The sequence below is a fragment of the Abramis brama genome, assembly GCF_963993115.1.
Source record: "Abramis brama genome assembly, chromosome: 21".
Taxonomy (NCBI): domain Eukaryota; kingdom Metazoa; phylum Chordata; class Actinopteri; order Cypriniformes; family Leuciscidae; genus Abramis; species Abramis brama.
In genome coordinates, this window is record NC_139983.1 from 22,165,123 (window position 1) to 22,228,071 (window position 62,949).

The 62,949-nt window shown below is 37.6% G+C and overlaps 1 protein-coding gene across 1 annotated transcript; it reads left to right on the forward strand.

Moving 5' to 3' along the window:
- Positions 1 to 10,576: 10,576 nt before the first annotated feature.
- Positions 10,577 to 59,773, forward strand: luzp1 (leucine zipper protein 1). Its single transcript, XM_084096553.1, has 4 exons — positions 10,577 to 10,891; positions 45,101 to 48,284; positions 54,673 to 54,844; positions 55,003 to 59,773. The coding sequence occupies exons 2-3, from the start codon at positions 45,333 to 45,335 to the stop codon at positions 54,829 to 54,831; spliced, it is 3,111 nt and encodes a 1,036-aa protein (XP_083952679.1). The 5' UTR covers positions 10,577 to 10,891; positions 45,101 to 45,332; the 3' UTR covers positions 54,832 to 54,844; positions 55,003 to 59,773.
- The last annotated feature ends 3,176 nt before the right edge of the window (positions 59,774 to 62,949 follow it).

Consider the following 62,949-nt stretch of genomic DNA (forward strand, 5'->3'; position numbering starts at 1 on the left):
TGTGTTTACTGATATTCAGCATTCCAACACGGCCGTCAACCCATTGAAGGTACCGCAGCAATAAATGTTTGTCTGCCCCGCTTGCCAGACAGAGAATAAAAACCGCTTAAATAATCAACCTAAAAGAAGAAAAGATCACATAAAGATGGAATTGCGCCATCAAGGCCCAGTCATTCAATGCAAACAAAGCTAAAATCATACCTATATGAAAGGGTACAGAAGCTGCACGTCGAGCACAACAAACACACGCCAGAACGGCAGAAACCACCACCTGTTGCTGCAACAACCATTGTATGTTGTCTTAATCATATAACTAGCCACCTGCACCTGAAACTGATTGCTGGCCAGTCTCCTCACACATAGCCTATGTTAGTGTGAGAGTTTTAAAAGCAATATGCGACTGAACAGGAAGCCAATGCAAGCTATAAAGCACACCTATAATGTGCTGACGTGGTGAAGTGTATGTAAGCACACGTGCTGCTGAATTCTGGATGTACTGCAGCCATTTTATAGATTTAGTAGGTAAACCAACAAAGAGTGTGTGGTGGATTTTTAAAGGAGTGGTTGATTATGATTTCACTTTTCTAACTTTAGTTAGTGTGTAATGTTGTTGTTTGAGCATAAACAACATCTGCAAAGTTACAACGCTCAAAGTTCAAAGCAAAGGGAGATATTTAATTTTACAGAAATTGCTTTTTAAGGACTACAACAAACGGCTGGTAGAAACTACAATGAGCTTCTTCCCGGGTTAGTGACATCACTAACCCCAATATTTACATAAACCCCGCCCTCGGGAACACTATTTATAGATTATCAAGACAGAATATGCTAATCAATGACTAGAATATAATTACACATAAGCTACATAAATTCATCAACTAATATTCAGAAATGTTGTGTACATGTTGTCACTTCTTCTTGAGTCTCTCCATCTTTCTGACTCCGGTTTGAACATAAAAGGCTGAAAGTTTTAGAAATTTTCAGTGCATGTGTGTGTGAGGTAAAAGGACACAAGCTGTTGAAGCTCCGCCCCCTGTGCCGGGAGCAGCAGCTCATTTGCATTTAAAGGGACACACACAAAACGAGGCGTTTTTGCTCACCCTCAAAAAGTGACAACTTTAACATGCTATATAAAAATATCATTCTGTGGGGTATTTTGAGCTAAAACTTCACATACACACTCTGGGGACATCAGAGACTTATTTTATATCTTGTTGAAAAGGGCATTATACCACCCCTTTAATAGATAAAATAGTAAACTGTATATTAAACTAATATGTTTCTAACATCTAACCTTATTTCTCTTTTTAGGCCTAACATGATAACACCTTGAAACACAGTGTACTAAAACGTTCTGTCCTGTGTTTTTGAATGTTGTATGTTGTGTTGCCATACCCCTTTGACTTTGGTTGTGTGAGAGTAAAAATAACACATTTTCAATTTTCAATTACAACTAATGTTCTAACTAGTTCTGATTTTGTATTGACTTTGAGGTGCTACCTATTGCAATACAATATTGTCACTCTCTATAGCAACGCTCTCCAACATATTAAGCTATTGTAACTGCGCTTATTTCCGTCGTTGGTATAAGTGGCAGTGGGTGGAATAGACAAGAAATGTACAGTTTTCTTCCATCTTGCTAATAACATTTCTTTAGTCATTCAGCAGTCTTGCAGCTTGAACCTCTGCAGGAATTCCACCCTTACACACACATAAAACTGTGGACTTCACCAAGTCATTGTCAAGAGATTGTTTTAATGGTAAGGCAGAGCAAAGCTATTGTGCCTTAGCAGTAAAACTACACTGCAACAATAAAGCCCATATAAAATGTCTTTAGGCCATTTTAACTTACCTGCTACACGCTCGAAAGCTACAAAATAAAAAGCAGTTGACTTCTGCTTCTCTAAACGGTGCAAAGTTTGATTAATTAACTGGAATCGAACTTAGAGGATCTGTGATCAGAGTCGTCAGAGAAGGCGAGACTAAATACAGACAAAGGCAATGAAGTAGAGGGTTTTTTATTTATTTAGATTGAGACATTGGCACAGGCTTTTTGTCTAGCCGCTGATCCTCCAGGTCCAATCTGTGCAATGTAATGTCTCTGTCTGCCTCAGCTTCAACAACACGAAGCATTATCATCTGAGACTCTCATTCTTGCTTTTTTATCATGAGGTCTAATTATTTAAGTTAACATTAACAAAGGATCCTGTGGGCCTTCCGTCCCAGTGTTGAGAAGAACCGCTTTGGTTACAGTCTCAACTGTTGCCTCAGGTTGTTCCTCAGCACTGCCCTCTGAATGTCCTGGCAAAATACCAGCCTTCACAAGTTTTCCAAACAAGTCCTCTTCAAAGACTTGCTTTGTAGACTCTTTTGGAATATCGACATTAAAAGAAGTCTGCAATCAAAAGCAGATCTTCCTTTCTACAACGATTGAAAACCTCAGTGGAAGGAGAAAGGGTAAACGAATTTTAAATCGAATTCCATTTTGCCGCTCCACCATACTTCCCTCCACAGTTGAAAACAGTCAAACAGTTATGGAAATAATAAGGAAGAAAAGAACTTACCAAATTTCAAGATTTTTGATCACAACAATCTACACAATTTACAGTAGGACGAGCCCCCAATTGTTATGTCACTCCCCAGTCTAGGGGTATTAGGAACGACGAACCATGCAGGTTAAATAATTTGAGAGAAACAAGTAGGTTTTCCTGTCTCCAACCAAGACACTTAATCTGGTCAAATAAAATTTAGTCTTTTATTTTAGTAAGAAATAAAGAACAAACAGAAGTAGTCATATAGTCTCAGTCTTATGCTAAAACAAACAAAATCTGATTCTTTTATATGGTTAAAGAAAAACTAACTTACCTGCTCAACAAAGGAAAAATAAATAAATGAACGGGGAACTTCCCCATCTCCCCAACTAAACCAAACCAGGAGAAAACTGTTAAACAAAATTTGGCACCCACCACCCTACTCAAAAAGTAGTTTACTAGTTTAATACTTGTAACACATTTTTCAGTTTATGGAAGAACACTTTGAAGTGTAAACTATAGATTAGTAGTTTTATAATGCAAGTATATTTGTAAGTTCTTTAAGTGAACCTAACATCATACTTAGAGTTTATTATTTATAAATTATTTTTGCACTTTAAGTATATACTATGTTCCTATTTAGGTATTTTATACTTGAAATTACATAACTGGACTTTTTTGTAAGGGAAGTTGTAATTTATTTCAACATATCAATTTGAATATGATAAATTCTTGCAAAGTGGTAAACATACAGCACCCAAATGAGAAACCCACATTATGAACATTTTAACATGATGTATTAACTCAAAATGTGCTCTAAAAAATTGTTGAAGTGCCTGTTAAAGTGTATGAAAAATAGAAGCATGCAATCATGCATTGTCCACCTAATAAGATGTCTCTCTCGCTCTCTCTCTTCAAGCTACATATGTCATAGTGGCCACATGGGGGCACCAAGTTATCAAGATTATTGTCTCTTATTCATTTACTTCTGTATTGATTCCACAAATATAACAAAAAAAAAATAAAAATCACAACAACAACAAAAAGCTAATTCTGTACAATCTGTAATTCCCAGTTAGGACCCCATGGACCCCAAACTAGTTTGGAAATCACCAAACTAACTGTGAACATAAAAATAAAATATCACAACAAATGTAGTAGCGCTCAATATACAGCTTCCCTATAAATGTGAATTATATATTTATCCATATTTGCAATTCAAGTAAAACAAGCAACAGCACAGAAATATTAGCATAGAATGTTTAGTTATGGCAATGCAACAACAGAAAATCAGACAGAGCAGTCACTCCCCCTTCAGGCAGGCTACAATAATTCCTTTTATATGTTCTCTCACAGTGCTCACATAAGTCAGAGACGGTCAATAATGATCCCATTCTGCAGAGGATAGAGTAAGAAAATAAAATAATAAAACAGCAACAAATATTCTCAAAATTATGCCACTTTCCTTTCCTGTTAAAAGACAAAGGTCATAAATTTGAAAGAGAGAGAGAGGGAGAAAGTATTTTTACACAAGTAAAATACTTCTTTTTTTTTTAAGTTGATGTACGTTTCCTCATGCAATGCTACTTTATTTTTTAATAGATATTAACTTTAACAACATGCACACAACACAGACACACAGCCCTAGCCCTGATGGAGCCACAAGCTAAATCCTGGATTAAGGTTAATGATAGTCTCTAACCAAACTACTGTTTGTTATGATAATGCCTGCAACAGAGATGAGAAACATGCTGCTGGAGCAAACCAACCATCCATCCATCCATCCATCCATCCGTCCGTCTATCTGTCTGTCCTGATACAGTCCAACAGCAGGTTACATCACTAGAAGGTGGTGACTGTCGTTATGAATCACTGAATCATTCATTGAACCAACTCGCAAAAATACAGATTCATTCTTGAATTAAACCACAACTGCGTGCTGTTTGGAGACATATAAAATTAATTTTGCTGTGGCTTCGTTTGGAACTATTTTTGATCGCGGAAGTAATTGGCAATAGTGTGTCTAAAATGTCAAGTCAAGAAAACTGACAGGAACTGAGGGCTTAAAGGGATACTCCACTTTTTTGGAAATAGGCTCATTTTACAACTCCGCCAGAGTTAAACAGTTGAGTCTTACCGTTTTCGAATTCATTCAGCCGAACTCCGGGTCTGGCGGTACCACTTTTAGCATAGCTTAGCATAGATCATTGAATCGGACAGGACCATTAGCATCTCTCTCAAAAAAATGACCAAAGATTCCGTTGTGTACTAAGACCGACGGAAAATGAAAAGTTGCGATTTTCTAGGCTGATATGGCTAGGAACTATACTCTCATCCCTGTGTAATAATCAAGAAACTTTGCTGCCATACCATGAAGGTGTAATGATATGACGCAGCGCCTTAGTACACGATGTAACTACAGAAGAGTCAAGTTTTAAATAGGAAAAATATCGAAACTCTTTGGTCATTTTTTTGAGAGAGATGCTAATGGTCCTGTCCGATTCAATGATCTATGCTAAGCTATGCTAAAAGTGGTACCGCCAGACCCGGAGAAGACTCACATGACGTTAAGCATTTTCTGGCGCATAATGTGACGTTTGAGAACCTAAAACCCTGTTTCTCCCAGTTGACATGGCAACACATAACCGGCGTTATCAGAAATCTCCACTTTGGCCGGAGTTTTTAGAAATAATAGTTTTCTGTGATAAAAACGGGGTTTTCTTGTAAATGAGAGGCCAAACCGCAGGGAAATATCTGCGTCTTCCCTTCGTGTAAACGGGACCTAACTCTCATTTATTTATATAGTGCTTTATAATAGGCTACAGATTGTTTTAAAGCAACTTCACATTAATAAACAGGAAAAAACAAATTCAATATCAGTAAAGAGCTCTACAAAAAGACAATAGCATCATTATTCAGCTCAGATGAGTTCAATGTTGTTTTAAATTCAGTTCAATAACTTTGTCAGTGTTGAAAAGTTCATCAATTATGAAACAAGTTCAATTTAGCTTTGCAGCTCTACAAGCGGCAGTATTCAGCTCAAGTCAGTTCAATGTTGATTCAGTAAGTTTATGTACTCAGAATTAGCTTCTTGTTTATTTAACTGTATCACACTCACAATTATGTTATTAATGAAATTATTTCCACATAACTGAGAAACCACACTAATGAGTGAATACTTTTAAAATGCACTCTGTCTGGGCAACACACCATCAATTTCATTGCAATTCTCAAAACTTCAATCATTTCTTACAGAGGGCAGGTCCTGCAGATGGAATCTAGAAAAGCGATGGAGCAAATTCACCCAGGTGCTCTTTGGGGAATGTTGGCCTGCAGCCCAAAGGCATCATGCGATATTATGGAGATAGACGGAGCCACATTCCAGAAAAAGCTGAAGCACATTCTGGTGAACACCTTTTACAGCACACAAACACCCCTTGCGATGAGATGACATAACAACACATGGTTTGCTTACGTCTCAGGGCTGTGCCGTAAACAATAGTGAGAGAGAGATATGACGGTGAGGCGTCTTAGTTCTGATATTGTTTGGCTGAGAGTTTCAATACACCTAGAGGCTCCTCTGAGTGTCCAGGTATATTTAGGATGATTCACAGCTCAGCACTTAAGATAAAACAGCTTTTATTTCACTCAGTAAAAAAAAAATCTCTTCTCCTTATAACTGCAAGTTGACATTTGAATGTGGGAGAGAGTGAAAAATATGCCAGCACTCAAGACCTCTCTCTTGTGTTGTGACACACTGATGGATACCTGGGCATGTCCCATCATGCCATGCTGTTTTAAAGCATGCATTTCACACGTTTGAGGCTGTTCTTTCAATGATTTAACAACCACTGAACAGATTTTATGGGATTCAACTGTACAGTGACCGGGAGGGGACATCTTCGGTCCACGTTGTTGGCACGATATATAAACTTGTGGGAACGTGATAATATGTTGCTTCTACGAAATATTTAATTATTGGGAACGTCATATTAACTTGTTGTGATCTCGCAATGTGAAGTAAGGGCCTCAAGATCCTATGGTGAGAGAACGACAGAACAATTAAATATTGTGTCTGCGATCTCCATAGCCTATACTTTTTTTTTTTCCCCCAAAGTAATTCCACCTTGCAAGCAAAGCATATACTAATTGTGTATATTATTTTGTGAAAGGGGGGGTTGGGGGGGGGGGGGGGGGGGTTCAAGTCAATGTCTATTATGGTGGTCACCATGCTTTTGCCAAGTAGATATCTTCCTGGATCAACATATTTCTTTACGAAAATTTTGTGATAACCCTATCCCACCCATAACTTACCCCTAAAATCAGAGAGAAATTATATAAGAATGGTGCATAAGCCCCTAACCCTTGTTGTAAGCCTAAACTTGAGAAAACTGTACACTTGTCCCTCAAATCTGATTGGTTGATTGGAATGGGTTAGTGTTTGTACAATATGTTCCTGGATCAACATTTTGGTGATCCAGGAACATGTTGTACTTGGAGAAATCACCTTCACCCTAGTAGTATTATGTAAGAACAAATTTTCCCACATATTTAGCACACCGTTCACCAAACAGTGCGAACTTGGGATTTTCTCCCCACCTACAGTCTCTCCTGCTGTGACATGCAGTGGCCTTAGTCAAAAATAATTGAAGAGTGAAGGACTTTGTTTTGATTTAACCGATGACAGCTTGTGTAGGAGTGAGAGAGATCTGAAAGCCACTTGTGCTTTATCCCTTGACGTTCAAACTCATAACTACAGGTGTTCAGATATGCAGATAAATAATAGGTAATTATATTGTTATATTATTAGGATAGCTGGATATTTTGCTGTAGTTATTAATTTCAAACTTTCTAACTTTCTGTAGAAGTCATCACTGAATATTATATAATGGAACATCAGTTTAAAAAAATTTGCAACAGGATCTGCATTTTCACGGGTAAAAAATTATCTTGATTTTCAAAAGTCAACAAATTTGTGACAGTTGAATGTAACATTTTTGATAAGCCAAATAGCCTATGTCAGTCTCTGAGAAACAGGTCATTTATTTAAAGGGTTAGTTCACCTAAAAATGAAAATTCTGTCATTAATTACTCACCTTCATGTCGTTCCAAACCCATAAGACCTTTGTTCGTCTTCGGAACACAAATGAAGATATTTTTGATGAAATCTGAGAGCTTTCTGTCCGAAGATGAACAAAGGTCTTATGGGTTTGGAACGACATGAGGGCGAGTAATTAATGACAGAATTTTCATTTTTGGGTGAACTAACCCTTTAAGCCACGAAATAAACTTCAATCCGTAAAATAAGTATAATGAAATAAGTATAATGAAAATAAAATGTATAGTCTAATAATAGTCTAATAATGTATAGTCTAATAATAATAAAGTATAGTGAACTTTTCCAGCACGTTTTATAAAATTCAAACATAGTTCACCTCTTACGCACGTTATCACGTCCGTCATAAATTTGGCTGGCTGACGGTTGGAATATTAGAACTAAAAACATTGACATAACACAATCATGGGCATCAATCTCTTCACTTAAAACTTGCTGGCTAAGAAATAAATAATTATTACCTTTCGATTAATCTGTTTTCAAATCCACATCATTTGAATATCACAAAATCGATGTCTGTCAAAAAATAACGTGCACAATACACACGGTAGTATTTACGAGAAGCAGAGGTCCAGCGAGTACACATGTTTCCTGGAAAACTCACACAACCATATGTTTTGAATGCATTATTGCTTTCCGAGAAGAGGGAGAAAATGGCAGCCTGAGCGGTTTCAACATGCTGTCTGTCAGAGACGATAACGTGCAAAATACATAACGCACGTGACGCGAGAATAAATTTGTTCGGAATGATCAAGGAACTGAGTGAAATAATTCACAATGCATGCTAAAGACAATAAACGGCAATCTAAATGAAAAACTTTGCTGTGTTAGTGAACATCGTTCAACATGTTGGTTTTGCGGACATTTTTTATGCACAAACTACACATTCTGATTCCTGATTTGAATATTATCAATAATTTTCTTTTCATGGCTGATCTTTTATTTCATAATTTTGGCAATAAATGAACTGTTAAATGAGTGATCTTGAAATGAGTCCCTGTGGTCTTCCAATTTGATTCTTATATGCTGATGTCATGTATATTATAAACTTGACAGGTGATTTTTATAAAATGTTTAAATACTATCTTCTCTTGTTTGTTTGTTGTTGTTTCATTTTACAATAAAAGATTATTCATTTTTACATGATTTTGTTACATTTAATTTCCAGATTTTGACTCATGTCCTATATGGCAAAGTAACCCTCTTAAACTAATGTTTGATGTTTGCAACATGCAGTAAGAGACAGTTAACTAAGATATATAATCCAGTAAAGTGTAAATTTGAAATAGGCAAAGTTAAATGATAAAAAATACTGTTATATGGCAAAAACATAAATAGGATAATATAATACAGCATAAGATTCCAAAAACAGGCAAGTCAAACGCATATGGTGAAGATTATCCTTGACTATGGCAGGTGTAACTATTGGTTGGTTACACTTCAGCCACTCTGAAGCTAGCAGGCTGTTTATAGCATTTTATTTCTGCTATGTGCTTATTTAGGATCACTGCCACTGGAGAAAGAGTAATTTTAACTGCCATCCATCCCCAACAGAGCATATATGAAGCTTGGACTGTGATAAAGTGAGCCTGGTTCATTGATTGCTCTTATCTTATTTTAATACGTTGAAAGCAACTAAACCTATTCATTATAGATTTCAGTCCCTACACATGGACCTCAGTACATGACCGCAGTGTTTGTCTTACCATGGTGGGCAGATCTGACTTGGTCATACACTTTTCATGTTGTAATAATGGTTCACTGAGTTCACTGAGTGCTTAAATAGTAAATTGCAGCACAAGAATAAAACTTGGCCACCGCACTAATACTTGTTGCTTTCAGAAATAAATGCTTTCCTTTCTTTTTGGACCAAAAACAGGATTGTGTGCATTTGGAGCGGATATAAATGTTTCTGAATTCTCTTTTGAAAATAACAGTCACGCCTTCTCTCTTCTCAACATCAAAAAAGTGGAGCGAGAGAGTTGGTTTTCTAATGAGAAACCACTATGCGTTGCTTTGAAATGACTCTAATGAAGAGTAAAAAGAATGCAATCAAAGTTTGGTGAAACAGTGTAGTTGCTAAAAATATAAGGGTGTTTGTGATTTTGGTGGTTGCTTGCGGGTTGAGGCTCTACACCAGCAATCAAATGCTGGTTCAGATCCCACTTTGGAAACGTAAAGTCAGCTTTCTACTGGACTGGTGTTTTTTTTTTTTTTTTTTTGTGCACTATTTCTGACCACTATTAAGTGTTTAAAGGGTTAGGAAATATGTTTAATTTAGCCCGGCCCCTAGTTAATGCACTGTTGCCTTTGGGTAACAGATCAAGTTCTTTGCTTTGCAAGCACAATACACAAAAAACTACAATATTTTTTACACAAAAACAATAATAATCAAGATATGACTTTGAATAAAACAATACAGTTAAGGGTATAAGATAATATTATTATTATATTTGTTATATTATTCGTGGGTGGTAATGTTAATATATTTTTTCTGGTATGGTGCAATTATTACAATTAAAATGTATTACATATCATTCATATTGGAATTAAATACCATTTAAAACATTTAGAAGCATATGATATATTTGCATGCTACAAGGAATGGCTTAAAGCTTTTTCTTTTTTTACTGCAACATTGCCTGACAGCGGAATGGACACTGCAGTGCTCACCTTTGCAGTGACGACACTCATTATGTCAATACAGAGAATATTGCTGTTGTCATGTTGTTTTTTATTTACGTTTTTGAATTATCCATTGTATTTTTTTTTTAACTCACTTATATATATTGCATGAGGAATAACGGAAATGGCGTTAAATGTTTTAACACCTGTATTGATTAGTGCTAAAAAATAAAGTCCAGCTTGTGAACTCAGTTTCCGTTATTCCTCAAGCTTCCTCTAGAGCTCTCGACTGATCCACTCTTTCACTCTTTGCTCGGGGAAGGCGGGACTGTGTTACCCGGGTAGGGCGTTCTTTCTGCGGTCACAGGCGGTGTAGTCGTTCTAGGGGTGGGTCTTTCTTGGCAAAGGAAAACCCACCTTTTTCATTGTTTGGATGTCGAAGGAATGTGATGGTTTGATCTTGCGGCGCAAGGGAGGGGGTGAGTGAAGGAACTAGCGAGGACCCTGCGGAGAGCTGATCTAGCTATTCATCCTCAAAAAGTCAAACGCGACTGAGTAGTTTGCCCTTCCAGAGAGCTACCTCCGAAAAATTCTCACTACTCTTCTCCTGGTGCTCAAGGTAAGAGAAATCCGAAGCGGGGCTATTAAGATAGTTTAGTGGAAGGGGAGCTGAATGGTCGAAGATTGCCCCCAGACACAACTCCAAACTGCGGCAACTTTGCCACCCTCCTCCCCCTCCTGTTCGCTGCAACGGAGGAGCTCGATACGCCGGACTGCGGTGATTTTAGTCAAGCTATTTTGTGGCTGATGTAGGAAACAGCTTCGTAGCGATGCGGTTGTAAACTTTAACCGGGACTTTCCAAACGACGGATGTTTAGTAGTCGAGATGTAATGGAGTATGTTCTGATTTTAGGAGGCTGAAACAGAGATTCCCTCAGTATGATTGTGATTGTGAGCAGCATCGCACTATGTAGCGAAATAAAGTTTACATTTACGCTCTATTTGCACTTAAGTTAGTTTGTCGCGCGCGAGCATTGAAATGTCAAATCGATTTAAATTCCTCGCCACGTAACGTTACACCCGACGTATTCTAGAATTTTGTTTTCAAACAGGAAAAGTCGCTTTCTCTAAGAAAAATAGCGCAGAGTTTGAGAACTTGGGTCGGTTAGAGTTTAAAAAATTAGATTTTATTCCTACAGTTCCCCCCCTCCCCCGGCAAGTCCGGAGTGGGACTGTGATTATGAAGCTCATGGTCGCTTGTCAGATATACCGTGTTAAATTTATATTTCTGTATCGTAACGTGTAGCTTTTTTGACGCAGTGTGTGTCTCGACCTGCACTACTGTCGGCACGTACACGAATAGAAAATGTATTTCAAGCTGTTGCTATTAATGTTGACAGCCGTTATTAGAGATGCGAGGTGCGTTCACACACGATGACAGGCACAATTAAACGCTTTTGATGTCATTAAGCAGAAACTTAACCTTACATGGCTCATATTTAGGCCTATATTAGAAGTGGAAAGTCCTGTTTTTGCCTTGGCCTAAAAATCTGTGTTTATTTTTGACTCGAGTAGAGGCAAAGACTTTATATACCTAAAGGGACTTTGGTAGAGGTCAGGAAGATTGAGGCTAGCTCATGTGTTTTGGCAGTCTGTGCATATTGGTGTGTTGACTGTGTACATGTATGAGATTATAGACATACATTTTATTCATCTCAGTGATTCGAGCCTTTGAATACACCAAAAAGGTTTGTTCTGATATGTTGAGTGACTCTTTTTGCAGGTTACATCGGTTCGCCCGTAGGTGGCGAGAACTGAGTCACTGCATACTTACATAGTACGCAAAAAGTATGCCAGATAAGCAGAATGGCGGAATACGCAGTATTTATGAAACGGTAGCAAAATCATACTTTAATACTTAAATATGTGGCAATTACTTCTCTATCCCATCATGTAATGGGAGTCATCAGATTTGAAATGTAAAAAAAAAAAAACATTAAATTTGATTTGTTCACAAATGAAAAATGTCCTTGTTAATTTGATTGTTCACGAAACAAACATTTCCCAGGTTTGTCACTCTTTTCATACTTATGCACTTTTCTATGCCGTTTTGTAGTATAAATAGTGTGAGTAGCGTCGTGTGTATATACTGAAATTGCAACATTGCAAGAAAACGTGCACTTCAAAAACCCAGAAGATGCTCTTATTTAAAGGGGTTATCGGTAGAATCATAGACTGTAAAAAAATTAAAAAATAAGATGGACGACGCACCTTCACTTGCTTCCATTGTAGAACAGTGAAGCCGCCAATGCCCCAATATGGCGCTGATTCGGGACCGAGTCTGCGCAGTAGTGAGCGTGAAGTGGAGCCATGGTATCAAGGCCCCGCCCACACTCCCGCAGAAACGGTTAGTACAGTTTACTGCAGAACAACTCATTATGTCGGTGTGAAATAAACAGATATGGAAATGTAGAAATTACATTTAAAGCTCCAATTTTCTCCCAAAAATCCTGATAAAAGTCTGTTGGTGCTACTTTGCTCAGAGAAGCTGTCAATCTCAGCTGTCAATCATGACATCACACTCTCGGTTTTATAGCATCAAATAACTAACTTAAACCAAATTTATGAAAAAAACAAAAAACATTTGAACTTCAATGCCATAACTACCTAAAATGACAGAAACCATCTTTGGATGAAATTTATTTAAAGTGTAATTTGATTGTTTAGTTTGTTTCACGTCCCATTAGATGACATGGAGAGACATGGTTTATGACCTATACTGGGTCCAGCCACCCAGGGGTGATCGAAACGTTTTGGCTTCACTTTTCAGGACTTGTGTGGCACATTTGGGTAGAATTCAGAAACCCTTGTTATTATTAACACTGGTGGCCGTTATGTGAACTGCAGCTAGCAACTTATAGGCCCCGATATAATCACTGCAAAGTTCTTTTTCGTTCTTAGCTTAGAAATAAAAAAAACTGGTTGGAAATACCTTTGCAGTGATATGCTGTTAACAAACATCCAGACGCTGCCCACGCTGAGAGCGATGTTTAGATGAATGTAAATATGTGCTGTGCGCTTTCCTCTCAACACAACAAAAATGACAGCGGTGAAAAAAACGCTAACAGTAGTTAAGAAAGCATCTGAACATAGCGATGTGGATATGTTTGCACCAGCTCTGAAATTCACCCGCATAATGTCAACAGGTGAGATCATTGAAATTATATTGTTATGATAGTTTGATTATAAGGTCTATTTGAGACACTAGACTATATACTGTAGATCTGACTACGTGAGACTACATAGTTTGAATGAATACATTTTCTTTGCATGACTACATTTGCATGGACACTTCATATACTTAACTAAACACTAAAGTACATTGTAAATCATTTGGGACACAACTAATAACTTGCAGTGAAGGGGAATGTCTTCATTCAATAGATCCAACCAATGATGTTCGTTCTACTGTACTAATGCACTATAGTTCATCTTTAAAGGCAAGAAAGCAGTCGAGAGACAGACTAAAGTGAATGAAAAAAATGAGTCGGTTTGTGAAAAAGCATTTAATTAAAAATACTGATTTCTTTATGAACAAAACACTGCTAACACATATACACACGAGTATGCATTTGTCAGGTAAGCTGCATTGGGGGGTGGGGGATGACAGAAAAATGAAACACTAAGCACAGAGAGAACGGCAACCCCCATATAAGCTCCATTACATTAGGCAGGTGGGGCCCATAAAGCAGATAGAGGGAAGATGAGTACAGAGAGGACCTGCCATGACCTGTCCCAGACTCAAATGCAGAGCACTGACGGATTTCCAGTAAGGTCTGAGAAGCAGCGCCTGTCATAGTGACTCTAGAACACTTGTCTATTTGTGTTTAGTATGAACATAAACTAGCTCATTCAACCAAATACCGCTATAGTTACTGGCACTTAACTTTTACAAGACTTCTTTTAGCTTTAGACTTAGACTATCTTGAATACCCTGGAATTTTATGGAGTCAAGATCAAATATTTGCACTTTCCTGTGAGTTGCTTTGATCTTTAGTTTGAGATGTGTTCAGTGACTGACTAGAGAAGAAAGAGAGACAGTATAGGTGTTGGTTTCTGAATGGAAGTCAAAGGGATTGCCAAGGCGAGATTCTTTATTGTCTAGAGTTAAAGCTTTTAAAAATGCAGTTGAAAGTAGTTTAATGTTGTTTGAATTTAAGATTGTGCTGTTTCACTTGTGTACAGTTTCTTGAGCAGTGGTCCTCAGGGCTGGGGTTTTTATTATATATTAAATATATCCACTGCTTCTAATAGTTGTCTAGAAACGGATGCATTTTTTCTTGTAAAGAAAAGAAAGTAGAACTGCATTTATTTTAAATGGAATATTTTTTTAATTTAAGTACGTCTTAAAGGCACAATATGTAAGTTTTGCTGCTAGAGGTCACTTATTCAAAACAAAAACAAAGGCGTAGCTTGATGACGCCGTGAATGAGCGTGAAATCATTGGAGTTGTTGTCTTCACCTCCACAGCTGATGGAAAGCAATCCGATGGGATTGGGCAGAAATTATGTTCATGGATGAGCTAATGTATTAAAGTTTTATTAACGTTACTGTGGTTTGAAGCAGTTGTTTATTTTACGATTAAAGTTACGGTTAATGTCCGCCCCCTTCTTCCCTGAACTTTAACTTTGTTACAGTTACTTTTGATCACTTATATTCACATTATTTTATTTAATTCTAATGAAATGGCCACAAGTGCCGAATTACTTATACATGTCACTTTATTTGACGAATTAAAATTGTTGGTTAACACAGCGCTTTTTAACTTTGTCAAAGCAATCATACTACAATATATTCGAGTGTTGAAAGTTATGTTAAAGTTACTCTGTGCGTTAGTTCTGTGGCTGGTATGAGACACAGTATTGCACACTAAGCTAGATTGATATTAGAATATTATATTAAAGGTATAGCGGAGGATTTTTTACTTCCGGGTGGATCACCTATACTATTGGTCCTCCTAATTGTCAATCATTCTGGTGAATCAATCAAACTTATTCAAAAAGTGGAGAGGGCGGGTCTTATCTAAAATTCGGAAAGATCCTCCACTATACCTTTAAGAAAAGCTGGATGACTTGTGTTGCTAAATGGCATGCAATTATTATAAAATATATGGTAGGCTATGTTGAAGAAAATGCTTTATTACTGTTGTTGCTACAAATAAAGCTCTTTCTGATTATGCCATGTTAGCTGCTTGTCAAAATAGTGTTGTCTCTGAGGCATGGCACAAACTAGAGCTGCATGATAAATTGTTTTCGCATCGATATCATGTGTGCATCTGCGAAAAGTCACATGTGCGATGTAAAGTATAGGGATCGTAGTTGATCTGTGATTCATATTGACCAGGCATCATGGTTCGAAATGCACATGATTCTTGGATTAACTGCAAAGTTTAGCCATCATAGAGTGAAAGGTTATCATTTGCATGTGTTTTTAGATCCCGTCAGTTTAAACATTCAAGCAATTTAAAGCCATTAGAGCTCAAGAAGACGCAAAAGAGAACTCATGGGCTGTTTTCTGTGCGCACAGACACAGAGCAGCACACACAGCAAGCGTACACCGAATTCCGATCTCTTCTTCCTCTATTTTTGCTTAAATGCACACATACGCAAAATAATGTTAAAATACCCGTCTCAGCGAGTGTCCTTGTAAACAGTCACAAATAGCTTATGTGAACCTAAACAACTGAGAAAGAAAACAGATGTATCATTATATTGGATCCATGCATTAGCTCTTAAAGTGACAGCAGCCCGCAACCTGCTGCTGTCTGTTTTTAATGTTAATCAAAATACAAAGAGAAAATCACTTTTGTATTTTTAACAAAGATGAATTGCAGTGTTACACAATTAGGGATGGCCCGATACCAATACTGGCATCGGGGATCGGGCCGATACTGTCCTCATATACTCGTACTCATAAAAATTTGCCGATACCACGCACCGATACCGCGTACATATTGCGAGCACATCCCTTTAAACAGACATCAGTGGAAAGTTTGTTCAGTCGGATGTCAATGGCAAAGAAAATAAAACGAGGCATGTAGATTATTATTAACGTTAACTGACGAGAGAGAGAGAGAGAGCACACTTCTGTTGAATGCTCTTGATTGCTGATCGTTCACTCAGCACATGTTATTTGGATGAAAACTAAATCGTATATGCAAGTAAAGTAAAACATGAACTGTTACCTGATTTATGTATAATGAGTGGTTCCCTACAATATTTCAGGACGTGTGCAGGTCAAGAAGTTCCATGAACGCAAACATCCAAAGCGCTCGCCTCGCAAACCAGCGTCTCAGCGCGCGAATACTGAATTAAATTGTCTTTCACGTCTTGCGCTTGTACGGACGAATTCACACAAAATTATGTAATAACGCCCGTCGTGGCGAGTATCCTATAGTAAACAAAGTCGGTTATATCTCAGATGAACGTAGCCCTGTTCAAATGCGGTCCGTGCATTCGGTCTTAAAGGGGCAGCAGTTTGATAAACCTGCTACTGTGTTTTAATTTTAATCAAACAAAATACTCACTGCTCTTGACTAAATACGCTACCCTTTTCAACTTTACAAAAATATCTATCTATATATTATTTATACAGTAATGAATATGCTTTTTTCACATTTGATTACTTTATTCAAATTTCTGTACCTGTTAGATCTACCTGAAAAACTTTAAAACACTGTTTATTTCATTTGTAGCCTTTCTTTGTTCAATTTTATTTCTTTGTCCTATTTGTAATTCGATTGTTTGTTCTTATTTTGTTACTGACTGCTTACTTGTTTTAAATTCACATTAATTAGGCTGGTAGTTTTTGTTGTAGTATCAAAATTGGATTAAATAATTGGGATCGGTTACGGTATCGGTATCGGCGAGTATCAAAAATTAAAGTATCGGTATCGGACTCGTTCTGAAAAAAGTGGTATCGGGACATCCCTATACACTATGCAGTGTTATTTTACATTTGATTGTTCAATTTCTGTACCTGAATACTGTTAGACTTGACTGAAAAAACATAAAGCACTTAATTTAATTTGTATCTTTGTTCTATTGTATTTATCTATTGCTTGCAATTTGTTTATTATTTTCCATGCAGATTCACTCCCCTACAAAATCACGTCAATCATTCTAGAATGATTAATTCTTTCCAAATCGAGCTATTCAAGTCATCTAGTGAAACTGTTTTTATATTGCAAGATATATTGCAGAAAAACAAAATATCACAATGTCAGTTTTTTCTAATATTGTCCAGCCCTAGTACAAACATATTACTTGTGGTAAATCAAGAAAACCAAGACTAACCTTGTTGAGCTAGTATATAACAATGATTAGATTTCGGTCAATAAAGGTGTCCAAACAGTTGTTCACCAGCCTAATAAAACACATAATATATTAAAGCATCTTTGGTGTTTGGTTTCCACAGAAGTAAAACTGGCAATCGAAGGTAATGCGGATATATGACGTCATTGACAGGCAACGCAATGACACGGGCAGTTTTACTGGTTGAAATGGCTGATTTCTCTGGATTTAAACATTATTGGAAACATTTAGCATAATACTATATTACATCAGTATTTTAGTGCAATTTCATTTGTCACTTTGTAGATGCTAAGCAATTTATGCAGATTTGACAGGTTCAGTCCATCATCCTTAAAAAATATCAATAAAAAAAAACTACACAAGGTCAAAGAAAATATGACCCAGACAACATTAAGCATTAAGAATGGTACTGTGTTTGGTTACCACTTGTAACATCTGAAAAAAAAAACTCAGCTGAGAGCCACTGTATTAGTGTATGTTCAGCTGGAAATCTGGACTGCATTCTAGAGCCGGATGTATTCTCTTTCTGCCAAATGCCGGCCAACACTCTTGTGTTGTTCTTTGTCTGTTTCTATCTTAGCTTATCTCTGCCTATCTCTTGTGTGTTTCATGACCTGCTATGCCATTTCACTTGTCTCTCACCTTAGAAGGGCAAAGGTCGTTTTATGATGAGCTGTTATTCTTGGTTATACAACAGTACATGTGAACTTTGTCAGCTGAAACAGGATGGGTGTGTGTTCATGAGAGTGTGAAGGCAGGGGCAGTTCTCGCTCAAGAGAAAATTCGAAGACAGTTTGCCCAATGAACAAACAACGAATACCGGTGTGCTGTAATTCCTGCCCTCCCTCTCCACTTTTCTTTATGAGCAGGTCCTGCTTCTGGTTTTGCCAGTCTACTGATTGCTTTTCCACTTGAAGGAAGAATGCAGCGAAACGCTTGTGATGGTTATCGGTGTCCAATAAGAGTAATTACCAGACTTAGCACCAGACCCAGGGATTATGGAGAGGCTAAATGACTAGTTTGAGGTTTAAATTAAATACTGCGGTTCACTCCTCTTGTTCCCTCTCTTTTTCTCTCTTTCATTCTTGCTCAAGTGAACTTATAGATGCTGACACCGTTTTGTCAGTATGTCTTCATTCTGTTGCAAAATCTCAGTTCTCAATGCAGTTTTAGTTTTACAGGGACATTATTGGACAGTTTGGTACTTTACATGACATCATTGTTCTTCTTTCTCTGTGAGAATGAGGCTTTGAGTTGACATTTCTCCTCAAATTAAAAGGAAGTGAAATTTGTTGTGTATTTTTACCAGATTTACCAAATGGTATGGTCGTTAAACGTCATCAGTGGATTTGGCTAGCTTTTGACAGCCTGTAAGCAAATTCCCATCCCAGAACTGCCACTGACATTAACAACCAGCTGTTTATCTTGAAAATGGACATTTTTATAATGGAATAGTATACACAATCTTGAAAAAAATTACTTAACTCTTTCATTAATACTCTGTGTTCCTGTGAACTGTGACATATAATGAGGTGTTTAGGAAGGATGACCAAATCTGGTGCACAGCTGAGTGTCTCTAGTTTTGTGCTGTCAGGGAGTGGGAAAGCTTGCTGACAGACATACAGCTTGAGGAAGAGGTGTTAAAGTGTGAACACAAGAAGATTACAGCAGCTCCTCCCACACACACACACAAACACACACTGAACCAGTCCAGCTGTCCCAGTTTGCCCTGAGGACTGATCTTCAGACAGTACCACAGGACTCAAATCGAGAGTGCTTCTTCCATGTTACCTGGTTTTATGTGTGAAAAGATATTTTGAAAAACTGTTTTTGTCTATACAAAGAAAGTCAATGGTGCCCAAGTTGTTTTGGACCCCACTGATTTTAAATGAATGGACAAAAACCCCCAAAAAACAGACATTTTACAAAATATGTACTTTGTGTTTACAGGATATTACAGGATATTTTGGGCCATATGATCACACAAGTGTGCTAAATTCAGGTGTAAACGTGGTCCAAAATGTTTTTTTGATAGGTAGTCGAAACTGCATGTGATCACATTTACCATTGTTCAGTTAATTTTTGAAGGCAATATCCAGTCATTTTAAATTAGAATGCAAGTGATTAGGAATTTTGTGTGATTTCCCCACACAGATTTCACATTGTTGTTCACACAAATTCACGGCGTTGACCAAAAGAAAGCTGCTTGGTTTGAAAGTTTCTTTTGTGTGAGCTGTGCTTCACACATTACTACACTATTGACAATAGACAGTAGCCATTTTTTTTGTCCGTGAAATTTCGTCAAAACTTCGCTAACATGACTGCACATTAATCTTTCTGTCCATTTGAGAGGTTGGTGTAAAAAGAAATCGTATCACCCGAGATGGATCTTAATACATCTTAAAGTAAGCAGTGCCTGTAGATTTAAAAAGAAAAAAGAAAAGATGTTTCAACATGTCTAGTTGATGTTGTGTCACAGATTTGAAGTTATTATTTGTGTGTCACAGATGAACATTTGCCATCATTCTTTCTAGTGTCAGACAGAAAAACTTTTTACATTTATTTTGAATACATTTAGTCTTAAATAGATGGTCATTGGCATGATACAATTTTGCATATATTTTATTTGCAGTCATTAAATTGCATTATTATGTTGTTCATTGGCCAGCTTTGTTATAGGCATTGGCAATTAAAAAAACCCATGTCAGTTGACCACTAATTTGGATGGAAGAGCTTACAACAGTTAAGTAACAAAGAGGTACACAGCAAGAGTTGATATCCTAAGTACTGCACTGTGTCTGGGATTGCCAATGCGCTTGGATTTGCTCAGACCTGCTCCTCCTGTGATGTTTTACATCATAGAAAATATTTGTAAGAAGAGCTCATCAGATTCCCCAGCTCTAAGCACTCAAATTCATCTGTAATTTATGTTGAAAGCCTTTTCTCCTCAAAAACGCCCCACCCTTTCTCTCTCTTACCTGCGCACAAACACGCCCGTGTTTACATTCGAGCATATGTACAGTACAGAATACAGAAGTTTTAGTGTTTGTTAACCAGCAGGTGTGTATTTTACACCTGGAATTAGGAACTGTGTTGGTGATCCGATTACAAGTGGTCAGCTGAGACCGATCACTGTGCAACACCTGGTAGTAATGTGCATCTCAAATGAATCAATCAGCAAATGATACCTCATTGACCTTTGACCTTGTTTTTTTCTCCACCTCCCCCCTCCTCTGTGACGCTGTTGAGGAGTGTGGGTGCGAGAGTGGGAGCGTGTTTGAAATATCTCTAAGGTCTCCTGAAATAGCTCAGCTGAACCAGAGTGATGCACACACAGCAGCCCACATGCTCTGTGATAGTGTAATGTTCCCTCAGTATCCGGGACGCCGGCACACCGGACACAGCTGCAGCACTCTGCCGCTGCACAGAAGTGATTATATTTAAGTTCATTAGCTTCTGTGCATGTTTGTGTTTGGGTGGAGATGGGGAATTCCATCAGGGATTTGACTAATGGATCTCAAGCACTGTCCTGATTTCCTTCTCTCCTGTCTTGTAAAGTCTAGTGTGATACAGAGGGCTGATAGTCCTCTACATAGTTTTTCCCACCTTTAGTCTAAGAATCAATCTCTTCAAATCACTTGATTTGTGTTGGCTATATAAAAAGAAGCAACATTGATGCATTTTAGTATGGTAATTAAGGTTCCTTAAAGATCTTGTGGTGAAAATCAAGTTTTTAATGTTGTTTATATAGGTCCTATGTCTATGTGGTGTTTTTAATATGCTTTAAGACAAACCATGTGCATATGCATAAGTCAACACCATTGCTGAGTATTTTTTCCTTAAAACTGCAGTGAAAAGAAGACAGTTTTAAAAACAAGGTTTGAATTCGCTGGTGTTTCTTACGTCACAAACTACCTTGGCTTGTAACCAATCAGGAAACGTGCGGGCGGGCGGGCTTTAGCATATCATTACTATGCTCTGAAGCAGGGGGGTCTCAAGACAAACCAGGTTATCTCTGTATATTTTTCTGTTGATATGAAAAATCATAAACATTTAGCAATATAGCAGGTGAATTATGTATGTAATATATACAAGTTCTATATTGCAATGTTATGATAAACTATATGCCTTTATTTCTTTCATGTTCAATGCGTTTCTAAGATACTGATTTTTAGAAGGCAGCTGTCTGACTCTGAGATGGTGAGTGAGTGAGTGAGTGAGTGAGTGGAGGCAAGGCTAATTTGCACATTCATGGATCCGCGTATACTAAATGAGGCAAAGGTGAAGAGTTACATTCAAGCTATTTTTAGGCATGAATAACTTTTTTCACAGGATAAAACATTTAAATATGTGATTGGTAATCAACATTATTTTTTAAGGGATTAAATTATTGACTATAGGGGGACTTTAAGAGCACGCTCTTAATGTCTTAGGATCTGTCTTGACATTGATTTTTTTAATTTATTTAATGAATAAATATGATAAGTTAATATTACAAACTGTTTCTGCATTTATTTTGGATTTATTGTCAGTACTGGGCTCGCAGTTCACATTGGTAGGGTACTTTGTACTGTGTGTGTAGGTGACCGTGTTCGTCCACCACTACCGAAGACCTTTTTTGACCCAGAAATAACCCTGTTGGGTCTTACAAAAAGTCATATCCAGTGATCCCGGATTTCCTCTTCATTTACCATGAGGCTGTTGGTTTTTTAATTCTGTGCTGTACTGCCTATTTATACCCTCCACATGGAAACACAAGCAGAGACTTTTGGGTCCAACACTGACCTGATTTCCAGCAGAGAGGTTCAGGCATGGGCAGGGAAAGAGTCCGTGCCCTTCCTCCCTCTGCACAGTTTCTCACTGATGCATGAACTCTAGTTTTAGCTGACGTTTTAGCCACGTTGCTGACTACACACAGTACTATAAAGAAGCACAGAGTTAGTGTTATTGAATAAACAGTGAATGAACCCATCTGTCAAAGATCTGACAGACAGATGAAAGATTTCTTTGAGCCATTGCCTTCACGGTAATTGTTTACTGTAATCTGAGTGTAATGCAGCAAGAAGAATTTACATCAGATCTACCATAACCTATATATGTTAATGCTCTATAGAGGACAGCAACACTCAAATATTGTGTACTTGGGCAGTCCCTGTCCTAAATGCCACCCTAAGCCCTTGAAGTCGCAAGGGCTTAGGGTGGTATTTAGGACTGCACTTTGATGTAATGCTAGTTAGTAGTCTAGGTTAGTAGTGCTCTTTGGCCATTATGATGTCCGTGAGTTCACATCAGGTTCACCATTTGGGATTTTGTTTTAGCTGGTGTATGTAAGATGGAGTAATGTAATTAAACCAAGATCATGTCATGTGAATGCTGCTTTTTTTATCGGTGTTTATCAGTACACGCCCTAATTTTTCATTGACCAACTCTTGATAACTTTTTCCTGAATAGAATCACAGTAGCTGCTCTTTCAGTTACACTTTGCTTTTGCGCTGCATGTGCCTACGTTCTGAAACCGACTAGGGCTGCACTTTTAATCGCAATTTCCATGTAATCGCACTTAAATCGCGATGGCTTATCGCAAAGGCTGCGATTATTTTGTATGGGCAGGTTGTCATTTGGCTCTGTAAATTTTGAAACTGTGAAGTTTGAATCACTTATAATGTGCATTTGAAAAAGCAACACGCGTCAAAACAGCTTTCCAAACGAGAAGCATTTAATAAACTCTTGTCCAACAAAAGATTAACTTGTCCAACTCAACCAACTTCATAACGACGGCTGAGCATCCTTCTGTGAGATGATGTGGCTTCTTACACAGAATAAGGCAGTTGTGTGTTTATTGGTCATGTTTAATCAACCGAAGCATTTCAATCTCCTGTTTATTCAGCTACAGCGATAGGGATTTCGTGGAATGCCGGGCGTTATCTACTTCTGTGGCGGGGCATATTTGGCATGTCTGCATGAGAGTGCCCTCTGGTGTTCAGATGGAGCAGCATTTACTAACGATCAGCCGCACTGCACTGACAAGCTGCGCATAAAATAATCGCAGCCTTTGCCAAATCGTGTGCGATTAATTGTGCAGCCCTAAAACAGACCTAAGTGTTTTCCACCCTGCACACATCCTCACAACAGACACAAGCTTATTTTTGTAATCAACTACATGCAAAGCCTTTATCTGTTTAAAAATGAATGGGCCTAATACATTGCCCAGAGGGATGCCTCATATTATGCTAATAAAAACCGCATTTGATCGTCATTTTGAAGTACTATCTTTGCTTGGCATCACAGCAGTCAAAGAACTGTATCAGCTGCTTCCATTTCCTGGTCATGATTCAGCGTTATACTGTAAAACCATATATGCAAAGCAACCCCTTTTGAGGAATAACTTAACATATCCTTTGTCTTTACTCTCACTAAATGCAAGACGTCTCTAGTGTGGTTTATCCGGGGACAGTGGAACTGCACAATCTTTTATTAGAGGCAGGATGGCTGTGACCTGTGAACTCTGCAAATATGTAGAGAAAGTTAAACTGAGGCTGACGCACGTTTGGTCTGCTCTGGTTCGAGGCCTATTATCCCTTATCTCTGATAGAAAACATGTTTCTACTGTGACACTCGATTGTAAACATTTTCCTGAGTTCTGTAATGGTTTACATATGGTTGGAAATTTTTGCCGTTCGAAAGGGTAGTTCAAGCCTAAAGCCTGAAAACTCTGCCCTGCATGTCTCTTCCTGTTAAAACGCCATGCCTGGTAAAACTTACACTGCTTCTGCTTTTACACCTGCAAGGCAATGTAAAAAAAAAAAAAAAGGACAGTTATTTTATCAGGGCGACCCACTGAATTTTGTGGACCTTTTTATGTCAAAAAGATACTGTTCGTGAAAATAAAACCTCACAAAAAGCAGAAAAAGAAGATCTCTGAAAAAGATCTCAGAACCAACTTTTTGTTTTTGGTGGTGTAGACAAAGCTAAACAAATGTAGGACGTCTTCCTGAATGTTCTACAAAAAGCTCTTTTAATGCTTAACTAAATAGAAATTACCTCTAGGAATGGCACACATTGTGTGCAGATGTTCAGAATATTGTTTCCCCTATTTTGTAAATCATTTTTTAGAGAAATGTAACATATTCAGGACGTCTTCCAAGAATGTTCTACAAAAGCTCTTTTAAGGCATAACAAAATATAAATTACCTCTAAGAATCGGACACATTGTGGACAGATGTTCAGCATATTGTTTTCCGTATTTTGAAGAACATTTATTAGAGAAATGGACAAAATGTTAACATTAGGAATAATGTGGGACTGGATGGAACAAGACTTCCTTATTTCACAGTCAAAATAGATTATTTTTTCCATCTGGATTGGTTTATTTATGATTAATTGAGTACTAAGTTCCACTATGTCTCTTGGATGTTTGCTGTTGAAAAATAAACTGCCTAAAGAAGATTGTCAGACATAAAGTGGACAAGATGGAACCTAAAACATGGGAATTCAAAACATTTTAAAAGGTTCAAGAGCAGGGATCTTTAATCTTGTGTCATATTACTTTTGCGAGTCCGAATCCTCTGGACCGGCTCATATATTTATGTCTGAGGCCTCAAGGGGTTTTATCAGGTTTGTCCAAGTCTGTAAAAGCCGTTCTCTCTCTTTTCTATAGTCATCAAAGCCAAGAGATGTCAGCTCAAACCAGGCAGTGCAATGATTTCTCTTCCCTTCTCTCGTTCTCTCTGTTCTTGAGGTATTTTTGGAACTTAATGAAAAGAGAAATCTGAACTGCTTGGCCTTAAAAGGGATGTTTCGGTCAGCTGAGTGGAAAGTTGTGTTATTAATTCGTTTGACGTCTCTCTCACACTGTGTTTTGTTAAAGGGGCTGGAGAACACAGGAATGCTCTGGGTTGGATGGTTAAGTTGGGCTGGACTTGATCTTTGGGGAGGGAGAGTGGAAAAGGGGCATAGTTAGCATTTTTTAGAAACCATTCCAGCTCCCTTCAAGGTCCACTTTTTGCACACTGGGACATGCTATGGATGAGGCTTGTGTAACATTTAGAATTCTGTTCTGTACTGAGGACTTGAAAAATTAACTTAAAAGAACATTTACTAGAGAAAAACAGCATGAGTTTTGCCCATTAAACAAGTCTTTCTGTCTCAGCAGAAACTTTGGGTTTTAACAGCTCATCATGTGGATACTGATCTCTTTCTTGTGTCTTTCCCTTGTATGATCCCATAGATTGTTCTAGAAATTGTACTCGCTTCATGAAGAAATGCTGTATTTTGACTGTATGGGTGACTGCGCTATACAGTCCATTTCCATGCTTATTAAAGAATGGATGAAGAAATAATTGTTGTTAAGATTGGAGCGTATTGGTGGTTTTCCATGATTATTATCTATAATTGTGATGAATTATAGAATGTGAGCTGCAGAAAAGAGTCTTTGTTTGAGGTTGACTTTGTGTTGCCTTGTTACAGGTTTATTTGTGAGGGTCTGTTTTGTACTTTAATGACATTTAAGATAAAGAAAAGGAAAAATATTTAAAAAATCGTCACACAACATGACATTTATAATTTGAATTTATGAAAAATCATAATAAGGTCAATTTTTTTTTTAAGAGACTTTGACACAGTCAATCATAAACTGTTTTGTTTTTGTTATTGTTTTTTCCCTGCATGTTGGTTTGGCTGTCAAATTATTATTATTATTATTATTATTATTATTATTATTTCAAATATTGAAACGCAGCAAAGCAGTTTTATTTGATTCAGAAATTAAAAACGTCATTAGAAGAGGAGTTTTCAAGACATGCATGTTTAAATGTTTTTTGAATAAATAATTACCATCATGTCACTGACCCACTAATTTAGTGTTGGTAGTTAGTGAAGGTTTTGCTGTGTAGTTTAGATGCAGTGTTCTGCTAAACTCCATTTGCTGCCTCCCAATTCGCATACTATCTGTCCTAAATAGTGTTAGAAATTAGAATTAGTGTGTCCCAAATCGTAGTACGTTGAAATGAAAATTCCAAAGATACCCGGATGGTCGTCTTTTTCCGGTTAGAATCCGAAGTAGCGAACTGTGCACACTCTACCGGCTAATATTGCCGACAACCAATTGCGCGTTGGACGAGGATTCGATTAGAACTACAAGTACAAACACAAATGAAATGTGTTAAAAAAAACACAAACATGGCGGATGTGAGAGTCCGATGGTTAAGTAGAGAGGTTTTTATCAGAGGTGTAAAGTCCAGGGGTCAGAAAGTAAAAGTCCTGCCATATGTTTATTCCACCCATGAACTGATTTCACTAATTAGTTCTATCTCCTATCTTTTACTTTCTGAACCTGGACTTTACTCCTCTGGTTTATATAAAGGGGTTTGAGTGATTTAATAGTCAGTATCTAAACTGACGAAAATATATTTATTCAAGTTATTCATGTTATCCACATTATATTTCATCTGCAACAGCATTGTGAACTTCTGTAGGTTTAGTCATTAACTTTTAAATGCATCATTATGCAAACACACGAGGAGAGTCTCCGCATGAAAGACCCATGACTGGCAGATCAACGTGTTACTACATTTCTCTTCGAAACGGTCGGAAATTTAATTAAAGGATGGATTTGAACTGTGACAAGATGATTGACAGGGCAGTTGAAACGTTGACAGGATGCACGTAACTAAGCGACAGAGCTGTCCGTTAAAGACGTGATTACGACAAAGTAGTGTGTCTCAAAGCTTGCCTACTATTCTGCTACACACTCAAAAGTATGTATTTTTCCTTCACAAAAACAGTACATGCTTTTTATTGGGACGCAGCACATGTGTCACTGCAACAAGGCTGTTTTTATCTCACTGAAAGAGGAGCACCTCTGCTTCTGCTGAATGAAACGATAAAAAAACAAAACAATCACTGATGTCATTGTTACCCTTGGTGATTCCTGGTGACCTGCATTGAATGGCTGCCGCGCATACCGGTATTCTGACCATCCCACTTCTTGTCGATTAGTGACAAGGTAATTGGATTTAGAGCTGTCAGTCTGTCTGGGTAGGACTAAAGGCCTGAATAGATTGATTTTACTTCATTCTTCTTTTTTGATCTTTACTGACAGTTTTTAGATACTTTAAAAAAACATTTTATTTTATTTATATCCCACACCCCATTTACCAAACAAGATATTGTTAATATTGTCCTATAGAAGGAAAGAAAGGGAATTAGGAATAATTAAAACTAAATGCAATAAATTGTATCAGAATGTACATAATGATACATAATACAAATAAAGTAAATGATGCATAATACAAAATATACAGTGTAAAAATTAGTTTTAAAAACATGATTTACATTACTGTTCAAAAGTTTGGGATCGGTAAGATTTTTTTATGTTTTTGAAAGAAGTCTCTTATTCTCACCAAGGCTGCATTTATTTGATCAAAAATACAGAAAAAAAACAGTACAATTGTGAAATATTATTTCAATTCAAAATAACTGTTTTCTATTATAATATATTTTAAAATGAAATTTTAAGCTGAATTTTCAGCAGCCATTACTCCAGTCTTCAGTGTCACATGATCCTTCAGAAATCATTCTAAAGGCCTGTTCGTATGGGACTAATTTTCATGGAAGAATGCAAAATGTCTGTGATTGCCAATATTGTATTATTATTCTAACGCTTCTCCTCGTGTGTTTTTTGACTTACTTGATCTACCATTTGCCCACCAATCTTTCGCATGCTTTCTTTTCATTTCAATATGGATGATATCCAACAAAACAATGTAATTATAAAATAAATAATAAATGGATCCAAAACACGGAAACTGCCAAGGCTGCCCATTTTAATAGGGTCAGGTAAGATAATTGTCTAGATTTCTCTACTCACTTATGTGGGTTTATTTTAAACAGCCACTTCTGAACTCATGTGAAGTTTATTTAAATGAGATCTAACACCCACATCTAGAAAACACACTGCCACCTCCTCTGTAATAAACAGAGATTTTAGTCCCAACCGAATCGGTAGCCTACATGAAATCACAGACGTTGGGTGATTAGAATTGTAACTCAACTGTTGTTTAGAAAACTAGTCCCGTCTGAATAGGGCTGATTTGTGAAAAACTTTGTCTATATTTTGTCACTTTGTCTGTTTATGAATAGATGGTTCAAAAGAACAGCATATTTAAAATATAGTAATTGTAAGTAGCAATGATTAAGTTTTTACTGACACTTGATCAATTTAATGTGTAGTATTAATTTAGTTTAAAAAAAACTTTTGAACTGTAGTGCATTTCTTGTGTCATGTCTCAGCTTTACAAAGGTGTGTCTCTCTGGCAAAGAAAAATGGGGGACAAAACTCTAAAATCAAATGGGTAGAAAGAGGTTAAAGAGTGCCTGGATGTATGTGAGAGAGGGAGAAAGAGGGGCGGTGCAGGCACCTGTATCAACATCCTGAAGCTGACTTTCATAAATCCTGTGCTATGGTTGGTGGGATTGATTGGGTGGGGGATATCAGTGCAGACACTGAATCAGGAAGCAGAATGTTAGCCGAACACATGGGGAAATTCAATTCCAGACGCTCTCCTTGCCTCTGAACAAGAAACAGGTTCTAGGAACCACATTTCTGACCAAGAGACAGAATGAGAAAGTAAGAGTGAACATGAACAAAAGCAAGCGATGGGAGATTAAAAGGGAGAGAATCAGAGCTGAAAGTTGGCTGGCGTTTTACTCTGCGGTTGGATTCCAGCGCTGCTGTCAGTCCTTGTTATGTCATCATCCGTCATCAACTCTCAGTCCAAGAGCGGGACAATAACTCCACGTCTGTTTCTCACGTCCGACTTTCCATCTGTCAATGGTTGCTCTTTGATTAAAAACCTCATTAGACACACAATGTTCAGTCAATTTGTTTTGATTCGCCTGATTGAGTGTCAGCAGGGCTTTTGTGAAGTATTTCAGCATTTGTTAGCATGTACAGAGAAACATGTTCATGCTGATTTAAGAGCTTATTAACTTTTTGATTAATTGTAAGCAGAGCTGGAGGCAACCGTGATTGTGTTTGCCATTAAAGTAAGAGTTTGTTGTGACTCTCACTGTCTCACACTCCATTTTTGCCAACCCAGAAGAAGAAGAAAAAAAAAATGGTCCTAGGCCAGAGAAATTGGTTTTGTTCTGGCCCCTTAGACATGCTCAAACCAGAAACGGTGGAAAAGTGTTATGGGAGGTGTGCTCTCACCATAGATGAGGAGAACCTTCATCAGTGTAATCCTTCTGAAGTCATGAAACCCTTTCAAATCTTCCAAGCAGAGTTGCCACCATTGAAGTCTATATCTGGGCTTAATTATGGATTTAAACATTTTATAATGTAAAATGAATGGAATGGTTCCGGAACATTCAGAACATAAATCAGATAACTTGATATGTTATACGTAAAATTGTTATGTTTGTGCAAGCAAAAGATGCAAATACTAAAACATTCTGAAAAGTCTTTTTTTTTTTTTTTTTTTTTTTTATGTTCTATGTTATTTTCAATGTTTGAAATCATTGTTATGAAATACAGTACTGTGCAAAAGTCTTCGGCATGTTAGTATTTTCACCCCAAAGGCAGTACCTTGGACAAAAGCTGTTTTAAACGCAAAGGGTGGTCACACCAAATATTGATTTGAATGAGTTGATAGAAGTTAATTGATAAATAAATTGTTATTTTTGAAAGCATCCTCACTTTACAGCACTTGTACACAAGTTCCTCAAACTTTTCACAGCACTGTAGCTTTGCAGGTAGGTTTCTTCAAGCGTCTTGAAGACGTTGCCACAGTTCAGTTGGATTTAGTCTGTCTCAGTTTTTTCAGTTTTTTTCATGTAATCACAGATGGACTCTGATGATGAGATACCGGCTGTTTTCAGAGTCCTTGTGAATGCAAAAATCTCGATTCTCACTGGATTATTACAATTAATGGCAAAAGGAATGTTTGGAAATGTAAACTGATATTTCCTACTGATACACTACAGCAAAAGATACCATTTTTTTTGTCTGTATGTGTGTGTAAATACTAACAGTGCCTACGACATTTGCACAGTACTGTATGTTTTAATTTTATAAACTATACATATTTTATTTTTATATGTCAGACGTTCTAATCCCAGTGTATATTAGTGTCTATAGTAGAAAAGCTCTGGTTAAGTTCACTATGAGGGTTTTGGAGGTGTCTGATGCTTATGTGTGCTTTAAAGACTCACCTCTTGAATTCTCTCTCTCTCTCTCTCTCTCTCTCTCTCTCTCTCTCTCTCTCTCTCTCTGCATGCAATCTCATGGCCCTTCTGTGCTGGATTGTTTTTCTCTGTGATCAGTGAAAATATACATGTTCTCAGAGAGAGGAATGTACAGGCTAACATGTTGCAGGTCCTCTGTCTCTTCTCTCTCTTTCTCTGGTTCTCTCTTAAAGTATAAAGCAGCATGGACTTAGCAGACCTTCCACTCTCTCTCCCTCTTTTCAGTCTGATAGATTGGTGGTTTAGACCCTTGTGACCAGGCGTTTGTATTGTGAATAGTCTGTGGGGCTTTTGGCACCGCTGATGCTCCTAAAAGAGGGATGTTGTTGATTTTGGCTTAAGTGAGGTTTGCTGTGTCTGACTCATAAACACATCTTCATGGTCTGACCATCTGGATGACAATGCATCTCATTTTCAACGTTCCTCTTCCTCTGTTACGCACTCATTCTTTATCATTCTCCTTCTCTCCCCCATACACACTCATCATTTCCTTTTCCCTTTTTTTAGACTATATTCTCAATCCATTTAAAGTAGCCAGCTCATTAATTTCTTTCATGCCTGACGTCACTGTGGCTAAATCAAAGTCTGTCTTGTCTATCCGATTAAAAGTGTTCTGTGTCCTCTTCCCTGTCATTAGTTGCTTCCTGATATTTATAACCAAAAAATGAATACCTGTGTTCAGTTGGTTGAATTCCATACCGCATTATGTCATTTATAACTGTGGAAACCCGCCGTTAATCTTTCTGAATATCCGCTTGTATTGCGCAAAAGCGTATAATTATCTTGTGCGATACATATCTTTTAAAATTTCAAAACATTACTAATGTCTTAATTAGAGAGGAGGCAATTGACCCTTTGCAGGGAGTTTGATTGACAGGCGATCTGACCAATCATAATCCGCCATCCGCTGAATCCGCTATTTTTGGCCGACAAAGCAGTCAGGAGAGTTAGTAGATTAACGTTGGAGGATTTGAACTTGAAAAACGGAGTGTACTGATGTCTTTCCGCGGTTAAAACCAAATTCCTTCTTATGTTCATTCATGTTTATTTGATGCTAAAAATGAACTAGAAGGAAGAGATTGAACCTGGTCTATCCTGTCTGTCAGTGCGTTGTCAGTGTCCTCTCTGCTCGCGATGTATTTTTCACTGTGTGAGAACATGGTGTGTGGCGTGAGAGCGGCGTGGCTTGTCGGACATAGCAACAGTAACTAAAGGGGGCGGGTCTTTGCGAACGGTCAATTAGCCTATGTGTTATTCAAAGAAGGAAAAATGGAAGCTTAAAATCTAATTTTATTGAAATGGAATTTTAAGGATTTTCTATTGCTTATTAAAGAGAGAGAGTTCAACCAAAAATGAGAATTATGTCATTATTTAATCAGCCTGTTCCAAACATGTATGACTTATCTTTTATGGTGAACACGAATGGAGATTTTTGTTGTTGTTTTATTTCTAGATTATTATGACCATTCTTTTCCAAATAATGGTTGTGAATGAGGAGTAAGGAGGTCTTCTGAAGTCATACAATAGCTTTGGATGATGAACAGACCGAAATGTAAATTTTTAGTCGGATAAACTTCCCTTCCAGTGAGCTGAACTTTAAAACTTAATCAGTCTGATTATTAAGTCATTGAGAATTGGTTTTCAATGGTTTATGATTCTGAAAAACTTTGTCAACTGATTCATTGAAAATATCTGACTCAAAAGAACAAATGATTTATTCACCATTCGGGCATTGCCACTTCTCTCAAGAAATTAAATGAAACCGCCAAAGAGAGTTAGGGCAAATGGCAAGATTTTCAATAAATAGTTTCTTAATAAAGTCTGTTAATAGTCTTAATAAAGACTTCATGTTTTGTCTCAAGATGCACGCAAGTAATGTGCTTTTCTAAGGCACGTTTAAAAAAAGCTACTTAAATGTACTAATTGAACTAAGGCCTAGTCCTGGCTTAAAGCAGAACTATGCAGCTTTGCCGATTTCTTCGCTGTTTTCTCGCTTTTTGCTCGCGGGTTTCTCTATAGAGCTCCCCCTACAGCTTCGGAATAGATATTTGACAACACTGTCGTCAAAACTCGTTGACGACTCTCCCCACTCCCATCTTCTCCTGCTCGTCTTGTGCATTTGTTTTCAAAGAACCCGGCGAACGCACGTAGCCATGTCCACTGAGGTATGTATGATACACAGAAGGCTAGCATATAAATGTTTAGATGGTGTATGTGTGCAGTGCCGTAAAGCAATTCGTTACATCGCGAGACCTGATATCACGCGATACTTCCTGACGCTGAGGCTCGCCAGCCCAAAGTTGCAAATGTGGTTTTTCCGCTCACAGGCGCTCGGGGGGTGCGAGACGACCACCATTCAACCCGAAAACAGTCATATAACTATAACAATGACTCCGAAGCTGTTCGGTTAATGTAAAAAAGTTACTTAGTTCACCTTTAATCTAAGCCCTGTCTATGAAACCAGGCCTAAGAATTCTTGCAACATTTTTTGTTGTATTTTGTACAGACATACTCACTCTTTCTCATCATGTCAAACACTAATCATATGACAAATAGAGCAGTCATCAGTCTTCCATAAACTGTGCAATCAGTCAGTTAACGATTATTATTTCAGTTTCTACCCGCGGCCCCAAAAGCTGTCAGTCTGTCAGCCGTGCTGCCTGGAACTATGTCAACATGACTCTGACCTGACTCATTCCCACCCATAATAGGATATAGACACGACCTCCTGCTGCAGCATCAGTGCCTTTTGCAGAACAAAGTCTTTGTCCTACAAAGCACACACACATCGACAAACAGAATCAGGAATTCTTTAGCAGAGTGAGGCTGCCCAATTCCTGATGGATATCAGTATTCCCAGACAGTTTCCAAATGTTCAGTAACGTCACAGGATGATGAGGCAATTGTCTTCCCAAGAATTCCGTTCACTTGTGTGTGGGAAGTGTTACCAGTTGTGGTATTGCGAAACTTTTTTTTTTGTGCTTGTTTTTACTGTATTCCACATATTCCTGTTCCTGAATAGAAGCTGTAGTAATGTATATGTGTGTGTTTTTCAGTGTGTAAGTGTGTGTCCACCCAATTATTGAGGGTAGTTTGGAGAGGGCTGCACAAACATACCACACATTCAAGCGATTCTTTTTTTTTTTTCTCGTTTGCTTTCCGTCTGTTTTCTACCCCAAAGTCAAGACCGAAAATGGTGCCAAAGGTCAAGCATATTAAATGCCCACCCACTTTGATATATTCATCCCTTTTTTTCTTTTGTTGTTCTTGCTCTGGAGAATGCAGTGTAAATGATGCTGTTTTATCATTTTGGGCTTCTGGTATTGTGTTTGTAGGTCATGCCAACCAGATGGATTTAGAGGGAAAAGGCTCTTTTTTCGGGCCTTATAAGGACATGATGCAGGCAAATCTCACATTTAGCCTAACATTTGCAGTTGGCATCTCTCTTTCTCGCTCGTTTGATCCATTCCCCCTCTAAAGCCAGGCGCTTTACATGGATTATATAAGCCTGACACTTGTGCAAAAACTATTTCCGAATTTATTTGGATAAAAAAATAAAATAATTAAAACATGTGGCAAGTTCTTAGAGATGTACTCTTGGTATTCAGGTTCGTTTCATATGCTTTTGAAAAACACCTCTCCCTACCCCTTAAATACATGTTCACATCTTAATTGTTAGGCAATATTTTAAAAAGTGTCATGATTTTTTTTAATATATATATATATATATATAAAAAGCTCTAATTATCTGATATTTATGAGACTTATTGATGTCATTTAGTTAATCAAATTACTTTGATTTTGGTGGACAAAGGTTTTTCAAATGTTAATATTTTAAACAAAAACCTCTTCACTGGTTATTTTTTTCAAAGAAATAATATGTATAAAAATTCTATAAATAAAACTTTTTTTCGTCCAGAATTTCATTCTTTTTTTTTAATGAGGCTTTTTTTTTTTTTTCATTATATCAGGACAGTTGTATTACCCCCAAATTTTTAACTTTATGCCCATTCGCCAAAAATGTCATGTCATTGACCCAAGCTTTTGTTTTGTTTTTCTTCACATTCATCAGTCTTCTGTAATTGCTCATCCAGTTGTGAAAGCGGCCTGTCATTTGAAATCACATTCAGGTTAATTCCTTGGGAGGTGGCTGGGAGTGTTTTGCATGCTGCACAGAGTGTGTGTAATAACACACAGAGAACATGTTCTTCAGGTCGGACTCAGGCGTTTTATTTAACATTCCTGTCTGTCATAAAATACGAACATAAATACAAAGCATTCAGCTGCCAGTCTACAGTGCCAGTAGACAACAAAAAAATGGATTCCAAAGATGTTACAAGGTTTTTCTTTTCTTCTCTTTAATCACACATTAACTCACTCATCCCTCCCCCCTCAATTCTCTTGCACTCTTTCTTTCCCTCTCCTTCGCTCTCTCTCACGCACACACACACTGTCTTTCGTGCCATCTTTTGAACCTTGTACTTCTTTGGGCGTCCCGAATTCCACGTGTTTAATTCGGGCATTCCTTCCCTTTGCTCGCAGACAAAACAACAACAACAAAGAGCGAAAATTCTCTGGACCGTGAGCTCCCCCCTTCTAATCACTCTCAGGAAATGGGCTCCTGTACAGCATGAGAGAAAGAGGGCAAAACAAGCTTTGGATATATCGTGTGGTGTTTCTGAGTTCATGGTTGTTTGTGCTCTGATAGGATTCGTGAGCTTTAACTTTGCTTTAAAGTTTCTGTTAATGTGTCTTAGTGTAGTTAGTTTGTGTAGATTTCAAAACTGGATTCAGAATGTGATTAGTAGTAGCTGTTCTTGATAGGTTGGTTTTTGTTCCAATCAGCTCTCTTGTTGTTTTGTTGTTGGCGCACTAAGCTGTGTTTGCTCATATCTGCACGTCCATAATCTGATTTTAGGCTTCTAGTTCCTATCCAGATGGACACATTGGTCAACAGTTATGATACTCTTTGGCTAATTTATTTTTGCAATGCTCCCTGGAATACTCTATTCTGATTGGTCATGCATTCTTTGTCAAATATTGTTGTATGATGAGCAGAAATATCATTGAGTCAAATGATGTCACTCAAAGTCACTCAGACAAGTGTCAAAAGGTCTTTAAATAATGAGAAATTAAGTTTTTAGGGCCCGAGCACCGATGGTGTGAGGACCCTCTTGGAATTGCTCCGTTTATTATGTACTGTACTTGGCTTATAGGTCTATAATATTATTAGGATCTGTAATCCTGCTAAGAGTGAGAGAGGTATGGAAACTAAATTAAAATATTATGTATCAAGAGGGAGAAAGAACTACAACAAAGCAGCACTGAGTGTCTGTGGTCTGAGTGTGTATATGTGTGTATTCCTCTGGCAGACCTCTGTTTACTTTGGCCAGCATCTTACAAAGAGTTTACTCATCTATGAGGGAGAGCAAAACTACCAAACATGCACATACATGGCTATCTAAATGAGAACTTACCATATATTTTGTCATTTATAAAAAGCTAATGATAAATGCATTATAAAATATAATACAATATATTAAAAAAATATAATATTTCTAAATGATATATCAAATATAGATAAACACACTACCGGTCAACAATGAAGGGTCTGTTATATTTTTTGTTTTTATTTAGCAAAAACTTGGAATCATTAGTGGCTGAAAAAAACATCTATAATGTGATTTCTAAATCAAATAAATGCTGTAATTGTTTCTACAAAAATCTTAAGCAGCACAACTGTTTTTAACATTGATAAGTATAAGAAATGTTTCTTATTTACAGCATATTATAATGATTTCTGAAGGATCATGTGATCCTGAACACTGGAGTAATGATGCTGAAAATTCAGTTTTGCCATCACAGGAATAAAATAGTTTTTTTTTTTTGTCATTTTAAATTGTAATAATATTTCACAATATTTCAGTTTTGTTTTTGTTTTTTTCATCAAATAAATACAGCCCTTCATGAACATAAGAGACATCTCTCAAAAACATTACAGACTCCATATTTCAGAATAAGGTTGTGAAATATTGTCGCATTTTCGAACTTCTGGAGACAAAGTTGTCCCCAATGTATTGCTAAGTAAATTCACACTCATGAACTGATTTCTTGTTTTACATACTGAATGTATTACTTGTCTTGTAATTAAAGTTATGGGCATTGAAGTCAGAGTGAATGTTTGTTCCACAGCAGGTTGTGATGGCTGACGATAGTAAAGTGATTCACTGATTTTTGCATCTGAAATTAAAAATGTGTGTTGTAAGAATAAAAGAGAGTGAGACACACCAAAGCTTGAACTGAATAGGGAAGGAACAGTGGCGCCGGGTTTAAAGGAAGTCACTCACAAAGGGTTCAGATGGACTCTGAGACCGTATACACACTAACAAACCATTTCCTCCTCACAACTCTCACACATTGTGAATATTTTAACTGATTTTACACTAGCAATGAACTTTTGGTTATCTGGATGTCAAAGAATGAGAAAGACATACATTCCAGGAATGCATCCTTTCAGAGTGTTTCAGTAAAGAGGAGTCAGCTGTAAACGCATAACAAACAAGATAATAAAGAAACGCATCACCACCATCATCAGCGGTCTCTAGAAATCTCTCCGTGGACAATAACCTTTGATCTTTGACTCAGGAATACTGAACTGTCTCAGGATTGTTTTGTTTTGCATTGTTGGCATGTTCTTGTACCTTATTCGAAAGTATCTCGTACTTTCCATGTGCTTGCATGTGTGGCATTAAACTATTATGCCATATTTTGTGGCACTTTTGTTGCTAGGTTTTCTTTGGTCTGTACTCTGTACTTTGTCCAGCTGGTTTTCCATGATATTTGAGGCAGTGTAAACTGTCAGAAGGTATTTTAGTCATAAATGTTAGTGAATCTCATGGATTATAGCTTACAACGCAGATGAGATCTAGGTCTTTTATAACTGTAATAGTTCTTCTTTAGTATTTCCTGCTGTGCTGTAATCCCAAAGCAGCAAAAGCAGGTCACCTAAACTGAGCAGATGCTTGATTTCTGTGTCATCCAGATTGAGACTGTGAAGTGGTCATGAATTCACGTTGAATGTTTCAAAGTTTGAGGATTGGTTTTTTTAAGATTTTGAAAGTTTTATGCTTGCTAAGGCTTCATTTATTTAAAAACAGTAACATTGTGAATTATTATTACAATCTAAATTAGATGTTTTCTATTTTTAATATATTTTAAAATATGATTCATTCCAGAGATGGCAATACTGAATTTTCAGCAGCAATTACTCCAGTCTTTAGTGTCACATGATGATCCTTCAGAAATCATTCTAATGTGATTCTAATTATCAATATTGAAAACGGTTCCGTGCTAAAATATATTTGTGGAAAAAAAAGTGTGTTCGAATTAAGATCAGCATGTGAAATATAATTTGTTTGTAACACTTTACTGTCACATTTGCTCAATTTTGTGAGTATTTGCTAAATAAAAGTATTTTTTTTTATTTTACTTTTTTTTATTTTTATATTAGACAAACTTTTGAACAGCAGTGTACGGTCTCTTAAAATTTGTTCTATTTGTTTGTGACTTTTATGATAATATCAGCTGGGAGAATTCCTGTCCTTAACAGTCCCGCTTCATCACAGCCTCACCTTTAAATCTTACGTCATTGTTACACTTGTTTGCTAAGCACAAAGAAATCCTCACATTTCTATTTCATTGAATGATTTGATCATCATCACTGTACCATCACTTTCACTCATTCAAGTTTGGAAAAACAGAAAGTGGTATAAAGCGCGTGTGAAAAAGGCATTATAATAGTGTCATATTACAGTTGTTCAATTTCCAGGTGAGCTTTTAAACAAATAATTAATAAGGAAAATCAATGATTGATTGTAAGGGCATTTTTGTTCACTGTTGTACAATAAACGCCAATAAATCTCGAATATAAAATCTAGGTTATGAAGCAAAACCTGTCGAGAATCACTGTCATAAATCACTGTCAGAAATCACTCACCTGGAAATTGAACAACTGTAATATGACACTATTATAATGCCTTTTTCACACGCGCTTTATACCACTTTCTGTTTTTCCAAACTACTTGAATGAGTGAAAGTGACGGTGCAGTGATGATCAAATCATTCAATGAAATAGAAATGTTGAGGATTTCTTTGTGCTTAGCAAACAAGTGTAACAATGACGTAAGATTTAAAGAAAGAAAGAGATTTTTTTTTAAATTCCAGAAGTTTTGTTCATGTTTGATTGGAAACACAACCCTAACCTAATCTTAACTATGCACAAATATATAGTTAGTTGCGTTTAATTATTAGCATTTTTCCTCACTGTCCATAGTCCTATCAGAACAGGCCCATTTTTAGGTCATGACCTATCAGTTGAGAACCAATAGTTAATGATATAACAGACATTGTTTCATTCAGTTCCTTGCCTTTCCTGTTTGCACTGCCAAAACTAATAATGAGAAACAATTAATCTCTCTCTGATGTCATAATGTTTTTCAAACAGACAGACCTTCTCTTACAGCTGTTATATGGCACCGAAACGTGTTATACAGACTCACACAGTTTTGTAGCCCTTTGGATGATTGTAAATGGCAATTATGCAGTTTTCAGTAATGTGTCTGCTGTGTTCAATATGCTGACCCTGAGGACAAATGCTTTGCAGTTTAGCTTCGCATCTTTAAATATACTGACACAGCATGCAGCACTTCAGATACCCAGTGAAATTTTGCATCCCTGCTTTATAGGGACCTAAACTGGTATTCTCAGAAATGCACACATAATCAAAACACAATTGCAAACATACACACAGCGAGCGAGCAAGTCTAGACCTCTCTCGAAATCTCCACAGAAACTCAAATAACAGCATGAATTCTGTTCAAGTACCTGCGTTTATAACAAACATGTGTGGCGGATCTCTCTCTTGCTCTCTCCATTCTTTCCTGTTTGTTAAGTGCGTATATTGGGCTGAAAACATTTCTGGAGTTGTGCTTTGTTTGTGTCTGCTGGGGTCAGTGACCTGCGTGATGGATTTGTCTCTTTACTAAATCAAAATTGACGTGTAAATGTTTGCTTGCTGTAACTCAAGAGGTATAAACCTCAAAATACCAAGGTAAATAACTACGATTTTTTGAGTGTTTGTTGTTTAACGTATTTGTTGCTGTTGTCTAGGAGATGAAGGAGAGTGTGTCTGTGCATGTTGTTCCTGCAGATGCAGGGAATCTTGCTGAGAGAAGAGTTGAGAAAGATACAAGAAAGACGAAAAAAGATTATTAAAGAGGAGTAGCGCGACTATTTAACATACTATTCCTGTGCACCATTTATTATGCAGTAATGTCAAAAAGATTTTTGAACCAGTTTGGAATAACACTTTCATGCACATGTGGTCACAGCTGTGATGTTGCTAAACCATGAGCTGTTTTGTTTTGCCAATAATTTAGCTAATAATTCAGTTTGAATTTCATTTGACTCGAGCCTGGTTTCCATTACAGATTTGCGCAAAACTTTTGCAATATTTTCTAAATGGTGATAAACTATTGCGAAATAACGAATGCAAACTTCCATTTACCGATGTTATGCAGCTAAAATGTAATTTCCGCGATAATTAATTCCAGAAATCATGGCAACGAATGTTGGTAGGTTTATGTATATCGCAGCTACCGCACTAGTTATTGTTTTTAATCAAAGGAGACGTAGGCGTGTTATCTAAGCATTAATGGCAAGGTATCTGGGTGTTTCTCCCTTCTTTCTGCTTCTAGGTATTTGTTTCTATAGGTGTTGTTTAGAATCCAGTATTCCCGTAATTCTTTTGTCCTTTAACTCTGTCTCGTGTTCTGTCCAAACATACCGCTCCATCTTTAAAGAATGATCGACTTTTACGTCGACAGGTGACCTGTAAATGCGAAAAAACTGTTTCCATTGCAGTTTTGAAGTGTAATGGAAATGCAGCTTCATTTAGACTTGAATTTCCTCATTACAGTTGCTCATAGTAGTAAAAAAAAAAGTTTTTTTTTTTTTTTTGCATTAGCAAAATTTATGAAAAATAAAGACATGTTGTGTTGTACTACAGGGGCCCCCAAAGTATTTATTTGGACACTATCATACATTACCAATGTATGTCTTTTTATAACAAAATGTAAAAACCAAGTGTTCTTTAAAAGAAAGAAAGAAAGACAGCACAGCAACATTTTTCAAGCAAAACTTTTAGTAGCCCTTTGGATTTGAAATGATAAAACAACAGATATATTGTTTAAGATAAAAGATTTTGAAGAAAAAAGATTTTTTGCTTGTCATATTTCAGTAAAACCTTTTAATAATGTTAAGTTAATGTGATGAACCACACTTGTGGTTATTCTGACATTCAGAGAAAAATGTCTCAAGTTAGTTCTGAGAAAAGCTCTAGCATCACTTGTTTGGAGATGCCACTTCGTTTAATATGTTATCTAAAGCAATAACATGAAGACATTCTTCAAGTGTGTCTTAAATGTCCGAATACTTTTTGAGCTGACTGTATATTTATATTCACTAAGTTTATATTTTAAAGGGTTTGTTTGCTTATATTGATTTGTGTTTTCCTTTTGCCTGAGGGTGCTTAAAGGAGTCCTGTTTTCTTTTTTTTAATCTTTAACTCTTGTGAAAGTCCAAACAAATCTGTATTCAGCATGTCTTTATTTTAAACACTAGGCTGTTCTTTTCTCACCAGAGTCTTTTTGGAGGACTGGTGTCTGCTCTGCCGTTCAGACGTACAGCCCCACTAAAACATCAGACTTCCTGTCCTTACTTTGCCATTTTTCCAAACGCGGTGAAGAGAGCGAGAAGAAAATGACATGACTGCACAGGAAACAACAAACTGAACATTATAGGCTGGTTTTTGCTTTCATGGAAAAATGTAAAAAATTGCTGCTTCAAGCTTCAGGTTGCCACTATTTTGTGGCTTGTCAGTTTTTGCCAGAACTGCACGAGTTCAGAGAAGGCCAAACACACACTCTCATCATCTCTCTCTCTCCCTCGCTCTCACTTTTTAATTCAGTGTGCTTTCTTGGCATCACTTTTAACCATACAATATTGACAAATCATTCAGTCAGTACAGGATCAGGTACAAATGAATGTTCATCATCATCATCATCATCATCATCACTTTATTTATAAAGCGCTTTCACATCAGCAGCAGCTGAACAAAGTGCTGTACATAAGGGTACAAAAACATCAACCAAGACATAAATAACAGTCACAATATCATAAAAATAATAAACTAGGGGTGAAAAATCTAACCCAATAAAACTATATCAAAATAAGACAGTTAAGAGCAAATACTTTCGGTGTGTCTGTTCACACATAACACTGATGTGCAACAAAGCAACCGGGAGTCATTCATATTTCTTGTGAATTTAGTCATTTCAGGTGTCTGGTGTTAAAAGTTTAATTAGATGAGCGATGATGTTATGCAATGACTGGCATAAAAAGGAAGGACATTGGACCACACGTGATCTTTCAGATACTTGGCATAATGGAAAGATTCACTAAATGTAAATTCTGCACACCTACAGAAACAGACTGCTGCAATTTCTACATACAATTAATTGTTCATTTTTATCTGCAAAAGATTATATTCCTTGTTGAAATATATATATATATATATATATATATATATATATATATATATATTTTTTTTTTTAATTATTATTTCTTATTTTTCTCTTGTATTTGTCTCAGTTAGGATAGTGTGACTTTAAACCTCACCTTGCAGTGATCAAATAGTTTTTCATCTGGAAGCCATGTTCAAAAAACGTGAACTCCCTCTGTCTCTCGGGTGGTTGTGATTGGCATATTTTCTGGGGTTGAGGGATGTTTATAAAGAATAAAGAGCTTCAGGCTGGCCAACCAAACTGATGTCAAGTGCAGGGGAAAGTCTTTTTCCCCCTTTCCTCCGGGGGAAGAGAATGTTCGTGAGGCCGACGGATTGCTTAGCGTGGCTTGGACTAATAATATGGTGCATGATTGCATGTGTGGTGCTCTTAAGAAAGAGAGTGTGTGTGAGACTAGAAGCTAAGAAGCAAGGGGGAAAAAGTAGTTTCTTTGCTTTCAGGTACTTTACCATGCCATCAGTTTCTGTTATGTTTTTCCTTATGGATATGTTTAATTTCTTTCTCATCACTATAGTTGTCTTAAGAGAAATTTGAAGAGTTTTACTTTTTTTTTTCAGATGAAATTGTACTTGTCATGCAAAATGTCTTCTCATGTGTTCTAGCTTGAGCCCCTAAAGACATTGCATGATGAGACAAAATTTTGTGTTCCTAGCTTGACCCTCACTCTCTGGTGCAAGGCAAACTTGAAACCAGAATTCACAGCATAGAAAAAATTGAGCCCAGTTATTGATCCTCTATAAAGCTATTTCCATATGATTTTCTTCATGATTGTCTGATTTGGTTAAATTTGGTTTGTTTGGTTGCAAGGGGTAGTGAGTGTCTTATTACCCACCCTTAGATTTCCAAATGTGAAAGGACCTTGTCATTTTCTTGACACATGTTTTTAAATTCTTCTACAAATGTTTGCTTGTCCCCACACTCAATTTCACCCTCTCGTTATTATTTTTTTTTTTTACAAAAGATTCTGTATTTTTGAAAAATGTTCTGTATTTTCAAAATGTGCATCTTGTCTTTTAGATCCTTAGCTTCTAGGGTTTCTGTGATAACTGCCTCTCAGTCACACTTTCATTCTCCCCTATACTGATCTCAGTGTCATTAATTACATAGTTAGAAATGGGGTCATAAGCCAAAGGTTAAGTCATAAACTTAACTCATACTATGGATGCATATTAGTTACCATCACTTCAGTGTGTGACTCCCTGTTTAGACGGCTTTGATTGATTAATAATGAGAACAATTTTCAAGCATAACCAAACTTTTTTAAGTGATACAAACACACAGGTTACAGTTGCATATCTACAAATGTGTTTTTAGGTCATGTGGAAAATATGCTTCTGTATAACATTGCTTAAGAGACATACAGGATAATATTGCAGAAAATTGCAAATTATTTGCAGCCTAGATGTACGGATTTAACACTTGAGGGGCAGTATGAAATCAGACCATGAGACCTATGTTGTAAATCCATTCTGTGCAAGTTTGTTTGTATGTATCGTTGAATCGTTATCCTTGGTAGATAGACATTATAAATGTGAATGTTAGTTTGCTCTTGTGTGAATCATTGTGTACTTTAACCTGACCTTAGAAACCCTTTCACTGAGGGATCTTGCTAGAGTGATTATGAATGTCATGTGTCATGGAAATCTGCCTTAGATGTGCTGGATCTCCATCCTGCTTGGCTGGTATATTTACTGGATGACTCGTTTCCTTTCTAAACCCCGAAGTACCGCTGCCTGCCTCTCACACCATAAAATTATGGGATTATGAAAGTATTATAACAGAATTCCTGCAATCCACACACAGCAGCTCATTCATTTGGGCCAGTCTCCATGTTGGTGGGCCTGCCAGTCGAACGGTCATATTGAAATGCACTTTAGATTAAGTTGAATAAAATGCTCTAGTACCTCTGGACCTGCTGTTACTATGCAGGCTTTCATTGTATTTAGTGGAATATTTAATAAGGCTTGGGGTTTTACCAAAACAACTGACGGCTATCAAGACATTCTGCATTAGTCTTAATAAGAGTAATTTTGAGTCATCATGAGATTTTGATTTGGTAGATTAAAGTTATAAGCTGTAAATTAGTGAGAGACAGTGGCTCATAGCGTCAAATTTTTATTTTTAATTTGAGGAGGCACTGCTTGTAGACTACTTATAGTGTGCGTTGCTGTGGCCAGAACTGTCTTGGCGTGCAAAATGTTCTAAATCTTGTTCAGCGTCCTGAGGATGTGATTTGGAGTGGCTGTCACTATGAATGTTGCCATAGAGACGGGCACATGGACAGAGGCCACTGTCAGTGAGTTGTGCTGCTGTCAGCAAAAGTGCAGCAAGAAATCGATGCTGAAATGATCATAGGTTGATCCTTTGTCCTTTACCATCCTTTTCCCCTTTCTGAGGTCTTCCTTTGCTTATTGTCCTAATCTAATCCAATCATTCAATTAATTTGAAATCTGTAAACACAATTTGGGGAATTACATATATTTCTCATTATTTTTTTGTGATTAAATCTATCTTTATCTTTAATTATTAGGCACTCATGCTTTGTGTTTCTTTCTTTTTATCTTGCAGGTGATCAAAACTCACTACGATCACTAGGAATAGTGGAGACAAGGTGGAAATAAAAAAAAATATCCAAAACTTCCCCCTAAAGGTAAAAGGAAGACAAAGGGACCTGAACTTTGAATCTTCGATTTCTTCTTAAGAGTCCTAGAGCCACTTAGGAAAAGCCACCATACAAATGTGTACCCCTCTATCAAGCAATCATAAAGACCTCACAGTAGATTAGTATCAGTAAGAAAAAATGACAGACACAACAAATCGCCATCTGAGGCACAAGTTGCAGAGCTTAGGACGACGTCTGGATGAGCTTGAAGAGGCCAGAGGAAAACTACAGAAAGCTGAAGATGAACTTCTTGACATTCAGGACAAAATCATTCAGGCTGAGGGGAGTAATTCCTCACTGCTCGCCGATGTGGAGACGATGCGGAAGAGATTGCTCAAAATTGAAGGCAAAGATGAAGAGGTCAGAAAAGCAGAGGATCTTTGTCGTGACGTTAGGGAGAAACTAGATCAGGAGGAGAAACTTACCAAGGATCTTAAAGTGGAGATTGAGCGTCTTCAGCGCAGAATGTCTGAACTTGAGAAGCTTGAAGAGGCTTTTGGTAAAAGCAAGTCGGACTGTACCCAGTTGTGCCTTAGTCTTAATGAGGAGAAAAACCTGACCAAAAAGCTTGCAGTAGAGCTTGATGCCTTGAAGGCGCGTGTGAAGGAAGTGGATGCCTCTGAAGCTCGACTGGACAGGGCAGAAAAATCCCTTACAGCAGAGATGGAGAAACTAAAGAGTCTCACTCAGACATTTGTGAATGAACGCAAACGACTTCTGGAAAGGCAGAGAGAGGATGAGAAAATCATACTCAAGCTGACAGAGAAGCTTGAACGTCAGAAAAACAAACTAGGCACAGCAGACCACAGCCAATTTGATTCTAGAGATCTTCGAATTGAGGATGAGTTCTCAACAGGCCTTACATGCAAACTGGCCAGGAAGAAGAGTTTTGAATACTTAAAGCATTCAGATGACCTAGATTTGAGAAATAAGTCAGAGAATGAAAAAAATAGCTTAGAGGGACAGGAAGACAATAAGGTAAAAGACCTCAGTCAGGAAGTGGAAAGATTGAAAAATCGTTTGAAGCAGATGGAGTTAGTAGAGGAGGACTTGAAGAACGTGGAATCCAAAAATGCTGAACTGATAGAAAAGTACCAGCAGGAGAGGAACCGTAGTCAAGCTCTCCATGACCAGGTTGAGCAGATGAAACTGCAGCTCAATGGTTGCAGCAATAGTAATGGAAACTCTGCAATTAGCAGCATTACAAAGGCCCTGGAGAATGGCAAGGCGGAAAATGAGGAGATTAATGTACGAGGAGGCTTCAGACAGGAGACACCTAAATTCCTAAATAGGAGTCCTGCTGCTTCCGAACCAGTCATCTCCAAGTACAAAAGCAGAGAGGCATCTCCTCAGCAGAGGCGAGAAACTAAACTGAGGAACAAAGACCTTTGTCACTCCACAGAATGCTCCCCAAAGACTGTACGAAGGACTCTTAGTCCAGCACATAATGTCAGGAAAGGTTTGAAGACTGGTGCTTTCAGTGCTGTGTCTGACAATGAGACAAAAGATGGCAAGAGAGAAAAAAAATGTGGAAGTGGTTCATCAAGTGCTCTCAGTGAAAGCAAGAAAATGTCAGTCCTTAGTCGCTATCCTCCAGCTGCTAATGACCAAAAGCCTTGGAAGCCATCGGTCAAGCAAAATGACAGTGATAGCAAGAGGAATCAAGCGGAAAAGTTGTCCAGGTACCCTGGAAGTGATAATGAATCCAACACTTCTGATGGGGCAGTCTTAATATCAGCCAGGGCAGCTATCATTGCTGCATCTGAGAAAGGACTAAATGAACCTGAGAGTTTAGATCAAGATGCTTCTGCAATGTTGAGTCTGTCCAAGGCAAACGGATCCTATACTGCTTACAAATCTCAAGTATCACCATCTGTTCTGAGTGATCACGGTTCTGATGGTCACTCCTCAGCCTCTGAAACAGAATCCACTGGCTCCAGGCGATCGGCAGGTGAGCAAAGTGACCCCCTGATATCAAGTACAAGTGGAAGAACATCAAAGTACACCAGATACTCACGACTGCAAGAATCTTACTCTGATGGTTCCTCAAAGGGCCCCTTTGGTGAGGAGCAACACGGACCTCTTACGGTAGAAGGGGATACCCAAGAGATACCTATGCATACTACCTCAGGTATTGAGATCCGCAGGGTATGCAGCCCTCGTGAAGCCCTCCGGTCAAAAGCTGTCATCAAGCAAGCCATTGTTGAGATTGACAGGAAGGAAGTGATGTCAGGGGGAATCACAGAGCCTTTGACTACCAGTGGAAAGCCCAAGATCTCCACTAAGCCAGTATTGACTAGCAAGATGACCAGCAGTATCACCTTCTATCCCAATGACCCAAGCTCCTCTCGAACAAGCAGTCGGAGCAGTAGTTTGTCAAGCGAGCCCCCTTCCAAGGAAAGGCACACTTCCACTAGTAATATTGTCATCGGTCCCAGCAGTGAGCATAGGGGTAGCATCTCTATACCTTACGAAATATCCATCCCTAAGAGTGAGATCACTCTGTGTCAAAGTGACACTGATGCAGACCTCTCTGAACCTCACAGTTACCTTGAGACAGCTCCCGTGGAGGCAGCCCTCCCGTCTCAAAGCAGCTTCAGCCTCCAGTCTTCAGATGCTTCAGACTTTAATAATGACATTGAGTCTGGGTTTGAGAGCAGCAGTAGCAGCACCACTGTGACCAGTTGGAGAAGCCACCGTCAAAACCACCACTCATATGATGACAGTTTGTCAGAAATGAGAAACATCACTGTCAGGAGCACTTGGAGGAGCCGTGGGGCAGCTTCTGTGGATGAATCTCCTCGAGCAATAAGGCAAGATGGCTCAGAGGATGAGGGTGAGGGTGCAACCACCTGGAGAGCATATAGGGCAACTACAGTGTTGGACACTCCATCAAACACTAGCGCTGTTGCTAACTTTGGAGGTAAACCAAGCCCAGCCGAGGTATACATGCGTAGGATCAACAATGCAGCGGCATCTATCCCTGAACAAGGACGAAGGAACAAGAAGACTCCTTCACCAGAGAGGGCTATTGCACATGAGCCTGTCAGTGCCCAGCAACTTCAACCAAGAGGCCGTAAACAACCCATGGTGAGTACTAACTTTTTACCTTTTGGCCATAACTAATAATGTAGATTCCAGAAGTGTACTGTAAGCGATTTGTTCTGTCCACCAATGGTTGTCTTTCACTGTGACGCCGTGCGATCAGTGAAATCTTAAGATAAAGACAAACAGGAGCATAAAATGTGCTTATGCAAAGTATCTGGTCATTCATATCCAATCTTATATGTTTGTTCTGTTTGTAGTTTTTGTCCTTTTAAGTTCTGTGTACTTGTTGTCCTACCACCTGTTAATGATCTCAGTAGAGCCTTTAAGTCTGTGCACATATTTGGTGCCACCATCTTGATTAATATTTCTTAGCCATAGAATTTAACACATTTGTTTCTAAAAGTTTTGTTTGATTTGGAAGTCTTCCTTGTAATCCTCTGCATCTGGAAGAAGGTGAAGTGGACAGATATTTTGTAAGCATGAAGTATTTTTAGATCATTCTCCATCTGCTGAAAGAGAAAAATAATGCCCTTGAGGTATCTCTCTCTTCTGTTTTCTTGATATTGAATCCGTACTGGGAAACAGTGCTTTTCAGTTGTTGTGGCCTGGGCAGTTTTTGTGTTTTGTGTCTGTCATCAGTCATTTCAATACATTGTCTTGCATGTACTAAAAAAGCTAAATCGTGAAGAAACAAACTAGATACAGCCGACTCAAAGATGAATATGACGTAGTATACTACATGTTTTTTTATATTTGTATAATAAAGCTGTTTTTTTACTAGTAACATTTGAGTGTAGTATAAGATATTGATACACTCATGTGAGAAGGGTGTTAAAAGCTAATGATCAAACAGGTCAGAGATCATGCTTTTGTTTTTAGAAAAGCTGTTAGTCAGGTCAACTGGCAGTTTTTGTCTCAACAGCTAAACCAATTTGAGTCTGGCGTCACCCCAGCAGTCAAAACAAGACAGGGAAAGCCGACCCTTTTCACCAGCTTTCACTCTTTTTCACTTACTGAGAATACAAGTAAGAGAATAGAGCTGCCCCCTATCAGAGCACCAATTACCATCATCCTCTCATTAAACATCTCAAACAGCCCAGCCTTCAAATTTACCCACAAAGATCTAATTAATTCACTAAGATGGCCCTCAAACATGGCCCCCTCCTGGCATACGACTTCAAAAACGGACCCTTCTTCATTCTCCCTCTCTTTCTGGTTTCTCACGTTCTATTTCATGCCATGTTTGTTTTCTTTGTCTATTGTTCTGATGGATGGCAAATGTCTGATCATTTATCTGAGAAGCTGAAAGATTTATGCACAAGTGAATTCTAGCACTTGCATAAGCATAGGTCAGATCATTTGTCTTACTCCCTTCTCTCTATCACCCAAGGTTAGTTTTCTTTGTACTACAGATGGTTATTCATGCTGTCATTGCAGCTGTAAGTTAATATACTGCTATTGTGATCACATTCACTCTTATTTTTCTCTGTTGGGGATTCTCCAACATTAATATTTTATCTTTTTTTATCTTTAAAGCATCTTTCCATCTGTAGAAGTGAATGTGATTTGTACTATAAACCTTTAAACCTTCTTTACCAAGAAATTTAAATGGGAAAAAAGAAAAAGTTGGTTCCAGAGAGTAAAGATATGTATGGATGTTTCTTCCACTATGAGCATTTTTTGGCCTTAAACACACTCCCAGTAGTTTATTTTTCTATACAAATTCTTTACAGAAGAATTCTGTAATTTCAGTCCTTTTTCTGAATGAATCAATTTCATGAACATTTCCACTACAGTGCCATTCCACCATAGTGGCGATGGAAATTACATTTTTAACATAGAATAAAATAGTCATTTCATAGCTAGAATTTTTATGTATACTAAATATACAACTGAATAATATTTTCAAACTTTTTTGCATAATTTGACAAATCTTGTTTTTTTGGAAATGACAACTGATTAAGCCGTAATTTGTGTAAAGCATTGCAGTTTTGACATACAAATATTGAAATTATTTATGCTTATTTCACTAGGTAATTATTATTTAAAAAATGTAATATTTTTTTCTATAATGAATTATCATAGTTTTAGTATATTGAAAGTCTGAGTTTAAGATGAGGCTAAAACAATAAAATCTTTACAGTACATAAAATAAACATAAAATAAATGAATGCCCTTATTTGAAGAAGCACCCACATATTCTCAGTCTAACAGGCTTCAACGACTGATTGAAGGCAAACTTCATCCATTCCCACTCAATCTGGAGTCCATTAGGAAGGATTTATCTAATCAACCATGTTCAGGCATGCATTCAGCTTTATCTGCAACTCATGTGATTTCTTTTTTCCCCCTGAATTTAGACTAATCTTCTCAATAAATACCTCACTCAGGGTTATCACAATGATTGTGACACACACAAACACATACAACATGATCAATGTTTAAATGAAGAAACCCTTTAAACTTAGAATTTGGTCTGCTTTTCAGTTGCTTGTAGATTATTACGAGTTACATTGTAAAACTATTAAATGGAACGGAAGAAAATTGCCATCACAACTGTGGATGCAGTATTGAATTGTTGATTCCTTTATTTCTATTTATTTCTCTGGACCCGTATCATATAGCATCATTCTTTTTTATCTCTGCGTACTCTACAGTGGAATAGCTTGACTATGGGTGTCTTTATTTAAACCTTCAGACAGATTTCCAGACTGTGTCTTATACAGGATCAATACCACAGTGATTTGAGGAGATTCAATCCGTCCATCAATGATGCAGTGTCGTTGTGCTGACAGATGCAGAGGTTTTATCTCCTCCATAATTAATGAAGGCACATGTCCAGGACTGTCCTCGAAGATCAAGGTCATCTGTTTCATGTCTCTGACACAAAGCCTATGTGAGTCAAATATATGTGCTGAAGTCATTAATACTCCTGCTGCGAGGAGAGCTGTATAAAGTAAAGTAATCCTGTTCAGCCAGATGTTATGTTATGTTTAGAGCTGGAATGACTTTTCATCCATGCTTAGAAAATTACACAAATCTGGAGTGATTTATTGAGGAATTTTGATCACAGGTTCATTCTGTATTTTTTTTTTTTTTTTATTATTATTTTTTTATAATTTCTTTTCTGGAAGTTAATATGGGAAAATAATGCTTATGCAGGCAACCATTAGCTGCTTACTAATGTAGAGTACTGAAAGTGACTATCTGCCATAGATATAATAGCACTTTGGTTAATGGTACCTGTGGTGTGTGATTTAAAAGCTTTTAAAAGCTTGTCTGGACAAAGTCACATTGTAAATTTGAGGGCTGAATTTGTGATCCCTTTTACGTTCGTTCTTTCACTTTGGGTGTGCTTTTATCTTGTTAAATGTCTCTTAATGAGGAGACACTTCCAACTTAGTAAAGGGGGGGAAAGTGCATTAGCACTAACAATATTTTTTTATTCATTTTTATTAATTTGTAGTGTTCTTAAAAATGCATAAACCTTACAAGAGTACAAATAATGTAATGTGGCAATACTATACATTAAGTTTTAGAAGGTAATACCATAGTACTTTAATATACAGTATGCCATGGTATTGAAATCATTGAATCAAGGTATTCTTTTAAGCAAGCAAGCAACTTTATTTATACAGAACATTTAAATGTTCTGTATAAATAAATACGTTTTTAAATAAGACTTAAAAGTGTCAATTGATGGAGCTGACCTCACGTGGAATGGGAGACTATTCTACCATGTAAAAAGCACAATCTCCTTTTGATTTTAAATGACAACGAGGGACCTTTAAAAGCCGTTGATCTGAGGACCTGAGAACTTGAGGAGAGTAGGGAATAATAAGATCACTGATGTACTGGGGGGCAAGGCCTGATAGGGCCTTGTAGACAAACAGGAGAACTTTAAAATCAATCCTGAATTTAACAGGAAGCCGATGTAAGGATTGCAGTACAGGGGTAATATGGTCTCTCTTACTCACCCCTGTTAAAAGCCATGCTGCTGCATTTTGCACTAACTGTAGGCAGACTATCATAGTCTGGGGGAGACCAATATATAAAGAATTACAAGAGTCAATCTTTGATGAGATAAAAGAGTGAACCACAATTTCCAAATCCTTACTGGATAGAAAATGCTTTACTTTAGCAATTGATCTCAGGTTTAAAAAGCTACCTTTAACAACGGCACCAATCTGATTATTAAAATTTAGTGAGGAGTCCATAATTACCCCTAAACTCTTTACATGATCTTCAATCTTTAAGGACAAGGAACCGAAATGATCAGGAAAGGTAGGTGAGATGGGAGAACCTACAGTCAAAACCTCAGTTTTACTCTCATTTAATTGGAGAAAGTTGCTAGAAAGCCATAGTTTAATGTCACTGTAACATTCCTGTACTTTGTCCAGTGAACCGGTTTTATCTAAGCTCACAGGAAAGTAAAACTGGAGATTGTCGGCGTAACAATGGTACGCAATACTATACTTCCGAAAAATAGTGCTTAGAGGAAGAATATACAGAGAGAACAGCAACGGTCCCGAAATCGACCCCTGAGGAACACCACAAACTAAAGGGGCCAATGTGGAAGAAACGTCTCCCAGATTCACAGCAACTGTCCTGTCTTTTAAATATGAGGCAAACCACTGAAGGGCTGTACCCTGGACACCAACCCAACACTCCAAACGGTTGAGAAGAATCTCAAGGTCAATCATATCGAAGGCAGCGCTTGGATCTAATAAAACTAGAACAATATGTGATCCTGAGTCCAATGATAATAATATATCATTAGTGACCTTGAGCAATGCAGATTCTGTGCTGTTCCCATTAAAGTATCTTGTAAATCCCATAATTATTACCTTTTTGGTACTATTTATTGTATTTCTAATTTAACCAATTAGTGTATTTCTTGATAAACTAACTACCAACTAATAATTTTAGTTTAAAAAAAATTAAAAATATTTTTTTGAAGGAAACAGTAGTTTAACTCAACTTACATAACTACAGACTTACATAAACGCATACTTGAATCACATGAAACACACTGATAATAAAATAGTGGAATTTATTGAATTAGCTTTTATTAAAACCTTTTCAGAATGTCTTGTAACAGGCCTCATATGGTCTACTCTTGGTACTGAGTAAATGAGACACTTTAAAAAAAACAAAAAACCTTTTGCCATTTCAGCACAATCACAACTATTCTCATAATGTCTTTTTAAAATTCATGTAACATGGACTTAAATGGAACCCATTCCGTCATGACATCTTTCTTTAAGATTGTGCTTTGGTCGTTTCCACCCGTTGCCCCTTCCTGAGTGACACGGGAAGTTGCAATGTTGCGCCTGCCCATTTGGCAGCCGATGCATCGTAACTGGTTTCCTGTACACCCACCTCTCGTATCCCAGCAGGCCTCAAGCCCTATTATGGACAATTAGCATCTGTCTGCAGCGTACGAAATTCCACAGCAGTGTGTGGCATATCCTGCTGCCTCATTTGGGAACTTTTTATAACTGACGTCATAAACCATTTGGTTGGCTGTGTAAAGTCTCCACCTTCATGGTAAAGAAAAGAGACAATAGCCGTTCTATATTGGGACTTGTTCTGCGGCCTGTGCAATTTCTCTCCTCTGACGTGTCCTATAAGAGTGGTCTGTACAGAAATTACATATTGTTCTACTTCTGTCGGAATGGACCATAATAATATTTTTTGGAACCCAGCAAATTTACATGAAATACACATTTTCCCACAGACATTGAATACCTGGAAATATAAGATTTAAAAAAAATTGTCTTTTTTTTTTTTGGTCAAATTTTTCCAAAATTTGTGGAAATTAATGTTAAAAAGTCATGGAAAAAGTCCTGGCCATTACTATTATAAATACTTTATTATTATTATAAAGTACATTTGTTTATTCAAAAAAATCTCTTTGTCAGTCTTTGAAACTCTATGCAATTAATCTTATGCAATACACAATCACAAATGAGTAGGAACGTCACAAATAAGTCATTGGTCATTATTATTATTATTATGAACATTAGAATATTATGCAAGAATTTTTTTTTTTCTGCTCTAATGTCTTTAAGCAGGTTCAACCTGTAATGGTGGTTTTTATACTTCACATGCTCTTAACGCATTACTGCACCATCAAGAGATTATTATTATTTATTTTTTTTGAAAGTGCATTTTATTTGCTTTAAATTCCTGTCACATTTTTCCATTCAAATAAAGGAATCTTGTGTCCAGAGTATTCACTAATCAATCATATTGCGTATAATAGATCAAATAATCATGGTCAGGCAGTTATGTGATTGTAACAGGTCTTCAGAACATGACAGAATTTGGTGGATAAACAGAAGAGCACTATAAGTGGAAAGTTTTGAGTCTATTGAAATCATTAGTATACTGTATCACATTTGTTGTATGTTTGTTCTCTTCCCAGTCAGCAGATGATGGAGAACCTGTTCCGTCCTCATGGCGAAGGCAGCCCACAGGTGACGTGGACCCGTACGATAGGCCTGGGAGTCGTGGAGCTTGGTCTAGCAGAAACCGCACAGCCGATGGAAGCCGGTCGTGGTCAAACCGACATCTGGAAAATTGACATTTCCAATTAGGTATGTGTCTTCTTATAGCCATATTCAGTTAAACTTATCAAAAGCTAGAGACCATAGAGGATTCTGGGTTATACTTAATTAAAGCAAGCTAGAAGCTAATTACTCAAATGTTAATGAGTCCTGACCTAAAGTGTCCTTGTGTGTTTTTATTACCTCAGTTCTTACATCTCAAAGCAGCCCCTGTGTGCAAGGAATGAAGCTCATCCCATCTCTTCAGTTATGCCATGTCTTCAATAGACCCATCAGCTGATCAGATTTCCAGGTAGACCCCAAAAGACCCCTGGGAACCTTGTCATACTCGTACATCAACATGTATGAATTCACCATCTTCCAGCTGTCGCTTTGGGAACGGAAGTCACATGGTCCTACAGCGATGAATCCTCTTCTGCTCCTCGTAGTGTATTAAAGTCGTCAGACATGACAAGGGAGAGGTGCAGACATGTGACTGTTTTGACGTTGGGAATATGTGAAAGGGGCTTTGGGTAATTGATCAGCATTTTGAGAACCCCACACAGACCTTTCTGATGCCACAGGTCTTGAACTCCATGTGTTATTCTCACAAGGAGCAAGTTACAGCTTGTGGCTTCTCAATTAGTTCTACAATCTCACAATTTTTTTTTTTTCCATTGGGATTATTGCACACAGCTAAAATACATTGATTATCTAAGCGATCACACATAGGTGTATACATATTTTTTGTCTTGTGTCTTAGGAGCCAGTAGTGTCAGCCACATTCTTGGAGTACATGCTAAGGCCAACGTTCTTCATTATACATTGATGTACATATGCCCAGTTGTCCAAATTTATTTGATCTGATTTTTGTATTGTGCTCCTTGAATCTGATCATGTCAATTTATTCTGTTACTAGTTTGTATGTTTCCTTCATCTTCTATTTAACTGGATTTGATGATCTCACAACCAGCATAGCGAATGCACAGGGCCACCAACACTAAACGTTTTTAAGAAAAGCTGGGAAATGCATCTGCATGTTGACCTTTCCCCATCTCAGTAGCTCTGAAGGGATGCTGGCTTTGGATTCCAAACCACTTGAGAAGAATCCGATCACCTAGAGCTCATCTCGATGTGACCTTGTCCATCTGGGTTGCTCACTGGGATTAACCCAAATTCTGGACATTTATAGAGGATTTTCAGAGCCGACTCTTTACAGCCGCTCGCTAACTTTGCACAGAATGACAATGATCCAAACTCTCTTTGTGTCACAGAAAACCAGCGTTTGGGATTCTGCTGGTCCAAGTGAGTCTAATAAACCCCTAGACGGGTTGTGTTTTCATGTTATTTCAGCCATAGAGCTTGTTGAGTCTTGAGGGTGGCTAGCATGACACCACAGAGGATCCAGAATGCTTCAGTTAGGAATGCCTATGCCTGGATAAATGGCCTCACCATCGAAAACATCGGAATGCACATCAATTTGTCCTCGTGTGGTTAGTACTTGTTGAAATGTAATTGAATAGAGCTGCTGCAGTTGAAATGTTGTGTACTGTTTCTATTAGGTTTTAAACTCCAGTTCAGTGCCACCAACGATATATTTTCTTATTCCGGCTCTGATTCCTTTTGTCCTTGTACGCTACTCTTAAGTGTCTGTGTGTATTAATATCTCTCTTATCCAATACCTTGAATCGGACGATGACGACATAGGGTCAATTATCCATCAGTCACTGGAATGTGGGATGTTTTACTTTTCTGTTTGTTTTAATCTAATGCTGTATGTGTAATGTTGTTCTGGGGGTTGATGTTTAGGCGTCTCACTCGGTTATTACAGATTTAAAAAGATCCACACCTCACCATCACGGTCAGTTTAGCTTTGTTCTGGTTTCCTGTGCTTCTGTGTCTTGAATAGTTATTCATCCCTTTGATTTGGGCTGGATAGAGTCTTTGAAACAAAAGTGGAAATTTCTGTTTGTTTATCAATTTATCTTTTTTATTTAAGTCATTCTAATGAATTTGTAATTGCACTTAAATCATTAAAACAGCCTTACAAAAGTAAGAAAACAGTCTAGATCTTTCTGGAAATAATTTATTTCTAATGTATAAATAATGTTCTCAGCTTTGGTTGTCTCTGAAATAGAGAGGCTACACATGATTGATGTGGCTTAACAGCAAAAAGTATTGCTTGCATAAGTTAACACCACATTTCGCTAAATAATAGTGCCAACCAACTTAAAACGCATTTCATTTTCTACACCAAGCTGCCCATGCAAAATTTATATGTGTATGTTTTATTGTTTATATGTTTTATTAAAGTTTTTCAATAACTCATTTGACTTCGGGCGGCAGTTTGGCTTTGTACTTCTCAAATTTGCCCTACTTTATTCTGCACAGTAAAAACAAACGTTTGTCTTTCCAAATGAATATCCCAGACTTCACCTCTACTTCCTGTTCAGGGGTCTTGGGCTGAAGCGAACACGCTGGCTCCTGTATCTCATGCCCTTGCTTTCTCAGAATACCCTAGTGCCCCGGGCTGCTGTAATCCAAGCTGCCGGTCCCTAAAGCGATTTTATTGGCTGGCTAAAGCAGCGGCAGCAGCAGGCCTGATATACGGTCCCTGGGTTGGTTGCAGGTCGGAGGTCAGCGCTGCATTTGATGGCCTTATAACTTCTAAGGGAGGAAGTGGGACCAATAAATAAAAAGCAAAAGAGGAAGCAGAGTGGGTGACCGGGATGGTGTCCATGTGTGGTACCAAGAAGAACCAGGAGGGTCAGCCAGGATTCTGTAGAGATGGAAGGTTTTAGCTGTTTCCCAACTCCCGCAAATAGTTTTAGGCATTATGAATTGTAAATCCCTTTATAATAAATGTGTGCCCACTCAAAGCTTGTAAACATGATCCTAAAACTGCAGCATGACCCAGATTGATGTGATGATATATAGCGAGTCTGTACTGGAAATACCAGCAGACTACATCTCCCCGGCCAGGCAAAGGTCTCCCGGCTGCTCTGTGGCTTCAACGCACAACCACAGCTGTCGGAAAACGTAGATTTTATGTGCTCACAAGACAGTCCAGAGTTTCTTTTTTTAAAGAGGCCGACAAACCACAATTCTCAAGGAATTCTTCTTCGTTTCTCAACCCCATTTATTGATGTGTCAATGTGCCGTTCACCCTCAGAAGTCATCTAACACATGTCTCTGATTTTCTTTCCTCCACTTCTGTCTTTAGCTCTCTGTGGAAATAATCGGTGCGAGATTTGGTTACACATCTCAGAACGGATCAAAGGTTATATAGTTTCACATATTGTTCGTTTAAAAGAACTAAATCATGAAAATACGTCTTCCTACATCAAGATTTTCCCATCACTGTTATGGACATTTTAGCTAGCCAAACTTAACCTAGCTATGACACCAGTCAGGAAGCATTACCATGGCTAGCTTCTGACAGTTGATGACTCACCAGTGGCAATTTTCTAAGCCTTATTGAGAAAAGTAGTTGTAATTATTGTATAAAAGTCATTTCTAAGCAATAAAGTAATATTGAATGCACATAAGAGAACATTTGAAGGCTTTGACATGTTGTGCCTGCATTGTAAGCTGACATAGGTCAGTGTCATGAAATATCACACTCCAGAATCTGCACTTAACCAGCACTTAAATTACTCTTTTACCCCTTTCCTTAACCTTTATAGACTTCATTTTCTAATATACTTGTTTTTCCCCTTTTCTTCTTTTTTTTTTTTTTTTTTTGAATCACTCCCCAATTAAGTGAATGTACAGCCATCAAAGATGTGTAAATATGTACATGTGTTTTGTGCACTGGCCAGAATAACAGAATAATTTCACCTGCAGCATTACTGTGAGACAGCTCTTGTATTTTTCTGGGTTGAGAGATAGACTGTCCACATTATTTGTATAGATTGCAAAAGTGTTTTATTTTCATTTGTGTCATTACTTTTTTTTTCTTTTTTTTTCTGTAAGGCCAAGTGCTATATATTTGAGTTGACACAATGTGCCAAAAATCATTCCAAGGTATTTTTGTAGTTTACATGGAAACAAATGGCTTCTTAAAAGCAATTATGAAATTAAAAGGGTAAATATTTCTTGTTGACAAGCTTTTCCTTCTGTTATCTGCCTTTTTTCCAAACTACAATCAGATAGTTTTATTTAAATGTATCTTGTAATTTTGTAAAGTGGGCCACGTGTTAAGATTGTTCCCCCTTTCTCTTGTTTATTGTGTAGATGTGTACCTTATTGGGCTCCTGGAGAGTGTTGTTTTTTTATTTTTTATTTCAATCTTATGTTTTATTCGTAATTCCTATAAACTATTAAAGTTAGACTCAGTTAAAAGTGTTAATTAACCAGCTTTTCAAACGTTGCCAACTTGTGCTTTCTTTTCTATCATTCTAAGAGAGGTTTCTGGGTGAAGTGTTTATTAAATGTAAGATGGATATGTTGAGCCAGGGGTTCAGTATGGTTCAGTTCTGTACTGTTCTCATCTTTTATTAACTGCTCAGACTGTGGGTTTCCCTTCTGTTCATTCAGGGTTCATTCATCTCCTGTGCTGTATTAAAAGCGCTGCCAAAGACAGATTTCAGGCCTTAACACATGCCACACACAGCAACTGAATTTAAGTTCACTGATACTTGCTTACACGGTCTCTAACACATTGCACATATAAATACAGGCCTGCATTGTTAAAGAAGGGAGACATGGTGTTTTTCTGATAAAGCAGTGTTTGTAAATGGCTGTCAAGCAGATGTTGGTATAGAGTGAACCTGCGGTGAGGACACAGGTGAACATGCTCATTGTATTCAGCCTCACAGTGTCAGCAATAACACACACTCGTATGTTTCAGGCTTACAACTTTGTACTGCAATATTTGTGCATGTTTCAGCATTGTGCATGGAGCTAGACATCTCTTTAGGCTGAACTGCAGACTATATGTATTCCAGCTAATATAATAAAAAAGCAACTTGTTTGTAACAGGTTTGGCTTTGTGTGTTTATCTACTGGTTTATTAAATTAGGGGTTTGTCAATATAGCACACACACACACACACACATTTTTGTCATTTTGGAGCCTGAGAGCTCATATCCTGATTCATATCCTGGGGAAAAAATATATATAATTATAACGATAAAGTTCTGAAGTAGCCTCCACTGTAAAAAATAAATAAAATAAATTTGGAGTACATTTTAAAGTGTCTTAATTTGAATGTGTCACTTGCTGCTGCTTTGTAATTCTTTGTGAAATTTGTTAGCAATTTCTGAATGAATTTAGTTTCAAAGTAAATCCTACACCATTTTTTTAATAGCCTACAGCAAAAGAAAAGGAGGCTCATCCTAAAATGTTTAAATTCCACTTTCTGAGGGTAACCTACGTTTAAAGCAGATGACAACCTTTTCAAAATGATCCCGTTCGCATGGATTCACGAAAATTATTAAAAACGCTGTATTATGCTGCTGCCAGGCCAGCAGTTGGTGATGTCACTTTGTAAAGAAACACTACAACGACTGAACACCTAACGTAATACGCAGGCACATGACGTCACTGTTTTCATACATTCACATTTTTGTAGTTTACACAGACGATGGGGGCATATTGTTTTAAAAACAATTTGCACTCTGAACCCGTTTTCAAACGTTTGCGTTTTCAGGCCCACAAAACGCTGTTGCACGGCCAAAGCACATTAAATGTTTTATGTTTTTTTATTTCTTTGTTTTCGCACGTTAAAAAATAAATACGACCTCATGTTGTGTCAATCACGTTTACTAGTTGTGTACTCAATGTTTACTACTGTTACACTGAAATAGTACACTTAGCCTACATACTACTAGCTACATAAAGTATACTTAAACTTTACTTAATTATACTAAATAAAATGAACGTGAACATAGTAAAGTAAATGTATGGTCTGCGTTTTATGGCCTGGTAGTGTTAAGTAGGCTAATGTTGACAGAGGAATTTAAATGAGTTCATTAGAGGTAACCAAGACTATGGAAAGACACCACAAATCAAGATATGACAGAATGCTGCACAGAACTTTTAAAACCATAGAGTTCGCTCAGCATCAGAATTCACTATTGTTCATCCAAGTCCTTGAAACGGCTCTTAAAACTTTAATCCTGTTCTGAGACTGAGAATTATCTGCCTTAACTGGACAGTTATTTGAATGACATTCAAATTTCGACAAACTGGATAAGTGAGAAAAGTCTAGACAGTGAAGTAAATCTTGATCCCGCCTTTTCTTCCAGTCTAGAACATTCATCAGCATAACCGAAGAAGAGTTTTTAAAAGCATTTTAGTGAAGCGTCAAAATGAAACTGACTAGGTGAATAAAAGTAGTAAAAAACGTTAGACAGCCTATCTCTGTGAAGAGGTATTGTATGAATATATATGGGTATTTTTTTCCATGTGAAGTATATTTCTGCACTCAGGTGTGGGGGGTTTTGTGTTGAAGAGCACATTGTGAAGTTGTTGTGTGGGTGATTAAGTGTAACATCTGCCTGTGAACAGGATGAGTCAGGTTTGAGTTCTGACACGCTCGTGTACCCATTACTGCAAGGTCTGTGCATCAGAAATCACTCTCAAAAAGAGACATACTCAAACAGTGAAATATTGATCAGAGATCCCTGAGGGCATCCAGGTGTCTTTGAGAACATTATGAAACATCAACGATGTAACAATACAAGTTAAATGGTCTAAAATCAGTTTTAATAATATGCAATCAGATCGTGGAGTCTGTCCTGAGGCGGTGCAGCTCGTGCATCATCTCCTGCTAGCCGCTAACGTTGTGGATCTAGGAAAGTCAATAAATCTTGAGGAACTCTAGAGGAACTGGTCTTGAATTCGCCTGCAGTTAACAGCTCAAGATAAAAGCATCCACAAAATACCATAATATCTAATACACATGATTTGAGGGCAATTCGGCTCTGTGGTCAACGAACCAAATGTACTCACATTATCAAAACCACTGGTCGACTGCAGTATTATGAATAAGAATATGGTTGTGGTATCTTAGTGCAGGCTGCTCAAGGCTCTAATCACGAACCAAACTGCTGGGGCCAATATCAGCTCAGGTCCCTCAGATTCCCACAATGCAGTGCAGCTGCCAGGGCCCACACCACACAAACTGGGGCTGAAGCCAGAGGCCTGGAGGGGTTATAGCAAGAACAGAGAGAGGGAGAGAGATGCCAAGAAAGCCTCTGGGCAGCATGACATGTGAAGAGACTGGATAAACTAAGAAGAATAAAAACAGAAAGAAATGGTCACAAAACTGAAAGAGGAGGAAAACACGAGAATGTGACAAGGTAGCTTAAGCTAAACAGCCTAAGAAAGTGTCTGACTGAAATATTAAGTAAAAAAAAAAAAAAAAGTTCACACATAATTGCATTTAACAACAGATGCATCGCTAAAAATTGCGGTCACAATGAATGAAGTACAGCTCACACAGAAGTCCCTTTCAAACTTCTGGGTTTGTAGTTTTCTGTTGGTCAACGTGCTCAATCCATGTGACCAACTTAAACCCACAATAAGAATTATGCGACGGGAAATCATTGGGTTTATGCAAAATTCCAGATCATATCGATTTCTATAGAAATAACTTTTATCTGCAGAAAATCAATGGACAGCGGAAATTGTGACCACATCTCAAGGAACAGAAAAGACATACAGTGAGGAAAATAAGTATTTGAACACCCTGCTATTTTGCAAGTTCTCCCACTTAGAAATCATGGAGGGGTCTGAAATTGTCATCGTAGGTGCATGTCCACTGTGAGAGACATAATCTAAAAAAAAAAAAAATCCAGAAATCACAATGTATGATTTTTTAACTATTTATTTGTATGATACAGCTGCAAATAAGTATTTGAACACCTGAGAAAATCAATGTTAATATTTGGTACAGTAGCCTTTGTTTGCAATTACAGAGGTCAAACGTTTCCTGTAGTTTTTCACCAGGTTTGCACACACTGCAGGAGGGATTTTGGCCCACTCCTCCACACAGATCTTCTCTAGATCAGTCAGGTTTCTGGGCTGTCGCTGAGAAACACGGAGTTTGAGCTCCCTCCAAAGATTCTCTATTGGGTTTAGGTCTGGAGACTGGCTAGGCCACGCCAGAACCTTGATATGCTTCTTACAGAGCCACTCCTTGGTTATCC

What these genes read in the sequence shown, in the direction of transcription:
- luzp1 (XM_084096553.1), top strand. Translation starts at nt 45,333, where the DNA reads ATGACAGACACAACAAATCGCCATCTGAGGCACAAGTTGCAGAGCTTA. An exon ending in GAGGCCGTAAACAACCCATG is followed by an intron (nt 48,285 to 54,672) that starts GTGAGTACTAAC and finishes TTCTCTTCCCAG; the next exon opens with TCAGCAGATGATGGAGAACC.